The 72,089-nt window shown below is 39.3% G+C and overlaps 2 protein-coding genes and 1 non-coding gene across 3 annotated transcripts; 1 reads left to right on the top strand and 2 right to left on the bottom strand.

The window, feature by feature from the left end:
- Positions 1–6,054: 6,054 nt before the first annotated feature.
- On the bottom strand, positions 6,055–26,800 carry IFNGR1 (interferon gamma receptor 1). The gene is made up of 7 exons (XM_059083986.2): positions 26,506–26,800; positions 16,675–16,789; positions 15,813–15,976; positions 14,450–14,622; positions 12,098–12,287; positions 9,476–9,603; positions 6,055–7,177 (listed from the first exon to the last, which is right to left on the bottom strand). The coding sequence occupies exons 1-7, from the start codon at positions 26,588–26,590 to the stop codon at positions 6,626–6,628; spliced, it is 1,407 nt and encodes a 468-aa protein (XP_058939969.1). The 5' UTR covers positions 26,591–26,800; the 3' UTR covers positions 6,055–6,625.
- Positions 26,801–53,667: 26,867 nt separating this feature from the next.
- On the top strand, positions 53,668–53,740 carry TRNAA-UGC (transfer RNA alanine (anticodon UGC)). Its single transcript has one exon. It is a non-coding gene; the product is annotated as a tRNA-Ala (tRNA).
- Positions 53,741–60,416: 6,676 nt separating this feature from the next.
- LOC131767688 (eukaryotic translation initiation factor 3 subunit J-like) lies at positions 60,417–62,093 on the bottom strand. The gene has a single exon (XM_059083006.2). The coding sequence runs from the start codon at positions 62,007–62,009 to the stop codon at positions 61,251–61,253; it is 759 nt and encodes a 252-aa protein (XP_058938989.1). The 5' UTR covers positions 62,010–62,093; the 3' UTR covers positions 60,417–61,250.
- Between the last annotated feature and the right edge of the window lie 9,996 nt (positions 62,094–72,089).

Below are 72,089 nucleotides of genomic sequence, written 5' to 3' on the forward strand. Positions count from 1 at the left end.
CTGGAAATGATGGAAAAGAACAGTTCTATAGATGGCATAACACAGGTGGAATTGTTGAGGTAAAATCAGTTCACTGAGTTTGGCACCCTGTTATGGAACGTGAAGATTGGTACTCTTAAAAAACCGAAGAGCTGATTTTGGACTTCCCTGATGGTGCAGTGGTTAAGAATCCTCCTGCCATTGCAGGGGACACGGGTTCAATCCCTGGTCGAGCAGCCAAACTTGTGGGCCACAACTACTGAGGCTGTGCTCTAGAGCCCGTGAGCCACAACTACTGAGCCTGTGTGCCACAACTACTGAAGCCCGCATGCCTAGAGCCATTGCTCAGCAACAAGAGAAGCCACCGCAATGAGAAGCCCGTGCGCGGCAACAAAGAGTGGCCCCCGCTTGCCACAACTAGAGAAAGCCTGCGCACAGCAAACAAAGACCCAATGCAACCAAAAATTAAATAAATAAATCAATTAATTAATTAAAAAAAAGATTTATGCCCATCTGCATAAGGATGGTATCTAAACAGAAAAATAATAGCAGATACAAATCCATTTTTTAAAAAAGAGCTGTTTTTTTGTTCGTTAGTTTTGCAAATTGTCTAGCTTTTCTTAGCATCTGACTATAATTCCACACATTTATGCCATATTTTATTGACTCAGTTCTGGCTTGCAAGAACTTCCGTGATTCTGCGGAAGTTCTCAAATTTTCTGGAATCACAGAAACAGACTTCTCTCTCTCTTTCGCTCTACACACACACACACACACACACACACACACACACACACACACACACACACACACACACTTTTAACTGCTGCAAGAGGAGTAAAACCGACATGGACATAATGATAAGCCAAATAGAAGTGATTGTGTAGACAATTCACTTAGTCAACAAATGTTTTTTGAGCACTTGCTGTGTGATAGGCGCTGTCCTAAATTCTGGAAATATTACAGTGGATCAGACAAGTTCTTCCTGTCGTGGAGCTGACTTCCTAGCATCTGCGTGTACGAGGCAGACAAGGAACAGACACATGACTACTTAGGCCGCGGCCAGTGCTATGGAGACAAAGCAGGGTGTAGGGGAGCGCACGCCAGGAAGATGCTGCTGCAGATGGGGGGAGGGGAGGCCTCCCTGAGCAGGTGACACGTGAGCAGAGGCCTGAGTTGGGTGAGGCAGGGAGCCCAGCATAACCTAAGAGAGAAAAGAACAAAGCTCAGACGAAAGAGCAGGAGGTCCTGTGGCTGGTCGGGGAGGGCACTGGCCGTGAGTCCAGGAGCACACAGGGGCCTGAGCCAAAGGCCCTGGACGCCACGGCAAGGTCTTTGGATGCATTCTGAGGGAAGGGGAAGCCACTGGAAGGTTTTGAGCAGAGAACATCTGTAATAATAAAATGTCGATATGAAGGCGGTTGTGATGGGGACATTTCAGTTGTTCCTCATCCGAATCAGTGCCCAACAGAAGCCATTTATCTTTTGCCTGTAAGTGGCCACACTTGACTCTGCCTGACAGCACTGCTGAACTGTAAGAACAAAAGGACAGTTTGAAATGGGAGAGAAAGGAACTGAATTAAGAATAACATGTACATTTAAAGAGGAAAAAAATAATGTTTGCAGCTCAGGATCCCACACTTGTCGTCCCTTAGTTTGGGAAGTTTCTTCTCAAGTCACTCTACCTGCACCCACCACTCTTTTGAGGCTTCAATGCCACCTTCTTAAGGGGCTGACCTGATCCACAATCTCAAAACTTGGTCGCCTTGTTTTGCTCCGGCTGCACCCTGTGCTTACTCTTCATTACATGTGTCTGTTTGTTTCTATCTAAGAATTTGATGATTTAATGGGTGATTCCCTCCCACCCCTAGGGTAGCTCATTTTTATGAAGTGTTTGCCATGGGCCAAGTTCTGCACTAAAGGCTCTATGAGATGATCTCCTAACCATACTTACTATGTGCTAAGTACTGTTTTTACCCCTGCTTCATAGTAAACTGACAAAGGGAAGGAATCACTTGATGAGGAGCAACGTTGGGGTTCTAACTCAAGTGCTCTGACTTTGGAGCCCCTGCCCTTAATGAACCACTACCCTGCACATATTTGGGACTAGGGAGCACTGTGTGTGCTTGGCTGTTGGTAGGTGCAGAATCAATGTCGGCTGAAAGAAGAGATTTCTTAGACCACATCATCATCTGACATTGACCCATCACTGAGAGTTTATATTTAGTATGCCCCTTCTCCAGCCATAATCTCTAACCTAGGGTGGGTTAGAATCAGTGTTGCTCAGGCCCACAGGCTTTGCCCTACCTATTGTGTGCGACATGCTGTTCTTGAGCCCCAACCAGCAGGAGAGAAGGGCCAAGTCCATCCTCCACTCAGTGGTGCTCTAGATTCCCTGTCCTTCCTGGAGCAGCTAGTCTGGCAATTCCCTCATCACTCTCCTCATTTTGAAGAAATGCTTTGCACTATGTGGCAGATGGAAGTTACTCTTCCTCTCCAAGGCTTAGTTTCATTGATCAAATATAGGTACTCTGGAATTTTAGCAACGAGGTAGCACGAGTGAAGCTCTTGGCGTAGGGCCTGGCACATAGTCAGGACTCAATAAATGTCAATTGTTTATTCCTCAGCTCCCAGGCTACAGAATTTTCTAGAGAATCTCGAAGTATCCCCTCACACCTAAACATTAATCTTTAATGGGTATCTCAGTGCAAGCCAGCAAGACTTTTTTCCATCTCCCGTTGGCATAGATAACTCATAAATTTATCATAGATAATTTACCTTCCTCTATCTGCTTAATTCCTCCCCTTTAGTTTTTAACTATTTCTAAAATATTTCTACTGTTAGAGTGTCTGAACACAGGTTAAACATCCCACGTAACATCTCTACTCTAGGATCTCTCTACCACTAAACATGTGAATAACCACCAGCCAGCAGCTGAGATTTACTGGAAGCAGAATCCCCATTCCACCACTTACTGGGTAAGTCTCTTAATCTGATGGATTCCTCACCTTAAATGCAGACAGCAATTCCTCCTCATGGGGTGTTGTAAAGATGAGAGGAGGTGGGTATTTTTGAAAACAGTTCAATAATATACATCTGTTTTTGTTTGTTCATTCATTCCCAGCTGGTAGCTCTAGTGACCAAAAGAGAACAAGTTCCATAATGTAGAGGCATAGAAGGGGAGAATGTAGAAGCATAGAAGGGGAAAATGTAGAGTAAGTCCTGCACCTCATAAATGAAGCTAACTAGTCACCGAACAAACGAAGCTGGGATTTATGATCTAAGTCATCCATTTACTCTTCTTAGGCATAAAATCCAGTATCCTAAAGGTGACACAGGCAGTAATCTTAGACAATTTAAGTTGGCATGAAATGATGATGCAATGGCACAAGTTTTTGGAAAGCAGTAATAATTTAGGGGAAAAATTAGTTTAAGAATCAGAACTGTGTCAGAAAGAGGATCCCCTTATTAGTTAATGTAAATGGAAACACTGATTCTTAGAGCCAAAGGTAGAGAGAATTTAATCCAACTCCCATGAGGCTAAGTGATTTACCCACAGTCACCAGCTTTTGACCGATTTAGTAGGTATGTTGCTCTAGAGAAACAGACTATTCCAATTTATCAAAGTTTGAAGACAAGGGAATAAAATACAAGGTACATTATTGGCAACAAGAAGGCAAGATGATTCTTATTTATAGACGACACAGTTGTATACTGGGAAAACCAGACAATCAACTGAAACTTCATTTAAAAAACAGTTTAGATGTTGGCTGGATTAAAAACAATCTGTAACAATAGTTTTCTTACATACAGTCATTTAGAAGGCATAATGTAAGATTATATTGCCATCAGCTACACAAAATATCAAGGACTAAATGTAAGAAATGCCATACACCTGTAGGAAGCATAAAACTCTAATGAGGGATATAAGACTTGAATAGAGAAATGCTATATTCAATAATCCATTCTTGTAGAACATCGAATTTGGAAAGTGCTAGTTATTCCTAAACATTGTACAAAGTCAATGCAGGTTAATAAAAATCCCAAAAGGACCTCCAAATTTTGGGGAAAACTTGGGAAAAATTTCTACCACTCACCTGAAAGAACAATCATTTGTGGGAAACATGAGCAGTGAACACTGACCGAAAGTATTAAGGAGGGGCTCACAAGGTAAAACAACCCCAGTAGAAAGCTGTAAGAATTAAAACAGTGTGGTATGGATACAAGACAAAACAATGAACAGTCCCAGGAATCAGCATATGACAAATCTGACATTTGAAATCAGCACAGAAAAGCTGGATGTTTTAATAAGTAGTGTTGGGACAACTGAGTAATTTATAAGGGGAAAATAGATGATGAGTTGAACTGTGTGTCCTAAAAAGATATGTTGTCATAACCCTTCGTAATTATGATTGTGATCTTATGTGGAAATAACCTATTTGCAGATCTAATCAAATTAAAATGAGGTTTTACTGGGTTAGAGTGGGCCATAATCCAATGGCTAGTGTTTTTATAAAGAGACACTTGGACACAGAGACACCTAGGGAAGAATGTGACAAGAGAGGCAGAGGTTAGAACAATGCATCTACAAGTCAAGGAACGCCAAGTGTTGCCAGCAACCCCCAGAAGCTGGTAAGAGGCAAGAAAGGACCTTTCCAGGGAGCTGTCAGACAGAACCTAGCCCGGTCTCCGAAACGTGAGGGAATAAACTTCTGTTGTTTTAAGCCACCCAAGTTTGTGGCAATTATTATGGCAGCCCTAGAAACCAAGATAATAAAGCTGAATCCCTATCTCATGCCTTAAATGAAAAAAAAAAGAAACTAGACAGATAAAAGACTTAAAAGTAGAAATGAAACAATGACTCCCAAATAGTAGAAGAAAACATGGGTGAAAATTTTTATCTTCTTGGAAAAGGGAGTTTTCTTAAGAATGAAAGGAAAACTGAATTTGACTTTATAAACGTTTTAAACATCTATGTAGTAAGACTTGGGTGAAAGGCAAGAAATTATAAAATAAATGTGTAACTCATGGCAGACAAAGGATACTGTCAATAAAAAAGATGTACACAGCCCAGAAAGAAATGGACAAGGACAACTTTAGTCGTCACAGAAGTATAAACACCTAATATACAAAATATGCCCAACTTTACTAATTATGAAAGAAATGCAAATGAAGGCATTAAAGTATTTTTTCTATAAAGACCGGGAGCAATGAAAAAGATTGTTATCAGAATTAGCTAGGGTAAAAAGAACAGGTACTCTGTTTACATTTGGTGGTAATACCTATTACCTTCCTTATTAAGAGTGGTACCTATCACCTTATCCTTGGCTATATCCATTATTTTCATATTTTTGCTTTTTCCCATTGTAATGTCTACATTTTTCATTTGCCTTACAAATTTACTTTTTATAATCTTCCTACAATAGAGATTAGATTCTGTAAAGGATATGGATTTTTATGGGATGTTATGTGTACTCCTGTATCAGTTTCAAAAGCAATTCATAAGACATTGTCCCCCAAATGAGTATACTAGTACCTTTTTCCCACTAATAAACCAGCAACACGTTTTAATTTGCACTTTTAAATGAGGAGAAATATTTTTTCCATGGCTTAATTTACTCACGTAATTTGTATTTAACATTTTTTTTTAGTCAGTTAATTCACTTGAGTCTTAAAATTCCTATCGTCTTAGTAATTCCCAAGAACTTTTATGTGGTATATAAACTCTTGCTTTGCCTCTTGTTGGGGATTCTCTCTTCACGCCACATGCTACTTAGCTCTTCCTCACCCACCCCTGTGGTTCTGACCACCATCTTTATGCTAGAGACTCCTCCCTCTACACCTTCTACAGCTAAATCTCTGCTTTTCCCCCCAAACAGCTTGGGACACACAGCTTGTGTGTTCTGCACACTGATTGCTAAATATTAAGATACAGATATAAAAGGACCATTTTTAAAGACTAGGCTATTTTTAGGACTGTTTTAAAAATCAGAGATGAATAATTAGAAAATGATTCTATAACATTAATGGATGGAAACAAGCAAATGAATAAAAAATATTCTAGTTAACTCTGAATGAATACAAAAATGAACTTTGAAGTTACTTTATTATAAAAATCCTTAAATGCAATGTTCCATAAAAAATATATACATGTTTTTATTTACACTCTGTTAACACTATTGATTTCAATTCAATTGAGTACAATTTTGAAAAGCATTCATGTTTTTTCTGAAAGTATTAGCAAAGACTATATACGTAGACTTCCAAAAACAAATACCATGCTGAGGCACAGAAAGGAAAAAATCCACTTTATCTCTTGAAGTGGTTACAAAGGACCCTGGCTGGGGGTAACACCCAACATTATAGGAGGCAGGGTTATTAGAGACCGTTCAGTGTTACTGTTCACAAATCTAGATGGAAAAGTTCACATGTGACAGTGGTTTTTGGTTTTTTTTAAAGACTCTGCAGTTTTCCGACCAGAAGTGACAGTGTCAAACAGGGTCTTTACACTTTTATCTAAACCATGACATTCCATTTGATTACTATCAAGAAGACAATTTCTGAAATCATGACCTTTTCATGAAATCAAAGCAGAAAAACTGTTCAGGAAAAGTAGATCCTTCCAAGTTGGTGACCTTGGTTGATCTTATGAAAACTCTTTGGAATCTGCTGTAGGTCTATAACCAATCAAGGACTCTTGACCACCTTCATCTACAAGAAGATCCACTAACACATGGGGTTTGTCATAACCAAAGGAGGTGGTAGTATTTCTCAGCGTTATGGACTCCTGTCCTTCTGTCTTTATTTCAGTTTTATTACTTGGGGGAAATTCTGAGTTAGAGCAGTTGTCCGATACCACAAGGCCACCATCAGAACCACTTCTGGAGTGATACGCATTTAAAGTGATGCTGCACATTTCAGACTGGTTACTGCTTGCATGGACAGAATTTTCTCCCTTTACTGGGGTCAGAGAGCTACCAGGGGCCAAGTCAGAAATATTTTCTTCAGTGATCCCCACTTCTGTTTCACTAGAAAGATCTCCATGTTCTGCTTTTCCTGGATTGTCCTCAGTATGCACGCTTGAAATTGTCCCTGGAGAGAGCTGCTCATTTTCCATGGCAATTGGTTGGTAGGTGATGGGTGATATACATTTTGATTCAGATTTTGTCTCTGAAGAGGCACTTTTTACCACAGACAGCTAGGGGAGGAGAAATCAGTGATTAAAAATAATCAATTATTAAACTTAAGTGCTCATCCTCAAAAGAAAAATGGTCTAATGGTAATGGTTAACTAAATATACAACTGAATGGCACATTTAGGATAACAGTAGAATCTGATAGTTGCCTTTTCTTTCTTTTTACTGGAAATATATTAATATTAAAAACAATATTTTAGGGCTTCCCTGGTGGCGCAGTGGTTGAGGGTCCACCTGCCGATGCAGGGGACGCGGGTTCGTGCCCCGGTCCGGGAGGATCCCGCGTGCCGCTGAGCGACTGGGCCCGTGAGCCGTGGCCGCTGGGCCTGGGCGTCTGGAGCCTGTGCTCCGCAATGGGAGAGGCCACAACAGTGAGAGGCCCGCAAAAAACAAACAAACAAAAAAAACAAAAAAACAATATTTTAGAATTTTTAGAAAGTCACTATCTCACCAACGTATGTTGCTTTTTGTGTACTACCTTCGACACGTATGCATGTTACATTTGTAATGGGAGTACAGCTACTTATTTTACGTAGTATTTTACCATTTGTCTTCATAATCCTAATCTTCAAGGGCTCAGTAATTTTACACTGATGGTTAAATAATTTCTCTAATACTAAGTATTAAGGTGTTCCAGTTTTCACCATTTATAAAACATGCTGAAGTGAATATTTCTAGACATCTTTTTACTTATGAATTATCTTAAGAATTAATTCTTAAGAGAGGAATTACTAAATCTAAGAGTGTGGCATGTTTAGCATGCTACAACTCTGTATACCCACTGTATGCTTACCTTTGCTCAGGGCTACAATTACTTTTTGCCAGCATATACCCGTTTTATTACAAGGTACTAATGGATATTCAGGTTTATTTTTCCTTCTCTAGTGGGTGTAAAATAGCACACTGAAAGGTTGGCTTGTGTTTAACTACTAGTAGTAAGAATATTATAATTCATAGGTGAATTGTCTACTAACTGTTGATAGTTCTTAACCCCTCTACTGAAAGATAATGTTTCCATAACAAAGTTAAATATGCCCTTCGCATATCACAGATATTTCGCCTGTCATATTTGATTTAAATAGTTACCATTCTGATACTTTTAAATGTTCTTTTCATCAGACAAAGACTTTTAAATGTTAGGCATTAAAGTGTCACACTTCTCGTTTAGACTCACTGTTGGGTCATCTTTCCTTCTACCCTCTAACCACCATGAAGAGTTTCTGCATTTGCAGATTTTCAAAAGCCATGCTTTCCTGACACTGGGCCTTAGCACACACTGTCCCTTAGTACCTGGCTAAACTCCTATCTGTCCCTCAAGACTGTTCAGGCATCACTGCCTCTGGAAAAGCCATGACTAACCCTACCCTGCAAAGGTAGAAGAAAAGAAGTCCTCGCTGGCATGTACATAAACGTCTACCTTTGAACCTATCACACTGCACAACCACTGAATACTTATCCTTTTTCCCACTAGACTTTAAGCTCCTTAGCACTGTCTCACTAGGCCTTTGCCCCATGCATAAAAAACCATAGCGCATAGTAAAAAATATGTGGTTTTGGATGTGTGGAAGATTGAGTTATTTATGATAGGTGACATGCTGCTGAACATCATTCTACTTTAAAAAACAAATTTTAAGAATTACTGAAAATTTCAAATTAACATTTTAGTGTACGTTTGACCCTTGAGCAATACAAGGGTTAAGGGCACTGAGCGCCTCTGGAGTCAAAAAATCCACAGATGGGGGCTTCCCTGGTGGCGCAGTGGTTGAGAATCTTCCTGCCAATGCAGGGGATACAGGTTCAAGCCCTGATCTGGGAAGATCCCACATGCCGCGGAGCAACTGGGCCCGTGAGCCACAACTACTGAGCCTGCGCATCTGGAGCCTGCGCTCCGCAACAAGAGAGGCCGCGACAGTGAGAGGCCCAACGCAGCCAAAAAAAAAAAAAAAAAAAAATTCACATATGACTTTTGACTCTCCAAAAACTTAACTACTAATAGCCTGCTGTTGGCCAGAAGCCTTACCAATAACATAAATGGTCAATTCACACATATTCTGCATATTATATTTATATCTATGTCTATTTTATACATTCATAACATACCTAACTTTTTCTTAATTTTTTCAGTATTTCTCGACTATGTGGTTTGTCTGAGAGTTTTTTCAAATTCTCACAAATCTCAAAAAAAATTTCCAGCATATTCATTGAAAAAAATCCAAGTATAAGTGGACCCACACAGTTCAAATCTGTGTTGTTCAAGGGCCAACTGTATATAATTAAAGAAAAAATATTTAAATATATTACCAAGGATTTGGGTAACATGATGTTTTCTCTCTTAAATGGATTCATCTTCTTAACGAGACAACATACAACTACCAGGGCAAGTACTAGAAAGAGTAGTAAAGCAGCAACAATTGGAATCCAAACAGGATCTAAGAAAAGGGAAAAATCACAAATTAGAATTACAGTGGAACACTGCTATACCCATCAAATAGTTATAAAGTCTTAGTGTTATTCTTTAACAGATTTACATATCAGGTAATTAATATGGTCAGAGTTTTAAAGAACACTGACACAGAAGTCAGGAGAGATGAGTAAAAAATTACATACCTGTCCTAGATATCAACATGATTCTTCCCAGCTTTGAGATTCTAAACTTTCTGTGACTACACTGTCACGATATGATGTGGCTAAAATAACTTTTTCATACAATTTCCTTACAGCCCCCAATACAGAGTGTTTCTAGAGTTACGCTTTTCTCTCAGTTGAAGAGGCAAAAGAAAAAAATTTTAAATATATTCTTTAGACATAAATTCTGGCAATGTCTCTAACTCTTAAAATAATTCAGTCCCACCCTTCTGAATTCTTAAATTGTTATTTATTTAAAGATTACAAAAACCTATAAAAATACAGATGTGTACACACACACACACACACACACACACACACACACAGGAAAGTTGAACAGGAATAAAGTCCCCCTGAATGAAAACCAGATACAACGAATAATATAAAATTGGGAAGATCCGTTTCAGAGCACGAACATCGATAATCACGGTTGTATATTTTTCTCTAATGCTGCTTTTTATTTTCAAAGCACAATCTTCAATATTTATTTTTCCATAGTCCTCTCTTCCAAATTACAGTACTTGGGACTTCCCTGGCGGTCCAGTGGTTAAGACTCCACGCTTCCACTGCAGAGGGGTGAGGTGTGGGTTCGATCTACTAAGATCCCATATGCCGTGTGGTACGGCCAAAACAAACAAACAAACAAACAAAAAAACCAAACAAATCCAAAAACAAACAAACAAACAAAACAAACAAATTAACAGTACTCTACATACAGTGGTGGTGTTTGCCCTCCTTCATAGCATTTTATTACCTTTAATTTCTATTCTAATAACGACTCTGGAAGTTACTCAAATAAATGCCTCTATCACACCTGTTACAGGAGGTGAAATAATTATTACAATAGGAAAAGATAAAATAACCCCATAAGCAACACTGGCACGTTGCTTAGAAGCACTGAGCAGGCAGGTAGGGAATGCTGCTTATGAGCCACGATGGTGCCATCATGTGGACACAATATCAGCCCAGTTTGTAACTCAGGATTTTTTTTTTTTAATAAATCTAGGGCATTTGCATTATTTCAAATTTTATGCATTAATTAGGATTTTCTTACTCCAAACAGTAAGACACAAACTGGTATTAAATGCACTGCATTATTTTAAGTCACCTATTTGAAACCCTCATATAATGGCCTAAAAGTTTTTAGTATTAATTTTAGGTGTTTGGTCTGATTCTTCAGCCTAGATTTCCATTCTTCAAAAAGAAATTTGTACTGTGTTATTTTTTGTACACTTTTTTAACCTAGAAAATATGTTCTAAAAACATTTTGAACAATCAAAAAAATTATATATACACCCAAAGACAATCACCAAAGCATGATTTATCATAGAGAAAAATCTACAAGTAATCAAAAGTCCAAAAACTGAGGAACATTAAATAAATATGATCTTCATAATAAAATGTTCTAGAGATATTAAAAATAATATTAATAAAGTATGTAAAATAACATGGAAAAATATTTATAGCATATGCTTAGAGCAGTATACAAAGTTACATATACTACATAATATGATCAAGACTATACAGCAAAAGAAAAAACAGGATGGAAAAAGACCACCAAACTGTGAGTAACTGAGTGTCTGTAATTTAGAACTATTTAGATAATTTTGTTTCCTTCTGGCTTTTTATATTTTATAAATTATCTATAATGAACATTTAAATTTCATACCATGAAAAAAGAGTCAAAATTTTTGTTAAGGTACCTGCCAAATGAGAAGGCCAGTTCTGAAGTTCTATCATATGTATCCCCCTCACACACACAAGAAATAATAAAATAAAAATAATGATTTTAAAATGTGTTATAAAATTGACCTACAATCCATCATTTAAACCAATCTATATTTATTTTTGGATGCTAATTTCCAGTGCTTGTCCAGTTCACATATCACACAATTTTAGCCAATGAACATTGCTGCTTTTACTTTTTAAACTTACTGTCCCCATAAAGAACATTTTAATGGATATATTACATCTTGTTATACTGGAGTAATAAACTAACTTATATCATCATGCATGATCCTGAAATGCAGACATTTATGCACATGGTTTTATGTTTTTGTTATATTTTTTCTTTCCTGGGTCAAAAGGTCATCACATGGCTTTCTAAATGGGTTGCTTTGTATCTCTTAATGCCTGAAAAATGGCCTTATTTTTAATTTTGAACTTCTCTGAAGAATGGAACTACTGAGTATTTTTTAAAAGAGCAGAGATTTATTGAAATCACCAATTGCCTCTTTTTACATTACCCTATTTTAGTGATCACTCCCTACATTTAGGAAAAAAATGGCAAGAACCTACCGTCTGCGCTGTTATTGTCAGAAACGGTAATACAAAGTTCTTCCGACTTCTCAGTTGTAACAGCCCACGTTTCTGAGACTCCTTCTGCTGAAACGCAGTACTCAGAATTCAGTGAGGACACAGGAATACTTAAGAAGCACTGAGTCTCATTACAATCATCTTCTTTCTTTATGTACATTTTATTTGTGGTCTGGAAAGAGGAAAGAAAACAATGAAAATGCATGACTCCTTTTAATTTGGAAAGAAAAAATCAATCATTCAATATGATGAATGTTGGGAACATGTCTGAAAATAGTGTTGATATCAAACAATAAGTCAATCTGTTACTTCAACATGGCATGGTGCAATATATCCATTAAAATGTTCTTTATAGAGATAATGAATTTAAAAGTTAAAATAGAGATTATGAATTTAAACTCAAATAGCAGTAATGTTCACTCTTAGTTGTCAAACCAACCAATGTTCATTAGTCCTATTCCTCTAGTGCTAGAAACTTAGCTGGTGAGAGAGAAAAGCATCTCATGGTTAAGAATAACACAGGTAGGGCTTCCCTGGTGGCGCAGTGGTTGAGAATCCGCCTGCCGATGCAGGGGACACGGGTTCGTGCCCCGGTCCGGGAGGATCCCACATGCTGCAGAGCGGCTGGGCCCGTGATCCATGGCCACTGAGCCTGTGCGTCCGGAGCCTGCGCTCCGCAATGGGAGAGGCCACAACAGTGAGAGGCCCGCGTACCACAAAAAAAAAAAAAAAAAAAAAAGAATAACACAGGTATTATGCAAAGGCTGTAGGATCTCTTGGCAGTGATACACAGAAGGGATTGAAGCAATCTCTGGGAGTTGATCATTCATTCAACCAGCCACAGTGCATGGATCACTGTGCTAGGGCCTGAGAACACAAAGGTAGGGCAGTGGTGCCTGACCTCAAATAACTTATGATAGAGAGTGGAAGAGAGATAAGAAAGAAATGTAAGAGAGTAACAAGTACTCCAAGAGGACCACTCTATGGAACAAGGAATAACCAGGCCATAGAAGAGGAAACAGTCCACCTTGTCAGAAAAGATTTCGAAGGAGAGATGATATGCCAGCTGAATACTGAAGAATGAGTAGAAATTTTCCAAAGTAGAAAAGGTGGAGAAGGGCATTCTGTGAAAGAGCAGTGTACCTGCAGGCAACTAAGAACAGTAAGCAGTTCACCGAGTCACAAATGAAAATGAAGTTGGAAGGAATGGGGAGACAAGGTAGCTGGAAATGATGCAAGAGGCCAAATCATGAAGGCCTTGCAAGTCATGCCATGGAAGAGGATTTAGATATTATTTTGTAGCTGATGGGGATTTGTTAAAGAGTTTTAAGCAGTGGAGTAATATGGTCAGATCTGCACTTTAGAAAGACAACTCAGCTAGCAACCCGTGATGTTTTAAAACCTAAATCAGATGTCATTTTTCTGCTCAAATCTTTCCAGAGGCACAATGTCGCACTGAGAATAAGAGTCCAATCCCTCCAAAGCCCTTAGAGAAGTGGCCCCCAGTGAACTCTCTGACCTCATCTGCCCCCGCACTCTAGCCAGCCTTGCTGCTCCCTTCACATGCCTGGGTGCTACTGCCAGGCTCGGCCTGATACACTCTTCCCACATACATCCACAGAGTTCACCTCCTAACCTCCTCCAGCCCTGGCTCCAGTTAACACTGCCCAGTGAGGCCTGGCCACCCTGCTGAAAATCACTCCTGCCCAGCCCTCTTCTCTGCTTTGTTGTTCTCCACAGTACTTATCACTGGAGTTTTTTTGTCCGTACTGTTCACTGCTATCTCCTGGTGCCTAGAAGGCACCGGGCATGTGCTTAACAAATATTGTTAAATAAAGGAATGGCAGTGCTGTGGAGAATGGATGGCACAGAAAAAGTCTAGTCAAAGTGTGGTCTGCACACCAGTGCTAGAATGTAATCATACCACACGGTAGTACTGTTAGTGTTTTCTTTCAAAGACAAAGATTCCAATTAGAGCTTCATATTATTTCACGTCACTACGTAACTACCAATGAGGAAGAAAAGATTAAAATTATCCTCATCGTACCAGTGGAGAAATGGAAAAACACAGGTTAATATCCTAGATTAGGACCATGCTGTTAAAAGAGGCAAAGAAAAACTTAAAACGTTTTCACATGGCCAGTGTTAAAGATTAACGCCAGTACTGACTCCCTTCAGCAGCATTCATATATTTTTTGTCTTAGTAAAACTTATGAACCACGAGTCTTGCCTGAATATTCATGAACACTCCACTCTCATTACACCACATATAGAAACAACTTATGCTAGCAACAGAAACATTTCCATTTTGAAAGAGATGAAATAGAAACATACCTCACTTCCATTTATTCTCACAAACACATTGTACGTGAAGGTATAACAAGTATTTTCATCATCATATATGGCTTCTGGTTCGTTTTCATTTACAGTAATTAAAGGGTGAAATATATCAACAATGATTTGGTCTTCCTTCTTTCTGATACCCAGTTTAGGTGGTCCAATTTTCCCTGAGGGGACAAAAAAGAAGTAGAATTTGTACCAGCCTTGGAACTTCACAGTGTATTACATATCACTACCAAAACTCAATCAACCTACTCTTTGTGTTCTTGTTCTAAAGCAGGACCACATGTAAATCACTCCACAGATATCTAGAAGATATTTTAACTGTCCTTAGTGAATATTGGTAAAAAGCCTTGACATAATAGAAGCTCTATGAAGTTATTTTTCCTTTATCTTTGCTTCTGTAGATTAAAAAACATTAAACAGAAAACAGAAAATGTTCTCTAAAAAACGTTTCAGAAAAGGCATTTTAGTTATCTTTGAATCCTCACTGAAACTCTTTGTATTTCCAACGCCTATGGATATGTGGAATGAAGGCTCTATGAAAGTTTGCTAAATACATTCAATTTTTATTATGAAAATCAGAACTAGATATTCACTGATTCCACAAATATTTACTATATGTCTTTGATGTCTGGAAACTTGTAGGTGAACCATTTATCTATTCTTCACGTATTTACTGCACACCTACTGTGTGCCAGGCAGGTCTGTTTTTACTCATCAATGTATCCTCAGGAACTAGCATACTTTCTGGCATATAGTATGCCCTTGATAATATCTGTGTGGGAAAAATCTGACATATAGATGGTATAATTATCAGGTGACAAAAGCATGGACTCTGGGGAATAAAACTACTTCAAGGGCAAGTAGAGGAGGGGCCTGTAGAAGAGAAAAAGTAGGCATGATCCAAAAAGAAGGAGCAGAACCAAGGTGGGGGCTGAAGCTGAAGTAGGATGAAGGCGATTATGGAACTCTAAAACGTTTAATGTATTAAATTGGTATTAAAATTCCCACAGGCCTTGAGGAGTTAAGGCAGAGGGGAAGACGGAGAGCAGCTCTCACAGTCCTTAGTGAACGCGACTGAGGGAGGAGTGACAGAGGACAGAGAGAGGAAGGGGTGCACAGTCCAGACCCACACTTGCATGGGGTGGAAGTGTCACAGCGTAGAAGGGGCAAAGTGAGGGGAGCCTCTTAGCCCTATTTTGTGGGGCTTGGGAGAAGAGAAGACAGGAACTCCCTAAATTCCTCCAAATGTTTCTGAGGCATTCTGATAATTTTTAGCAACTGCTTATAGAAGCAAATATATTCAGAAGACATGCGTAAGATTAAAATTTAGACATGTATACATTCCACTCACCTTCTTTGCATAAAATAAATTCTCTTGACTGTGCATAGACTGATTCCTCTTGTCCAAGCCTAGCTTTAACTCTAGCCCAGAGAGGACTTGATGGATCATCAATTATGGAAAAGATATTACAAGAATGATGGGAGGTATTACAGGCATCAATCCATTGCCCATCCCTAAAATGAAGACGAACAAAGAACCACAAAGGTAACTTTTATTGTTAATACCTAAACTTGAACCATCTCTGTCTGTGCTCTGCTTTTCATTCATAGCATGGAGCTGGTAGAAAGAGCTGAATAAGAATAGGACGGAGAAGCTAGACAAAGTAGGAAACCTTTACTCTTTGGTTAGAAGGTCTATAGTAAATTCATTTACAATAAAGAGGCTCGATTCAAAATAAGACCTGTACAAACCACATTCCACATGTAATTTTAAAAAATCTGTTCTTTAAACAAACCGATTTCATTGAGTCATTACTTAATTACAGAATCCAACATATTACAATGACTCCTAACACTTGTCAAAAAATTTTTTGACATTTTTCTTTCTATTCAACAGTACATACACCATAGGAAGTAAGAGGACTTCACTGTTCTTAAGACAGAACTGTAACCTTTATTTGTCATGCCTTAAAATGTCAGAAGTTAGTGATACTCCTCTACTTCAATTCTGACAGGAAGAAGAATTAAATGGCAGGAAGTATTCTGAAAAAAGAACTAATTTGCATCCTTATTACTTCTGGAAGTCTATAAGTCTATAAGCAGTTCAGGAAGTTTTGCCACATGGGAAGGAACGAGGACGGAAGGAAACAGTCATGAAACGTGCAAGGACCTAGGCAAAAACAGAACGAAAAAGATAAAAGAGTGACACTCACCTATAGGTCATCACCTGTACCGTAAACACAGGGCTCCGTGGCATAACTGGGTAATCCCAAAATAGAACAGTATTCAAGTTATAGGCCTCAATTGTAAGATTGGTTGGTGTCGGCACTGTAAGTTGGATGGATGTAAGAAACTAACATTAATATTAGAAAACCTCAATATAAGAAGCCAGATTAGCCAAATATGTACTTGAAGAAAAGAATTCACCAGAATAGAAAATAAATTTATTTAAATTAAAGTATTTCTAAAAATTAATTTTATTTAAAAATGTATAGAAGTGTTTGAATTTATTTAAAATTACTGGAACAACACTGTAATGCAAGGGGAACACAAATATAGTATGAGCAATAAATTCCTAGAATGTTTGAGGAGTTTTTATAAATAACTGCACTGCCTGTTGCAATAATAATCCTCAATTCATTTAATCACACAGACTGTATTCAATGTCTAGAGAAGAACTGGCTACAAAAGGGATGGTCAATTTCACTCTAAACTACTACCTGGGCTCTCAACCCTCCACCCAGTACTATTACACACTTTTACTATCTTTTCTCTAGCACAGGAGTAGATGCCTAACAATTGCCTGACGGAGCCATCAAGCATTCCAGTTTCATCAACATTTTGCTCTCTGAGGTGTGCAGGGCTTTTTTCAAAACATACCCTATATTTCTTCCTGCTTTTGCTCTTTTAAACCAATTTAGAAAATGTTTGTTGATAAGACATGAAAGTGTCACACAAGAGAATAGGCAGGCGTCATTTTAACATCTTATCATGAAACACTCCCATGACCATAATCTAGTTCCTAAAAGCAGCTATTTTTGTCCCCTGCTCAGTGTAAAAGGTTATTGTCCACCACCCCTTAAAAAATTGAATACACACACATCTCCTCCCTTCCTCTCTCTCTCCCTTTCTTTCCCTCCTCCTTTCCTTCCCTTCTTCATGAATGAATATGAAGGTATATAGACAGAGTTAGCAATATGACCCCAAATTTAAGCTTATTCAATCCTATCTATCTGGAAAACTCCACTAAACATGATGTGCTTATACAACTAAAATAAATAAATGAATAGCAATGTGGTCAGGTGCAGTGGCTTCCAAACATAAATTATCATCCTAAAAAATTCAAAGAGAGCCAAAAGTTTATACTTTTTGAAAGTATCCCAGATGATAATGATGATCACTTATGTTTACACCTAGTAGACTGCTCTAATAAGAAAAATATTCCCTGGGTTGACTATTAAGAAATCTGGGTTCTTTCCTTGCTATACTACTAAAGAGTTACTTCAGAATTCCTCACCTGTCAAGTAAGGTGTTAATTTCACACACATAGGATGTTTGCTTTCTATTGAAGAAAACACCTACTATATTTTTTCCCAAAATAAAAATTCCAATATTTGAACCCGAACTGGTACACTGTCTCAACTTACAACTATTTAGCACCTGTATTAACGTTTCAAAGCAAAACATAGATGAAGAGTTATACGGACTAAAGGACAATTAGATTCTACTGTCATTTTTTCCCTTTTTTCTGATTATTTTTTCCTTTATATCAGTGGTTTTCCACAAGGGGTGATTTTGTCCCCCATGGATATCTGGCACTGTTGGAGACATTTTTGGTTCTCCTAACTGGGTGTTAGTGGTGCAGTGCTACTGGCATCTAAAGGATAGAGACTAGGGATGCTGCTGATATCCGATAATGCACAGGATAGCTTTTCACATTTTGGCAGTCCAAAATGCCATCAGTGCCGAACACTGAGAAACCTTGCTTTATTATTATAATTTTAGGAATCTTTTTTATTTAGGAGGAAAAACTAATTTAAAAACAGAATGCAATAAGAAATCATCTCACACCAGTCAGAATGGCCATCATCAAAAAAATCTACAAACAATAAATGCTGGAGAGGGTGTGGAGAAAAGGGGAGCCTCTTGCACTGTTGGTGGGAATGTAAATGGGTGCAGCCACTGTGGATAACAGTAAAAAGATTCCTCAAAAAACTAAAAATAGAGCTACCATATGACCCAACAATTCCACTCCTCGGTATATATCTGAAGAAAACGAAAACACTAACTTGAAAAGATACATGCACCCCAATGTTCACAGCATCATTATTTACAATAGCCAAGATATGGAAGTAACTCATGTGCCCATCAATGAATAAATGGATAAAGAAGATATGGTGTATATATACACAATGGAATACTACTCAGTCATAAAAAGAACGAATGAAATTTTGCCATTTGCAACAGCATGGATGGACCTAGATGGTATTATACTTAGTGAAATGAGTCCGAGAAAGACAAATACTGTATGTTATCACTTATATGTGCAATCTAAAAACAAATGGCAGACTATAACAAAACAGACACAGGCTCACAGATATAGAGAACAAACCAGTGATTACCAGTGGTGGGGGAGGGGCAAGATAGGAGTAGGGGATTAAGAGGCATAAACTATGTCTAAAATAAGTAAGCTACAAGAATATACTGTACAACACAAGGAATATAGCCAATATTCTATAATAACTTTAAATGGAGTATAATCTATAAAAATACTGAATCACTATGTTATACACTTGAAGCTAATATAATATTGTAAATTATACAATTAAAAAAATAGATAAACTAAATAAAACAGAATTTTTTTGATAAACCAGTACATTTTATGTTTCTCGCTCAGCGAATAGCTTTGCTTACTGTTGAAATGTCTAACTTCTATATGACTCACCAAAGCAGCAAAACAATTTGTGCCTAAAGGCTGAGATTATGAAGTTGGAAGGATGTCTCAGATTCAAGTATTCAGTAAGTACAACATGCCTTTTGATCTGCAGCCAGGGATCAGACATCTACCATTTTTCTACTTAGTCTTTCTTTCTGGAATACTGTTGGTGGCTGCTGGTACCTACCATCTTTGGTTCTCTAAGCAATTTCCTTGCAGGTGAGTCAGGAAACAGTGGTCTTGCCAGATTTAGCCCTGGTTTTGGTGGAGTTCCCATGGCCATACACAGCAGCATAGACGAAGGCCTCCTTAAGAGGGTTCCTTTTTCTATGGTGCGTTCACACCTCAACTACAGAAACAACCATCTCAAACAGCTCACATTCTGCGGTTGAGGAGGAAATTAAGGTACCCCCCTCCAGATTCAATTCAACATTGATATCAAATAATAATCACACATACAAATATAATTTTGCAACTAGATAAGAAGAGAGGTACCTGATGTTAAGCAAACTCATAATGAATCAGAACTTCCCTCAGAAGCCATTTCTTAATTTTAGCATCTTTTGCTTCTCTCATGGCTGAGAATTTACAAACCATCAGGTCCTGGTTTCTTTTTGTTTAACAGTCCTTCCCTTGATTACTGTCTGTAATCTTACATTTTACAAGAAACAAGAAGAAACCACATGGCACCTTCAGTCTGCTTGGAAACCTCCTTCACTAGGCCACTGGGCTCACCAGGCACATTTCCTACTTTCCCTGCTACTGAAGGTGATGGTGTTGCTAAGCTTCCTGACACTGTGTAACAAGGATTCTCTTTCTCATTTCCAGTGAAGTTCTTCACTTCCTTTTTTTTTTTTTTTTTTTTTTTTTTTGGTACGCGGGCCTCTCACTGTTGTGGCCTCTCCCGTTGCGGAGCACAGGCTCCGGATGCACAGGCTCAGCGGCCATGGCTCACGGGCCCAGCCGCTCTGTGGCATGTGGGATCCTCGCGGACCGGGGCACGAACCCGTGTCCCCTGCATCGGCAGGCGGACTCTCAACCACTGCGCCACCAGGGAAGCCCTCTTCACTTCCTTTTAAGCCCCCTAAATTATTCCCAACAGGAATGACATTTTAACTGTATGTACTCAATCTGAGGTTAATTTCTGCGTTTGAGGAAAAGGCATATAGAAATCAATCTGTATTCTAGAATATCAAATAAAGTGCATTTAAATTTAAGAGGTTACTGAATCATACATTATAAAATACAAACAGCAATAGACTTGTGCTACGTTAGATTAGTTTTTCATGTGAGTCAGGTGATATTTCCCATAATTTAAAAGCTTGACATGGTTAGACTAGGATAAGGACTAGGACTAGGATAAACCATAGCTTCCAGAGCAATCAAGACAGGTGGTAGGAGAAGAGGTTGCAATGGAACCAGCAAACAGAAATTACTACTAGATTAAAGGAGAAACTTTTGAATATTGACACCAAAGGATGTAACCTGTGGTTTTAACGCTACCAGAAGAGAAACCATGCGGTTATTAGACATCTGCCTTTGTCATCTTTGCTAAAATCTCATGATAAATTGACATGAGTAACTTGTTTTCTTAAGTTTCAGAATTTATAACCTAAAGTTTACATGGCTACATATTCAGATAAATAATTGAGGCTTATAGCAAACTTCTGTTCATCAAAACTTTACCTTATGTCAATAAAAATATATGTAGAAGTAGCAAGAGAGTGTGGAGTTAAAGGAAAGATCCTACTAGAGTATTTCATGAAGTAGAATAATCTTGCAGATTTCCCTATCTCTTAAAAGTGCCGACAGTTTTCTATAACACATGTTGTTTTTGGAAATGGGTTCAGAGTTATTTGGAGCATTATATCTGCATCCTACCCAGAGTAAACTTTAGCTCTTTTTAGATCTGCTTCCCAGAACTCCTCTAGGAACTAGCAGCTGAGGATTAAACAAAACCAAACAAAGGAGAGAAGAATCACTTTTCATAACATTCTAAGTACAGCAGACAAAAAGAAGAGTTCTGGTTACAACTAACTGTTTCCTGGTGATAAATATGAAAAAAGACCAAGGTAGAGAACAGAAAAGACATATGAAGATCAGCAAGTGGTGAAGCAGTGGAGATGTCACGGAAGCCCCCAAACCAGCAGCCAGAACAGCTCTGTAATAATTACTGGAGAAGGCAGCAGAAAGGGAAGCAAACAGCTACAGATATCTCCAGGTTTCCTCTGCATGGACGGTGACAGAAGCATAGGCTGCCTCCTGTGCACCATCCCATAACCACCAAAAGCACCTGTGCCTCTATTGGAAGAGGCACAGCCTCAGTAGTTCACCGATTTTTACACAATAGCATTCGAAGACTAAATAAAAGATGCGTACATCTAAGGCCAAACAGAGCTCTGTACTCTGTAGACACCGTGTGACTATCTGCTCACCAACCTCTCTATGGGAAGGACAAACTGAGAAGCATAAAGAAGTAAGGATACACAGGCCAGTAATTAAATCGTTTTGGAGGATTCTAGGTCATCTGACACTACAACTCAAAAACAAACACTCTACATTAAAGCATCCAGACCCTTTACTGAATGAGCAACTCTCAGAGAAAAGAGCTAACAACTTCCTCGTGTTAAAGATGAGGGGCCATGGACGTTTTCACAGAGGTCTCTTTTTACACTGCAAAATGAGAAGTCCGGGCAGAAAAAGTAAAAACATCAAATCCAGACTTTGGCATCTTTTTCAGATATATTTATGATTATGATCTATCTACTGAATGGTTTTATAGTGCTGATAAAATAACTTTTTCTTAATGCTTTCCAACTTTTTCTCTTAGCAAGTAGCAGCGTCTGCTAGATTTAAGATGAATAAAGACATTTAAGAATTCTTGCACTTGGTGTTTCAAGCACTCATAAAAGTTTTAAAACAGAAACATATCAATATTTGGGGGCTTTGAAATGAATCATATCCATCACTTTGTGAAACTAATGGAAAAACGGTCCTTTTGCTACTTCCTTCTGTTATTTCCTTGTACCTTCCAGAAAAAGAGTACCAGAACTAAGGGTTCAAGTGAGGACATCTAAAATATTTCAGGACTATTTCACCTTCCATATGATAGCTCCTTAGCCGGGTCAAGACCCCCAGTATCCCTGCAGTCTTCTCTTCCTCCTGTCTTCACGTTTTACCACTCACTCTCTCTTTCTTAAAACGTGGGCCCAGAAGTAATAATGCACCTGATGTGAATGACATACTTTTCCTCCTTTGCTTTTTTTTTAAAGAGATGGGCATATCAAAGAGTGGCTTACACCGAACACGTAATTAACTAAAACCCCCCCAGATCTTTCACTCAAATCACCAAGTTAGAGCTAATCCAAAAAACTTCTCCCCAGCCACTTTTCTGGTCTGAAATGCAGGTTCTATTATTGTTCCTGTTTATTCATCTAGTTGGGTTGCATGGCATGCCAATAAATTCTAAGTGAACCAGATCCACCTAGTCCCTGAGAGAAGTCATTTCTCAAGACTAATTCCCTTTTGGACTAATTCATTCTAAGTTGAGAAATAGTTTAGGAACTGAAAAAACTAAAGAGGCCTTTTCAGTCTATGAAGAACAGGAAATAGGTGGAAGAAGTCAGCCACTGAGCTTACTTTAAATTTCTCACATTGATCTGGATGAGTTTGTGTTTTTTAAAGCTGACACAATTTCTCATTCATAACTAAAACAATATTTTAAAATATATTTGTGAAAATAATGATGCACATAATTGAATGATAGTCACCTACATATACTAAACATTTACTACACGACAAGCTACGAGCTCAACTTTGTTACGCATTATCTCAGTTAAGCACCAAAACCATTCTAGGAGGGAGGTAATATTTACCAAAAAGAGAAAAAAGGCTAAGAGAAGCTATTTAAAGACTTGACAATGTGTAAAGTTTTGTTGGTTTTAATTAACAAAAGCTGCTTAAGCATCATTTCTATGCTACTTTAATAAAAGATGGGGAAAATAAGCTCCATATGTAAAAAGGAACTGGAGATAATTGTTTTCTGATGACATCACAAGCATTTGCTTCAAGTAATTTTGTCTGATTTATGATACCATCACAATCACGATGGCACTGAAAAATCTGAACAATGTATTAAATTAAATTATTTATTTAGAATGGACATGATTGAAATGGATATCTATTGAATAGTATTGGGATAATCTAAAATATACTCCCTTAATAAGAAAATTACAAGTAAACTCATTCCTTCTTGTCAGGAACTCATTTAATTCTGGTTCATCTTTCATTCTGATTCTTTGTCCAATTATAATGGAACCATAAATTATCCATTTAGCTTATACAACAATGGCACTATTGCTGCCAAACTGTATAAGACAGCTCTTTAAAGGGGTTATTTTTCTCTTCAATTCTTTAGGGTTTCTTTTATATAGAAGCAAAAGGTGGATCTTTCAAAACTCCATACAAATCATGAATCAGAATAAAATGAAAAAAGTATTATTAATACCCTCTTCAATAAATATAATTGAAATGCACTGATTTAAGTATTTTGAACCTCTGAAAAACATACAGATTCCAAAGAAAATAATGAAAAATTTCAACACACCCAGAGCATTACCTAAAGTTAGAGAATGAAGAGTTGATAACCAAGTGGAGAAGGTGAGTTAAGAGCCCCACCCCTGTGCTAAAGCAGTATGCTCTTCAGATAATACCCAGAGTGGAAGAACAAACTGGAAGAAGGTAGCTGACACCTGTGTTTATAAAATGCTGGAGTATAGAAGCCACAGATCTTCCTGTGGGGGGAAGGCAGGCAATCCTACTCCGGGGGCCGGCTTCAAGGACATACGAATTGTGTAGTCACGAGCGGCCCCATGCTCAGGAGGGCTCTGTACTCAGAAGGAAGGGCCGTGCACTTGGTTTAATGCTCTGCCCCAGCCCGGAACTTCAGTCACCCTCTTCCTCTCTTCCCACATCCAGTGAATCACCAAGTTATGCTGACTCTGTCTTCTAAATTCTTCTTCTCCATTTAAACTGCCTCTTCCCATGGTCTCCTCCCAGACTTAAGCAGCAGTCTCCTATGTGACCTCCCTGCTTTGGGTCTACCACCAAACTATTTTGTAAGATGAATGGGCTTTCTAAATGGCCTATCTGATCCTGCATGAAATCATTTATCTCCTTAAAATAACCCCATGGCTGGCTGCCCACTGACTTGAGCAAGGGAGAGTGAGCCTATTATTTTGCTGGCTCAGCACCTGTACTTCTTTCAGGAACATTATTGCTCTTCTTCTGGGAAGTCTTCTACTGCCACTACCTGTAACAATATCCTTTCCATGCAAGCTGGCGTCTGACCCAAGCTAGGCAAATCAGAGCCTTCTTCCAGGATCTGGTTATGCTGGAGGAAGCTGCAAGATGTCAAAACCCCAAAGCTGGCAACATCCATGATTCCTGCCAAGTCGAAAAGACTGCCAACACTGAGTCAGCAGTAAGAAATGGAGGGTCTGGGCACTTTTGAGTTCCAGGTTCATCTTCCTGAGGCCCAGCTGGCATCTGTACCTTTGTGTTTAACTCTCACTTGGATTCTCTGAGCCAAAAAATTCCTCTTTTTGTCTATGTGAGCCAAAGCTGTGTTTCTGCCCTTTGCTGTTATACATGACAAGGCACTTCATTAACTGGTTCCTACCTCTCCACATATCCTTTCTCCCCTTATATGCTCACACACGTACTGTACAATAAAATGCTTAAATTATTCCACTAGTTCAACCTGCTGTTTCACAGCCCTTCCTCTGCACACACAAGTCTCTCTGCACCTCCAGTTCCAACTCTGGGGTCATGTTCTTTGTAAAATCTTTCCTGATTCCCCTGCTCAGAGGCACACGCCCATATCTTGCGTTCCAGTAACCTATGTGTAAGTTCAAGCTCTTATCACAAACGACTGCAACTGCCCTTGTGGATGACTAACGCTCTAGGTAACCGCAGAATGCAGAGATAAGAACCTGGACTCTGGAGCCCAACTGCTAAGCTGCCCAGTGAATAGCAGCAACTTGGTTAGACCTCTCTGTGCCTCAGTTTCTCATCCGTATTTGGAGATACAACAGCACCTACTTTATAGGACTTCTGGGAAATGGTGTGATAAGAACTTAAAACAGTGCCTGATAACTGTTAGCTATAAAATCACGATCCTTGAAGGCAGAAACTAAATAACTCCCATTTTTGTATTCCCAACACCTGGCACAATTTCTTTTTCAAGGAATGACTTATTTGTTTGCTTGAGTTCTAAACGGCAAGCCAAAGGAGAGCTGGATATGAATGGAGCACATCTAACAAGTGTCACTGAGGAAGTCATAACACAGAGGTGCAGACCCAGAGTTTGCCAAGGGTAAAGGAAGCTGGGTCTCCCTGACCCCTTCCAGGCAGCTAACTGCCTGCACAGAGAAGACACTCAAGACTGTCCAGTTGTCTGAAAATCTAGGTTTATCCCTTTTGCAGAAAAACTACTGATTTCACTGGAGCTCTTAATTATCATTATACCTAGCTTTAGAAAAAACATGTTCTCATGTTTCCTGGGAAACATCAAAAAGCAGGCGGAGATAAACGAGGAACTAAGCTATGCGAAGAGACCTACCGTCTGACAAATGGGCTCGTGAGTGCACCCACTGGACCACTTCCAGACTTACACGTAAGAGGCAGTTACTGCCTTTTCATAATTCTCAGCTGGCTAAAGAACTTCTAAGGATTCGGGGCCTACCTTACGAATATTTAAGTCATGAGCTGTGGCCACAGTGTACAGCTGCTGACCAGGGAACTCACTTATTTAAAAATTAATTAAGAGAACGTGTTTTGTTGTTTTGGTAACCACGGAAGGGGCCAAAGTAAGGGAAGTGAAGGCTGCAAACCGCGGAAACCCTGCGTCGCCTTCCCGGCGGCCGCCCCCTTAGGACCCGAAGCCACCGGGCGTCAAGGACAAATGCGGGCGTCTAGGACAAATGCGGGCGTCTAGGACAAACGCGGACGCGGCTCCTCAGCGGGGGAGATGGGTTCCTGGCCGGTGGGGTTCCCTCCCTCCCCTCCCGTCCCCACCCGGTCGCGGCGCTGCCGCGAGCGACAATACCCGAGGACAGCTTCTGATCCGTGGCGCCCATCTCAGCCCAGCTTCCGGCCTGCACGATAAGGACGAGGAAAAGGAAGAGAGCCATGCTGCTCCGGACCGATTAGGGTGATGCCCAGAACTGCGGGCAGCCCCCAGCGCGGCCCTCGGGCCTATGCCTGGCGTCATTTCCTCCACCGCAGACCGTCCCGCCAGCGAGAGGCGGAGCGTGGACAGGAAAGTAGGGCGCGGACGGCGAAGCCGCGACCAGGACTGGGACGCCAGCCTGGACGGGAGGCGGGGCCGGGGCTGGAGAGGCGGGGCTGGAGAGGCGGGGCTGGAGAGGCGGGGCTGGAGAGGCGGGGCTGGAGAGGCGGGGCTGGAGAGGCGGGGCGCGGAGGCGGGGCGCGGAGGCCGCATGTTTGGGAAGCTCGGCGTTAGGGGCACGACAGTCTGTGGTCGCGACCTTGGCTTGCAGGTTTGTGAGTAACTTGGGTCCAAAGGTCATGTTCTTTCAGCTTTACACGACCTTCCGTGATGCATCTTTCTCTTTTTGCAGTGTTCTGGATTTGCAGAACTTTGCCCTAGGCCACAACCCAGCCACAATGCTTACTTTATCTTATATAAGACTTAGGCATCAATGCGTCTGGGAACTTAGATTTTAGGGCAGAAAGAGCCCTTACATGCCTTCTCTGAACCCTGCATTTGTAGCTGAGGAACCCGAAGCTTCGCGGGTGAAATGGTTTGTGCCAACTTGCACAGCCCAAATAGAATTGGCTCGGCCAAGACCTACTTTATTCTTGGAGGAAAAATAACTTGCATTACCTTTTCAGCGATTTATTAAGCAGCCTCTCATCATGAGATCTTTCCTCTCTGACCACATCTCCTATTATTCTGCATCATCTCACATATTCTATTCGAGGTTCATTGGCCTCTGTCCTTACTAGAACACTCCAGGCTTGTGCTCAGGTGTGCACATGGCTGACTACCGCACCTGCTTCAAGTCTCTGCTTATCATGACCTTCTGCAAAAACTTGAAATTGCAACCCATCCTCCCGTCCTCTTTACACTGCCCTACTGTTTATTTTGTGGCACTTACCTTCCCTCACACTCTATGATATGCATGTTGATTTTATTTTTCTCCCCCTTCTAGAATGTAAGCTTTGTAGGGCTGAAATCTTTGGCACTCATTTAGTATTTGTTGGATGAAAGAATACATGATTACACTAGCATTAAGTAAAAATTTTAGGGCTTCCCTGGTGGCGCAGTGGTTGAGAATCCGCCTGCCGATGCAGGAGACACGGGTTCGTGCCCTGGTCCGGGAAGATCCCACATGCCGCGGAGCAACTAAGCCCGTGAGCCATGGCCGCTGAGCCTGTGCGTCCGGAGCCTGTGCTCCGCAACGGGAGAGGCCACAACAGTGAGAGGTCCGCATACCGCAAAAAAAAAAAAAAAAAAAAAAAAAAAAAAAAAAAAAAAAATTTAGAGAAAAACCTTATGAAGATGCTGTACAAACTAGAGGATTTATTTACATTAATTTATTTATATGAATAAATATTCATTTATTTATATGAATAAATATTCATTTTACTTATATGAATAAATTCCTTAGCTTAGTATTTCTGAAAATCAATGTGAACCACCTGGGTTCTTGTTAAAATGCAGTTTGGATTTAGTTGTTCTGATTCAGGTTGGGCCTTGAGAGTGCATTTGTAACAAAATACACAAAGAGTGCTAATGCCACTGGCTCTAAGGCCACATAAGGCCACACTTTGCGTAGTAAGGCTTTAACTCAACTAGACTAAGTTTTGGGAAATATTTTGTTTCATGTATTTGTGATGTCCACTGTCTTAGTCTGTTTGGGTTGCTATAATAAAATACCACAAACTCAGTAGCTTATAGACAACGGAATTGTGTTTCTCACAGTCTGGAAACTAGAAGTCCGAGATCAGAGTGCCAGCATGGTCGGGTGAGGGCTACTCTTCTGTCTAGCAAGCTTCTAGTTTCCTGGCATGACAGAAGAAGGAAGGATCTCTCTTTTATAAAGCACTAATCCCATTCATGAGGGTTCCACCCTCATGATTCAAGCACCTCCCAAAGGCCACACCACCTAATATCATCACCTTTGGGAGTTAGAATTTCAACGTATGAATTTTGGAGGCACACAAACATTGAGATCATAGCACTCACTATATAAAATTCTAATTGAATTAGAATTTAATCATTGCAAGGATACAAGGATAAGTAAGAAATGATCGTTGCTGTTTAGGAGTTTATGGAGCATAACATTCAAATCAATTGAACCTAATATTCAGTTTAGTTCAGTAAATATCTTTGTAGCAGACATCACAGGTTGGGTTACCCACGAAGTAGACTCTTGGGGGAGATTGATGTGCGAGACATGCTCTTGTATGCTCTTGGGATCGATTCCTGTGAGAGGGAGGTGGAGGGAACAGGAATGAGAAGGGGAAGATGATCTACAATGCCATCCTAACAAAGGCTTCAGCTGACCCCTTGGAGCCAGGATGGCCTTCTAGAGGTATCTTTGAATTGGCACGAGTGGCTTTACCTTCAACTCCCAGCATTGATTAGTCATTGGATACAAACCACCCAGAGAGGGGACATGATTTGGGGTTGCCTTTTTCTTTAAGTAAGGCATTCTTCAACGAGTACTGGCAGCCTAGGGTGTCTGCCAGTAGCACTCCCAGCAGCAGGGCGAGGATGGAGCTAAATCTCCTAGTCCTGGACAGAGCTTCACAATCAGCATCCATCGGTGGCACTGTGCTAGTCACTTGGAGACTAACGATATTTATTAATTCACTAAATATTATTGAGTACCACTGTGTGTATCCAACACTGCTACACACTGAGGTGTAGACCTGAGCAAGACAGACATGGCCCCTGCCCTAATAGAGCTTACAGTCTACTGAGGGATTAAGCAGGTGTTAATCAAACTATTATAAGTACTGAACTTATAACTATTATCAAGGAGAGTCATGGATTTACATGACATAAACAGGAACTTAGTCTAAGTTTTAAGGCAATTCTTTCTTTAGGAGGTTACAATTATATTAGGACCTGAAGGATAAAAGAAGATTAGCCTGAATAAAGCTGGGGGAAGGGAGAATCACAGAGAGGTAAGAGGAAGATCAGTAAAATAATTTAAAAATCCAATAAATAAATCTTATATAGTCACACAGAAGGTGAATGAACAGTGCCAGTTCCCTTGGTAAACATCTAATGCCTAATGGCCAGAGAATATCCAAGTATACGTTGGTCCCCACTATATCCTCTGGTGAGTTTTTAAAACAAAAAAAACCAGTGTGGGCTATGGGGTGGGTAAATCCAGGGCCAAGTGTAAAGAGAAGTGCTGCTCAGGAACAAAGCTGCATTTTGTAGGCCACGTTCAACATGGCCTAGAGGAAGTTAAATAGAGGCCAAATAAAATAATTTAAGAAATTAAAACTATGTTGTAATAAGAACAGAGACTGGGTGTACAGCACAAACTACACTTTTGGCTGCTGGCGCGGTGCATTTCCTTCCCTTTTTCTCTAGAGCAGAAATGTCTGCTGCTTTCCCTGTAAAGGAAACAGATTGAAAAGTTTGTGGCTAAAGCATTTATTTTTTCTTTTTTAAATAAATTTATTTATTTTTTATTTTTGGCTGTTTTGGGTCTGTTGCTGCGCGCGGGCTTTCTCTAGTTGCGGCAAGCGGGGCTACTCTTCGTCACGGTGCGCGGGCTTCACCTTGCGGTGGCTTCTCTTGTTGTGGAGCACAGGCTCTAGGCACGTGGGCTTCCGTAGTTGTGGCACGCGAGCTCAGTAGTTGTTGCACGCAGGCTCTAGAGTGCAGGCTCAGTTGTTGTGGCGCACGGGCTTAGTTGCTCCGCGGCATGTGGGATCTTCCCGGACCAGGGCTCGAACCTGTGTCCCCTGCGTTGGCAGGCAGATTCTTAACCACTGCTCCACCAGGGAAGCCCCTGTGGCTAAAGCATTTAGTTCTGAATTCTGATTGTTCTATAAATTAAAGCCGATACTCCCCTACCTTCTCACACTCTACCCTTGCCTCCACACTGCCCCTTACTTAACTATGTTTTAGCCATTATGTATCCACAAACACATAAGCACTGAAATTGTGGTGGTTATTACAAAGAGAAGAACAGGATTATTGGAGCATACATTCTCTCTCTCTTCCACTAGAAAGTAAGCTTCTTATTTTCTTCGCTGCCATATCCCCTGCATCAGGGTAAGTGCCTGTAATTCCATTAATATTTATTGAATAAATGTATGAATGGACAAAGCAAGCTTGTGGACAAAGCAAGCTTGTGGGAATGTAGCAGGTATAGTTAAACTTATGGTCAATCAAGCTATAATTGAATCACTGATGAGAATTTAGCCATGTTTGGATATCATACTGGTACCAAACCAAGTACTATCTATTCTTGCCCTGCACACAGCCCCCTTTTGAGGAGACCTCTCATGCTGACGTCTGATCATATCAGATCAAACCCCTGACTCAAAGGCAGTTATCCATAGACTGCAGAGTCTTCTAGTAGATGGCTTGTTTTGGAGCACTGCCGAAGATCAATGCCACGTGCTAGATTATGACTGTGGCAGGCACTGTTCATTGACTGACTGCTAATAACCTTTCTCCTTGCTTCCTTCCCATAGAGTCTATAAAAGCTAAATAGTCACTTTCCCAACCTTCATGGCAGCTGCATAGTCATATGACATAGTTCTGGTCAACAAGACATAAGCAGAAGTCTGTGAGCACGTGTGTGTGTGTGTGTGTGTGAGAGAGAGAGAGATAGATAGAGAGAGAGAGAGACATACAACAAGAGAGCTTGCTGGCTTTGACCCTTCTCTAATCTTCCTGCCTTAAATGTAGGCACATGATGCCTGGATCTGCAGCTGCTATCTTGCAACCATGAGGAAACACGATTAAGGATGAAAAACCAACAGCTAAAAATGGAAGAATAGAAAAATAGAGAACCTGAGATACTGATGTTAGCATTGAGCAGCTAAACCAATATCTGTAATCACCTACCTCTGGGCTCTTGTCATAGGAGGAAAAATAAAGCCCTATTGATTCAAGCCATTGCCAGTTTGGTTTTCTGTTAATTAAGTAGACATTTTTTCTCACTCAATGTCAGACCAACCTAAACAAATTCTCTTTCAGAGAGCTGGGATGTAAACCTCAATGGAAGGCAGGTTGGCTGAGGAGGGCAGGGAAGGAGAGGGAAGAAAGAAAAAAGAAGAAACAAGAAACTCGGGGACAGAAAGTAGAACACTAGAATAGTAGGCAGAGAAGATCCCTTGTTGAGGGGAGAACAAGAGGCCCAAGTCTTGGAGCTGCAGCAGCAGCCAGAGGCTTCATAGCACTGCTGTGTACCCTGAAGAGAGCTCCCCCAGTGTGGTCTCTAAGGACCAGCTTCAATGGTGATTGTTTCCTCTTTTGACTTTCCCGTACATTTGCACCAAAATTCCTTGTCACTAAAGGTCATCAGAGTGTCTGTGTCCCTTGCAACTAAAAGAACCCACCTAACATAATTTCCAGCCATGTGTGGTCAGTTCCATAAAGGACAGCTATCGTGTTCTTTTAGAAAACATTTCTCAATATCACACAAAACACTGGGCTGGATAAACTGTTGCTGAGCAAGAACGAAGCAATATAAAGAAGCATGCAATTTGTCTTCAGTGCTTCGCACTTCCTCTTTCAGAGTTTCTTCCTCTCAGAGTGCTTTCCCACATCACACCAATGACCTCTTGCTGCTTTTCAGCTACCCAGAGCCCTCCTTTGAGAATACCTAGAACTGCCCTGGGTCACAAGGCTTCAGCTTAAGGTTTCTCTCCACCTTAATCTTTGATCAACATTTAGATAAATGGTTCTGTAATCTGCAGGCAGATGCTTTTAGCTGGCTCTGAGTAAAGATGAATAAACAGATTAATTTATAGATATCAGCATTTTGAAAGCCATTTTGGGGTTAACACTCCTATATATTTTAGCATTATAACTTTCTAACTAACATAACAATGAATTTACAACCGTGACATTGGAGGTCTTAACAAAAACTGAGAGAGTAACGTATTTTGCTCTGAAAGAGGGGACTTTTAGGTACCTTTAAAATTGTATGACAACCCACTTTCTAAAAGACAGGGCACCTCTAATACTAATTACTGCAAACTAGCAGCTCGTGGACTAAAGTCAGCCTGTAGACATGTTTTGTTTGGTCAGCAGAGGTAATTTTATTTTCATTGGTTCTAGGTAGAGTGTAGATTCCTTTTAAGTTTTTGATATTTATATTTATTAATATTATCCTGTACACCAGTACTGGGTTTCTAGAGCAGAGCAGATTATTATTTACTTACAGCAAATAATCATCCCATCTCCCCTTTGTCTCAGTTCTTATCCCTGGGCCATATGATGTCATGTTACTTGTAACAGTGTCTACTGTAGGTGAGCAAATCACTCTCCCCCAAATCAACCTACACATTTATATATCTCTCCCTTTCTGAGAGAAAAAGTGAAATCTTTTGCTCCCTCTTGTGAACAAATTCTCCTTGAGGACACAAAGGAGACGGATTCTGGGTTCTTACCCTTTGGGATGTGAATAAATTTATCCACATACAAGATAAGACTAGAGTCTCTAGCTTTACATCACAGAAGATATCTGCATGGTCCTGTGGGGGTGGGGATGAGGTGGGGTGGGTATGTGAGGGGCTTTCATTGCTCTTTGACTCTAAAGAAAACAAAAAGCTCTAGGTAAATCTCTCTGGAATTCTCATTAGGTAATCACTCATAAATTCACATCCAGTCTTGTTCTTTTAGCTCAGATCCCAAATGTCAGTAAAATTTGCTCAGAAAATCATAACATGAAACATAAAAACATAAAAATTTTCTCTACAGCCTACCATTCCCCAGTTGAACCACAGACCCACTGTCTCATTCACTTCACACATTGCTTGATTTATGCTACCTTCTGGGTTCTTGTAGGCATTTGAGTTTGGGACGTCTACTTCATATCATTCTTTAATTTAAATTAACCTTTAATGAAAGCTTTCCACGAAGCTACCACAATCATTACTTTGATCAAAGAATGTATATGTCCTACCATCCAGACCTCTAAGAAGAGAATTGAAATACATTAAGTTTGTGTGAAAGAAGAATTCATAATATGATATTTTGGACTAGAAATCAAACCAAAATAAGAAGATAATTTCTTACTACTTGCTATAGACTGAATGTCTGTGTCCCCCCTCACCCCAACAATTCATATGTTAAATCCTAACTCCTAATGTGATGGTATTAGGAGGTGGGCCCTTTGGGGGGTGATTAGGTTATGTGGTGGAGCCCTCATGAATGGCATTAGTGCCCTTATAAGAGAAACCCTGGAGAACACACTTGTCCCAGAAGATGACAGTCTATGAGCCAGGAAGAGGACCCATACCAATTCTGCTGACACTTTGGTCTTAGACTTCCCAGCCTCCAAAACTGTGAGAAATAAATTTCTGTTGTTTATAAGCCACCCAGTCTATGGTATTCTGTTACAGCAGCCTGAACAGACTAAGATATTATTCCAAAGTATGTAGAGAACAATTTTATCTACATGGAAATTTATCATGTGGAAGTGTATTAATCTTGTTACAGAATCCAGGCTGCTGGTTAGGAGTGAGCAAGACAGTCTTTTCTTCAGTCAGTTCATCATCAGACATTTTATGAGAGAGACAGTACAGTGCAATGGTGAAGCATGAAGACTCTGAAGCTGGTCTGCCCGGGTTCATCACCATTGAATAACCCATGTGGTCTTGACTTAGCTTCTCTGTGTCTCAAGTTTCATTACCTGTAAAGTGGAGATAGAGTAATGTATACCACATAGGATCATTGTGAATGTTAAATGAGATAGTTTTGAACATTGCTTAGCCCCAGGCCTGACAGGAAAGTAGATAAATGTTAGCTGTATTATTATTTGCTCAATATCCCCCAACACAGTGATATAGATAAGAATAAGCTATCATTCCTTTTCTGAAGGAACTTATTTTATAAGAGAGAAGGGGGGAGTTGTAAACTAAAAATGGTATCACAGCTTTATTTGTCTTGTAATAGAAGTCTGTGCCAGCTCTAGGGAGAACACAGCAGGGAGTGGTCATTTCAACTCAAAGTGGTGGAGAATAATCAGGAAATTCTTTACAAGAGGCAGGGATCTTTGAACTAAATCTTGAAACCAGTTTTTACTCTTACCTTGGTCTCCCAGCAACCACCAAATAGTGGCAGACAAAATAAAATAGAAAATTTCAACAGTACGTTTCTTCCTATTGACTACTAAGAAATGACTATCTTTGACCAAAAAAATGCTCACTGCCGTAAATTTCAATGATACAAGTACCAAATCTGCTTGCATTTCCCCTGTTTTTGCCTTTTATAGCTCCTGAACTACCGACCCACAAACTCTGCACCACTACCACTCTCCATTCCTTAGTCATTCGTGTCAGATTTAAGAACATTGGCAGTCAGGTAGAAGACCATAAGAACTTGTTTGGTTTTTTTGTTGTTGAGGTATAATTGACGTATAAAATTTTATTAGTTTCAGTTGTACAACGTGATTCAACATTTGTATACATTGTGAAATGATCGCCACAAGGTCTAGTTAACATCTAACATCAAACATAATTACAACATTTTTTTCTTGTGATAAGAACTTTTAAGAGCTACTCTCTTAGCACCTTGCAAATATACAATACAGTATTATTTACATTTTTTTTTTTTTTTTTTTGGCTGTAGTGCGATGCGGAATCTTAGTTCCCCCACCTGGGATCAAACCTGCGCCCCATGCGTTGGGAGCGCGGAGTCTTTACCAGTGGACTACAGGGAAGTGCCTCTGTAACTTTTTTTTTTTTACAATACAGTACTATTGACTAGAGTCACCATGCTGTACATTACATCTTCATGACTTACTTATTTTATAACTGGAAGTTTGAAGTTTGTACTTTTTGACACCCTTCACCCATTTCACCCACCTCCACCTCCCACCTCTGGCAACCCTTCAGTTTGTTCTCTATCTATGCAGGAGATTGCTTATTAAAATCAAGATGTAATGAAGTTAACACTTATCTCTTAGGCCAAAAGAGGGAGGAACAATTTAATTGTGACCTAAGTGAAGAAATTAGCATAATTTTTTTAAAAACTGCATCAGAAGAAGAGGAATGGTTATGATGGAAACACAGGAAAAAACGTGGCGTTCAGGAAGGTAAAACTGTTTGGTGTGCCCCCAGCAGAGTCCCAGAGAGAGATGTCATTTCCTGATTGTGCACGTATGTAGTCCCTTTGTCAGAGAATACTGCAGTTAATTAAGAGTGTGGTAAACCAGACTGCCTGGACTCAGATCCCAGCCCCATTATTTAATAACTTTGTACATTTGAGTAAGTTATTATACCTCTGTGTGCCTCAATTTTCTTGTCTGTGAGATGTGGATACTCACCTCAGTAGGGCAGATGTGAGGATTCAGTGCATGGGGGTAAGAGTATTAGTGCAATACCTGGCGGACAGAAAGTGCTTGAGAAATCATAGCTAGTACTTCTCTTTTCTTAGCATCATCTGGTCACAGTTTCATCACCTTTCCCCTGTCCCCAAATCCCAGCACACTCTATACACAAGCCCATTCCATTTTGACATTTGTGACATTAACTTTGGTTCTTTAGTGGGGCTGAAGCTGAGACTTTGGCTAGTGGTGTTAAGTGTGATGGAAGAAATTTTCACATACTAGTGTATGTGGAAGTCATTCTGGCTTATACATGATTTGGCTTGAATTTTATGCTAACTAGAACAGCCTGTCTTATGGCCTGTCGAGCATGCATTATACATCTGCATTAACCATTAAAGATAAGAATGTATTTAAAAATCAAAAATGGAGTAAGTGTGGTCCAGGCATCCAAAATAGAGCAAGGTGGCCATTGTGAATATAGTTTCAGGCATGTTCCTGCATTACTGAGAACCTGAATTTTCTGAACTGTATCAGACTCAAGGACAACATCAGCCGTTCTCAAAACAATATCCGCTAGCAGCTTCCAGCTGCAACCTTATGGTCTCAAGGTAACTATGCAACCAGTTCAGATCCCAACCAATCCTTGCATAACAATCACCCTTATTTCTTGCCAGCTCCAGTGATAATTCTTGACAAACGACTTATGTAATTTTGCAGGTTTTGCCTTTATAAGACTCCCCCATTTTGTGGTCCAGCAGAACACAATTCAAGTGCTTCTTGAATCTGTGTCTCCCAGGCTATATAGTTCTCAGTTTGGCTCAAATAAAACTCTTTTCTATTCCTGTTATAGATTGTTTATTATTTCTGTCAACACTTGAAAGCCTGCTAAAACTCCTCAGAGCACAGGCAACAAACAAACCGAGGATGGTCTTGGAATATTGGGCATTTGCTGACTGTCATGAAATGTTCAGGAGCCTTAAACAGGTGCTAGGCCATATGCTCTGATTTTTTTGAATTAATTAATTTATTTTTGGCCGCCTTGGGTCTTCATTGCTGCGTGTAGGCTTGCCCTAGTTGTGGCGAGTGGGGACTACTCGTTGCAGTGCATGGGCTTCTCATTGCGGTGGCTTCTCTTGTTGCAGAGCATGGGCCCTAGGCTCAGCAGCTGTGGCACGCGGGCGGGCTCAGTAGTTGCAACTCACGGGCTCTAGAGCGCAGGCTCAGTAGTTGTGGCACACCGGCTTAGTTGCTCTGCGGCATGTGGGATCTTCCTGGACCAGGGCTCGAACCCGTGTCCCCTGCATTGGCAGGCGGATTCTTACCACTGCGCCACCATGGAAGCCCTGATTTTTTTTTTAATATGTATGTTTTACTAAATCACTTTGCTATACACCTGAAACGAACACAATATTATATTCATTCATTTATTTATTTTTTGGCTGCGTCAGGTCTTAGCTGCGGCACGCGGGTTCTTTCATTGTTATTGTCGGGCTTCTCTCTAGTTGTGGCGTGTGGGCTCCAGAGCGTGCAGGCTCTGTAGTTGTGGCGCATGGGCATAGTTGCCCTGCGGCATGTGGGATCTTAGTTCCCCGACCAGGGATCGAACTGGCGTCCCCTGCATTGCAAGACGGATTCTTAACCACTGGACCACCAGGGAAGTCCCTGTATCCTCTGATTTAAATGGGACTGGGGACCTCTTGAGATGACCTTGAACCCTACCTGCAACTGGGACTCAGGAACATAGACCCTGATATGAAGGACCGAAGGGTGAGAAGCAGGCCTCTGAGAGAAAATCACCATGAGAGAGAAGGCTGGTAGGGGGACCCATGACAGGCCACAGGGCCAATTAGTGCGATGAACGGCTTAATAGAATCGTGACTGACCTCCCACTACAAGAAGGAATTCTGCCAGCAACAGCCTTCAGACTTGAACTGCAACATCGGCTCCTGGGTCTCCAGCCTGCCAGCCCACCCTGCAGATTTTAGATTTGCCAGCCTCCATAATAATATGAGCTAATTCCTTAAAATACACCTGACTTGGCTTATGCAATCATGCTTAGTGTTTCACACGTTTAGTTGGTTACTTATAGACTATGCTGATAGCCTTTCTGACCAAGTCAGGGAGAGCGTGGGGATGTGCTCTGAACGCTGTGGTTGTCCTTGCAGCACCTCTCCCAGCCCTCCCCTGCTACGTAGCAGTCATGGGTTTTGGGTTGAGTTGCCCCAGCCCTACATTCTAGGCCCTCCTCAATTATGCAGGGCAATTTGCCTTCTCAAGGTCCATCAACTTAAATGTAGGTCTCATCCAAAAACCCTCTCTCAGAAACATCCAGAATAATGTGTGACCAACTATCTCAGCACTGTGACCCAACCAAGCTGACACATAAAATTAACCATAGATACTAAATGTAAAGTTAGACGCTGGGCACCTTCTCAGGATAATACAATTCACTGGCTCATAGGTTTTTCCTACTCACGCACGTATTGGTTTGTGATATGGACACAACTGGGCCTTGCTATTGCAGTTGGGGGAGTCTTTGTCTCCAAGCCGGCTAAGGAAGAGGGTAGGGGCTGGCATAAAACCAAATTCCCAGAAGCAGGCCTGGGAGAGTCAGAAAAGGCCTAACTTCCTAGCTACACAGTTGAACTTGGACCTGACTACCTTTGAGAAACAAAACATCAAGAAAAAGGCAAATTAGTAGAATCTGCTTCAGGAAGAAGACAATTGGTATCCACTACAGTTTTCACATACATGCTGGGCATGCTACCTCCTGAGACGGAGGCAAAATTAAGGAGGTGAATAGTATCCTGATCTTGACTTGCAGGACCTGGGCTGAATTTCTGACTGGGTGAGGATGCAGGTAAAACCCCCAATCCTTAAAATTTTCAGCAATGTAGTAGTTTCATTATAAAATGATTATTGTAATGATGACTGTATTACATTTATTTTTTGTTTTTTTAAGTAAAAAAATGAAAATAGAGAAATAACCATTTTTGATGGTAAAAATTGTTGTCATTTTTTCTGTCAAAAAAAATGAGAGCCTAGAAGTTTATATAGCTATAGCGAGGTGTTTCCTTTTTCGAAGGTGTTAAATTCTAATCATTACTCCATCATCACTTCAAAAGATTTGTTTTTTTCAACTCTGTGGTTGAAAATGCGTGTGTTAATGCGTCAGCAGTGAAGAGGAGCTGGGGACTTGGTTGAGCCCCACAACTGTAGTTTTTAACTAGATCACTCATTGTACACATTGCTTTAGTCCAGATTTACCTGAATGAACACTTCTAGTTTACATGGAAGATTCTGGAACAACAACAACAAAAATGGACCATGCATACAATGTATTTTTATTTTTTTGTTTTGTTTTGCGGTACGCGGGCCTCTCACTGCTGTGGCCTCTCCCGTTGCGGAGCACAGGCTCCGGACACGCAGGCTCAGCGGCCATGGCTCACGGGCCCAGCCGCTCCGTGGCATGTGGGACCGGGGCATGAACCCGTGTCCCCTGCATCGGCAGGCGGACTCTCAACCACTGCGCCACCAGGGAAGCCCACAATGTATTTTTAAAAGGTGAAGATTTGGATTTAAAAATCTGTAAACCCAGTGTGGTTTGGAGGTTAGGAAATGAGAAAGAGTAAAACATCTAAAGCTGTTTGCAGAGCCTAGACTTGCCACTAGCTACTGTGGCCGCTGAGCACTTTTAAGTGGCTTGTCCAAATAGAGATGTACAAAATGCTTACCGGATCTGGGAGACAGTACAAAAAAAAAAAAAAAAAGTAAGACATATTAATATTCATTTAATTTTGATGATATGTTGAGCAATCATAAATTTTGAATATATTGGGTTAAAGAAAATATATTATCAAAACTAATTTCATCTGTCTCTTTATACTTTTTTATGCTTATTTAATGTATCTATTAGAGAATTTCAAATCACATAGGTGGCTCACGTGAACATCTCCCAAGCTAGAAAATGATGTCCTTCATTTCTGCCATTTTCTTTACATACCTGTGGTCACCATGTTGGTCTCAGGCTCTTTTGCTTGGTTACTGTTGAGGTTTAAAAACAAGTAAGCAGGGCTTCCCTGGTGGCGCAGTGGTTGAGAGCCCGCCTGCGGATGCAGGAGACACGGGTTCGTGCCCCGGTCCGGGAAGATCCCACATGCCGCGGAGCGGCTGGGCCCGTGAGCCATGGCCGCTGGGCCTGCGCGTCCGGAGCCTGTACCCCGCAATGGGAAAGGCCACAACAGTGAGAGGCCCGCTTACCGCAAAAGGAAAAAAAAAAAACACCAAGTTTTTCTTTTCCCTTCCCTCTTTTCATGAATAGTCTTACTATTACATTTCTTACCTGCCACAGACGTAACTAATTCTAATAACTTTTTGTTAAAAATTAATTTTATTTCCCAACATTGTAGTTTGCTTTCCCTACCGTGTTCTTAACTGACTCCCTCTGTATAGGTGCTGATACATGTACTTCACAAGGTAGTTCTTCAAAAATCCTTTCCTGTTAGTGTTCGGGTGTGGCCTTAATTAGACAAACCTAACGTTCATCACTCTTTTCTTCCATTTTTGCTGGGCTGTTCTGATCCTCCTCCAGCATTTTACCCATTTGCAAGAAAGTGTTATGAAAGGTGAACTTACTCCTTGCCAGGAAGGGAGAACTGCATTTCCTGGCCAGTAGAAACACATAGATGAGTCATGTTCACAGAGTAATTCTTTCCTGCATATGTATGTTACTTAAACATTTTCTTGCCAGCCTTTAAGTGCTTTTTTGTGTATTTAATAGTATCTGTGAGAATCTGGACGACTAGTTAGCATTAAGGTCTGAGCTGTTATTTTTCTTACTTTTCTTGCTGTAGTGGGATGAATGAAGTCTCTACTGAGAAAATAGATGAATTGGACAACGTTATGTTTGGGCATAGTTTTATGAAGACTCGGCTACTGTTACTCTTTAAGATTGTTACTAATTGAAGCATCCTCCATACACTATACCTTGGGACTACACAGACTCTCACACTTGAACTTAATATAGTAGAAGTTTGACATAAATCACACTGATTAATTAAAGGCAGTTCTCTTTAAGATTTTATTCCTGGCTGCTGGAACTCACTAATGTTTACTTTGATGATTCTGTGTAGAGGAATCTAACTTTGACTGACTGATTTTGACTCCTAGCTTAGGCAATTTGAATAGAAAATTCTACAGTTCTATGCAAAGGTAAATTTGTTCTATGTTCTTTTAGACTCCCAAGCAATTTAAAAACGTACTATATTGTGAGTTTTCTTTTTTGGTTTTCTATGTGTATTATCTCAACCAGAAATGTATATAGTTTCTTAATCCTTATATTGACCTTTACTCTCTGCTCTAGACTATAAATTTGAAATCAAATGTTTAATAAATTAAGGCTCTAGAATGGGCTACTTACTGTTTCCAGGATTTTTGTATTAGAAAATGTAAAGAATGTTCAGCCTAAAATCTAGAATTAGATCTTCCTTTCCCCCCTTATCTCTTCCTGTCCTTTCTTTCTCTTTTCTTTCTTTCCTTCCTTCCTTCCTTCCTTTCTCCTCTCATTCCTATATTCTTTCCTTTCTATAAATTCTAACTATGTGCTAGTCACTGTTCTAGGTGCTAGGGATAAAGCAGTGAATATAACAAAGTACTTGCCCTTATGGAACTTCCTTTCAAAAATTAGGTTTTTGGAGGTATTATTTACATGCAGTAAAATTCTCCACTTTTAGGTGTACGCTTCTATGATTTTTGATAAACCTCTACACTCATGTAACTAGCAATCAAGTTACAGTAATTTTTCCATCACCGAAAAAGTCTCCTCAGGCTCCTTTGTAGTCAGACCCTCCAACCACCACCAGTCCCTGGTAAACAGGAAAATGTTTTCTCTCTCTTTAGTTTAACATTTTCCTGAATGTCATATGAATGGAATCATTTGGTATGTAGCCTTGTGTGTCTGGCGTTTTCTACTTAGCATATAATGCCTTTGAGATTCATCCATGTTGCTTCAGGCATCAGGAGTTTGTTCTTTTTATTCCAGAGTTGAATTCCATTTTATGGATGTGCAACAATTTGTTCATCTGTTCACCATTTGATGGTCATTTGGGTTGTTTCCAGTTTGGGGTGATTATGAATAAAACTGCTGTAAATATTCACTTATGGGTTTGTTTTTTTTTTACCTACTTTATGGGTGTATGTGAATATATGTTTTAGTTTCTTTTGGGTAAATACCTAGGAGTGGGACTGGTGGATCCTATTTTAAGTATTTAACTTTATAAGAAACTGCCAGGGCTTTCCTGGTGGTGCAGTGGTTGAGAGCCCGCCTGCCGATGCAGGGGACACGGGTTCATGCCCCGGTCCGGGAAGATCCCACATGCCGTGGAGCGGTCGGGCCCGTGAGCCATGGCCTCTGGGCCTGTGCGTCTGGAGCCTCTGCTCCGGAAAGGGAGAGGCCACAGCAGTGAGAGGCCCGCATACCACAAAAGAAAAACAAAACAAAACTGCCAAACTGTTTTCCAAAGTGGCCAAATGGTTTTGCATTCCCACAGGAAGTGAATGAGAGTCTCAGCTGCTTCTTGTCTCTGCCAACATTTGGCGCTGTAAGGTTGGCTTTGTTTTTGTTTTAATTTTATTTGAATCATTCTACTAGGTGTGTGAGCTTATTTTTTTTATTGGAAAGCATCAGTCCTTTGCCCAGTTTAATCAGCCTTGGAATCAGCATTCAATCTCCCACATTTCCTGGTAGATTTAAGAGAGTCCATCAAATTGTGGCAAAGAGAGGGGCCCAACCATTCTACTGGTGGTTCAAACTGTGGCTTCTTTTCTGTGGGGTCCAGGCAGACCTTTGCCATTCACAGGTTCATTGGGCCCTGGTGGGTATCTGGAAGGCATGTTCGTGCATTGGAGTGGGGAAGTGGGTGAGAAAAACCTCTTATTAGTATGTTTCTGATGACAGCCAAGGAGCTTGGGGAATCCCTGAGAAGAGCTTTGTTCCAGTATGACTGATCAGGATGGCCTGCTGGTGTGGAGACTGGAAATCAGGAGGTAGTGTAGGAGGGGACTCAGGAACCCAGTCCTGAGGTCACAGGGACCTGAATTAGGTTGTGGCATTAGTAAAGGCTGGATAGAATTTTTTTTTTTTAAAAAAAAGGATGGATAGGATAAAAGTATAATCGAAATTAGAAGCTGAATATTGGGGTGAGGATAATAAGGTGTTGATATGCTTGATGTTTCACATTTAAAGAATAAGAAAAAGGATTCCAATATTAAAGAGAAACAGCATTCTACAGAGTCTTCAACTTACTAAATCCAGTGGTCAGGAAATCCTCCAGTTGCGTTTTACTTAACTTATCACCAGCATTGATGTAGGCCAATTGACGCACCAGATACCCCTTTCTTCTCTTAACCTTAAGATACTACTCCCTCTTGAATCCCCTTATGCAACACTGCCTGCTCTTTTTCATTCTCCTTTGTTGATTCCTCCTTATCTCCTCCACCTCTGAATATTTATATCTCTCGCCTGAACCTTTTTCTTGAACCCAACTTGCATATCTAACTACCTACCTAACACTGCTGTCCTGGTGTCTAATAGGCATCTCAAATGTAACATCTCCACAGCCAAACTCCTGGCCTCCATAATCCCAAACCTGTGGCCCCCTGCAGGCTTCCTCTTTCCTTCTAAACGCTCAGGCTCCAAACCTAGAGATCAGCCTTGACTTCTCTTTCTCTCACACGTCCATCACCTCCACCAGCATTTGCTTTTGGCTCTACTTTCAAAACATGCCCAGCATCTGACCATTTCTCTCTGCCTCTGCTTACTACTACCCTAGGCCAAGTGGCCTACTCGTTAAGCCTATTTTCCTCCCCTGTAAAACGGAGATAATAACAATAACAACAGCAACAACAATGTCTTTTTCATAGAATTCCCCAAAGAATAAATCAGTACAGTATCTTGCACACAGTAAGCACTAAATAACTGTTGTTTATTATTTCTGTAACTTACAGAAAGAGGTATTCCCCATCAGAAAGCACATAAAGGTACATTTCAAAAAAATTGTCCCTTTTCCCCGGTCCCTACTTTGGATCTACAATTTTCAGTTGCTCTTTGGATCTACAATCTTCCGTTGCTCTCTGACTGTTTACACTGTGACAGTTTGTGGTTTGGTTGAGGGAAGTTGCACAATGTACTCTATTTATGCTGACCATTTAAAAAGTTTCTCTGTTGTTACAGGGAATTGAATAGTTCTGAATAACCTAAAACATGGCTTAAAACTGGGAATTTTAGGGTTCCTGAGAAGAGCTCTAATCTTTCTAAATTGTTGTTCAGCTGTTCTTTCTGCTTAGAGAATGGGAAACGCTTTCAGTGGGCAGCCCATTCTTCTGATTGTAGAGAAGAGAACATGTGATATTTCTTGTCTCCTTTATTTTGCCTCGAAAGTGAGGCTTCTAATCCTTACACTGGATGCTCCTTTATTAAAAACTGGAAGATGGTTTTATTATCTATTATTTGATATAGAAACTTATTTAGGGAGAACTTTTTTTTTTTGGTAATTAACCATAGTTATCGAGAAAGAGAAGCTATACATGCTCTTATTCAAACTCCCTTAAACTTTTCATCCCGAAGATATGAGGTTTAGATTTTGTAAAGATGCCCCACATAAATATTCTGTTGGCCACTAAAAAAGTCTGTATTATTGACTCATTTCACCTAGGACATAGGTTGTTTTTCTGGTCATGATTTGAAAACATGCAAAAAAGAATGTTCACACAAACTTTCTCTCAGTTCCTCATGTGAAAACTGACTGCCTATTAGAAGAGGCTGACCAGGATGTGAGACACAAACTCTAGCCACTGAAAGGGAAGCGAACCGGCGATGAAAGCAGTCTGTATCTAGCAGGAGACAGCAACGTAGGGCTGTGTTCACTCTAACAACATCTAATGTGTGGTAGTCAAATATTTGAGGGGACAAACCATAGAACTATGTTGGCTTCTCGGAAATTCTTTTTGCTTGTGGATTGTCTTGACTGGCTGTGACAACTGCTGTCACCGTGTATTTGCTAGAATTGCACCAGCTCAGTGCTGGGAATAGGCACATGTTAAAACGAGGGTATGCTAGAATCAGCTGAGCCTCGGTTCATGGTCCAAATGAGGAGTCATCATATTAGAGCTAAGATTCAGATATGAACTTTACGTTTTTCCTATTAGGAATTTCTAAGGAAATCATAAAGCTTTAAGCCTGAACATGATTATTTTTCTTTCTTTCTTTTTATTTTTTTATTTTTAGGGATTGAACCTGGGCCCTCGGCAGTGAGGGTGCAGAGTCCTAACCACTGGACTGCCAGGGAATTCCAGCATGATTATTTTTCTGATTGAAAAATATAATTAGAACAAGAATCAAAGAAATATAGATGCTTAAATATAATGAACATTCTTTTCTCTGTTTCATAAACACTGGTTTTTCATTCATTCTTCACTGAAAAAAAAAAATTCTTTCGTTTCTCTCCAGACCTCAGTGCTTCATACCACAAACTCTCTCATGTTATGCAAGTTTCAGAGCTTTGAGAGTTTGACTCAATTTGTGAGTCAGAATACCTAACATTCTTCTTGCAACTTTCTGACTGAGTATTAAAATTCTTGCCAGTTTTTCCAGCCTTTGCTCAAGGTAATTCTCAGAGGTTCTCATTCCCTTTCATTGAGATTTCCTTTTTCTTTCCTTCCATAGAGATTGCATCTTCCTATGAAGGGCTTTACTGTTGCCTGGATGAGCCCTATAGATATTGTTTAACTAATCAGGAAATATTTTCTATCTTCTCTCAACCTCAGCTCCAGGTTTATTGTTTTTCTAGTGTATAGTCAACAGTCTCTTCACAGCCACCCTTCTCAGAGGTTGGAGCTACAAAAAACACAGTTATAACAAGTCCTAACTTTAAAAAGTATATTTAAACACTTCTTTTTAAACAGCAAGATTTGAAAACATATGTAAGTCATATCCCCATGCAGGCTTCCTTTACCATAAGTCCCATAAAGGCAGATACTGTGCTATATATTTTACTTATGTATTTATAATCCCCCCCCAGTTTTGTCTGTTTTGACTCTCTCTGAGTCCACCTAATTAAATCATACAAAAAAGTGCAATTGAGGTAACATATTTGACAACAGTTTGAGTAAAACGTTAATATTCATCCTTTGTAAGATTTAACTTCTAGCCTTTTATCAAATTAGATCACCAGAAATTAAACTATCTGGTCTGAATTAGTGTAGCTTCTTGTTAAATTGTCTTTAGCAATGTAACTTAATATTGTTGTCTTTGGCATTCTTGCTAATTGATGTAAGAAATGTTGCTTACCATTCTTACCTTAGAATTAAGGATTCCGCACTTTTTTAGAAGTCTCTGTTGCAAAGATTAATAATCTAGCAAGAGCTGCCATTCAGAAAATACACTGTATGTTCCAGGCACGTGCTTTACTGAATATCATTCTCACTATAATCTTGCTAAGTGGATATTATAATCCTCCCTTTAAAGATGAGGGAACCGAGGTCAATTTAAACAACTTGTCCACAGCTAAAAAGTGCTTGACACAGGATTTAAACCCAGGTCTGTTTGATCTCAAACTCTGTGCATTTTTACCGTACTACTCAGTTTCTCTAAGATAAGGATTTTAGTAATCAATTATTTGTAAAACAGCAAGAGGTATCTGCAGAAAGGAGACTATGGACACTATAGAGACAGAGGTCTGGTTGGGCAAGCCACAACCAGGATGATGTGTGGTGTTGGAAAGAAAGAATTTTCGTCTACTTTTCAAAGGTTCTTTCACCTGGCTTAGTCATCAAATCAACATGAGACAGATTAACAGGAGAAAAACAAATTTAACTTTATACTTACAGGAACCCCACGCACATGAGCCTTTCCAAGACAGAAGGATAAAATGAAGTATATATGTCCTCCTAAACCAAGGAATGGGAACCCGGGGCTTCAAAGAAGGGGAGGTAATTCCTAAGACAATACAAAGAGCAGATGTTTAGTAATTAGATATTTGCCTTGCCATGTAGGTGGGTCACTCAGATAAAATTTATCTCTGGTAATAATTCTCATTCTGGGAAAGACCCCCGATTTAAATTCTTCTAGGTATTTAAGGGACGAGCAGAGTTTCTCTTGCGCCCTCAGAGTTCCCATTGCTTTTAGTTCAAAATAATCCATATGACAAAGCACATTTTGAGGAGGCTGGTTCTGATCCCTTTCAGTGGACCATGTAAGTTTCCCTGGAAATGGCAAGGTTTCCTTTGCCAGGCAGCTAGAAAAAGAACTGGACTTTGGTCACTCAGGCATGCTGGGGACTCAGACTATTTATGACTTGGACATCAAACAGAAACTTGACTTCACAGGCAAGGATATCTGGGACATTCAGGTGACATACACACAAGAGTTTATCTATGATTTCAGAGCCTTTAATGAACCACAGGTTAAAAACTCACAATCTAAGCTTCCCTCAGTTGGAGCATCTCCAGGACACAGGAGAACATGAGCTCAACCCCACCGTCTAGTGATTTGATTTTTTTACATCTCAGAGTCCTCATCTGTAAAAAAAAAAAGTACTAATAATCCTACCTTGTAGGTTTTCAGTAATGATTAAATGACCTAATACAGGTATGACACTTAGAACACTGCCTGAAAAAGAATAAGCACTTTGTAATTGTTGGTTATTACTATTGCTTAATTATGCTTTTGTATATAATTTCATTATAATTGGGAGTGCTGAAACTAAAAAAAAAAAAAAAAGAAAGAAAAATGACTTTATGACCACTGAATTTTGTATTTTAACAGTCTCCTATTTAAATTTTATTTACTTATGTTACATCATCTTCACAGCAAATGTGATCTAATTTATTCCCAGTCTACCCCTTTTGCGCCAGCAAACTGCTTTCCCTGAAAGGAAAAACAATGCCTGTTACTAGTCATTTAATGTTTCTTACTTTCCTTGCTCTTCGTTTCTGCTTTTGAAATATCATTATAGTAATAGTTCAATGAGGAAAAAAAAACCCTATTTTTGTTGCATTTTTCTCCCATTTTTGAGCTGTAAAATATATCATGTACATAAACTGGTATAAAAAAAATACATTTACTGACTTCAAGGGAGAATGGAATGAGCCCATTGTGTAGATACCTTCAGTTTGCCCATCACCCTGATGCCCTTGCTCCGCTCTTCTCCACGTGCTCTGTGCTCTGGGGAGCTGACCCTGACCCCTGCGGTCTCCATCTACAGCCTCCTTTGCCTTCTGACTTCCAGTTGGCATAGGGCAATGCAATAGGGCAATGCATTAACTTATTTTCTACACACTGCCCCTACCTTTGTAAGTAATCCCTTTAGTAACTTCCTCTCGAATCCATTTGAGTGTATCCTCTGTTTCTTTTAAGAGTGCAACCAGCTCCTCAGGCAGGGATGGCCTATGGAGGCACGTACCAGTCTAAACTCTGCGTTAATCATTCCCTTGCTTTTTTAAAAATGTAATTACACCATATATGTATTTGAAAGCATATATTACTTAGTTCTGCAGTTTTTGACTTCTGTAAATGCACTGATTTAAGGCACCCCCCTGCCATGTTCCATTTTTTTGCTCTGCTAATTTGGAAATAATACATTCTATTTGTATATATTTAGTAGTGATTCTAGAAATTTTAATATTCACATTTAACTTAAGTCTCAACTTAATCAAACATTTACCTTCATTTTAAACACTAGCATTTTTGGAATGCTTTGCCCCTGATTACCCCTTTCCTAACTTCAATGCTATTTTTATCAAGGATTTTGATTCTGCCTTATCTTTTCTTTTTTCATAAATGTATTTATTTATTTATTTTTGGCTGCGTTGGGTCTTCATTGATGCGCACGGGCTTTCTCTAGTTGCGGTGAGCCGGGGCTACTCTTCATTGTGGTGCGCAGGTTTCTTACTGCAGAGCACGGGCTCTAGGCATGTGGGCCGAAGTAGTTGTGGCTCTCTGGCTCTATCATACAGGCTCGGTATTTGTGGCGCACGGGCTTAGTTGCTCCGCGGCATGTGGGATCTTTCCGGACCAGGGCTCGAACCTGTGTCCCCTGCATTGGCAGGAGGATTCTTAACCACTGCGCCACCAGGGAAGCCCTGCCTTATCTTTATACTTGCAAAAAGTAGTCATTTTTGGCATTATTATTCTATGTAATCAGTGAGTCTCCAGATTTAGTCATGTGTTTATTATTTTCTTCATTCACTGTTCCATCTTGCATCTGAGACCTTCCTTCTGGGATCATTTTCCTTCTTCCAGAAAAACATACAGTCATCCTTCAATATCCGTAGGAGATTGGACCAAGACCTCCATGGACACAAAAATCCCTGGATGCTCAAGCCCCTTATGTAAAACCGTGTAGTATTTGCATGTAACCTACACACATCCTCCTGTATAATTAAAGTCATCTCTAGATTACTTATAATACCTATACAATATAAATGCCACATAAATTGTTGTAAATACAATGTAAGTGCTATGTAAGTAGTTCATGGCTAATTCAAGTTTTGCTTTTTGAAGCTTTCTGGAATATTATTTTTCTGAATATTTTTGATCTGCAGTTAGTTGAATCCACAGATGCAAAATCTGTGGATACAGAGTGCTGGTTGTACTTCAGAAGTCTTTAGTGAGTTTCTGTTGCTTGTAACCTTTGTCTTTGTCTGCAAATGTCTTCATTTTACCCTTGTTCTTGAAAGACAGTTTCACTGAATATAAAAATCTCTTAGCACTTTGAAGATGGAAGTAAATACCTGTTCTTTTTTGGCAACTTTGGGATCTTTTGGGTGTTCTTTTGTTTCAGTACATTTTCAATAGGTATAGATTTCTTTTTGTTTATCTTGCTTGAGGTTCCTTGGATTCACTGAATCTGAAAATTGTTATTCTCTATAAATTCCAAAAGTTTCTTCACCAATATGTCTTCAAACTTTTTTCTCTCATTCTACTGGCTCATTCTGGAAAACTGATTAGCTATACTTCACATTTCCTCATTCTATGACCCGAAACTTTCAACCTCTTTCGTAATTTCCATCTCATCATTTTCTGACTGTGTTTTGGTAATCTTTTCTTCAGTTGTGTCTAATCTGCTGTGCAACTGTCAATTAAAAGGAAAATGCACGATGTGAGAGTTGTGAGTTTCAGTCTTATTCAGGGGCTGTATTGAGGACTATAGCTCTGGAAACAGCCTCTCAGTAGCTCTGAAGGAACTGCTCTACAAAGGTAGGGGAGAAGTCAGTATATATATGATTTTTGGTTAGGGAATCTGTGTAGTCAAACACACATCTCTGCTAAAGTTTACTGCTAGTCACAAGGAAATGATATCTCAGTTAATGATTTTAGTGCTTTTCCGTGTATGGGAAGATGCAAGAGTCTTCTTGAGACACACAACTAACTATCTAAGAGGTCTGTTTTTCCAAAGCACAGAGTGCCCCATCCTGCTTCTCATCCTACATTCTTCTCAGGGTGCAGGTCGGTTAGCGTCTGCAGTGGCTAACGACTCAGTCTTTGTAGAACTGGTGGACGCGCAACAGTTTTCTACATCCATTGTGTTTCTAATTTCAAATATTACTTTTTCATTTTACATCTTCTATTTGGCCATTTTCAATTCTGACTGGTCATTTTTGATAACCCCTTACTCCTTCATCTTATCTTCAGTTCCTTCTATTCTTTCTTTAAAGCACAGTAAACGTATTTATTTGATAACCTGTATCTGATAACTCCATATTAGCAGACATTGTGTGTCTCGGTCTGCGGTTTGTTATTCCTGATGACTCTTGCTGATGATGGCTTGACTTCTTGATGGCTTGAGGTCATGACTGTCAAATCATGCTCCTTGGAGAAGTTTTTTTTTTTAATGGGAATTCCTTGATGTCTGGATTTAAAATGCATTCTCCTAGAGCATATTTACACTTAGTTCTGCTAAGCACCTTAGTATACTACCAACCTAGAGATTTTAAACTAAATTTTTAGCTTGGGTTACTGGGAACACAGATTAACTGAATTTTAATTCTACTCATGTAAGTATCAGTTTAGGATAGAAATTCTCTGAAAAGACCCTTTACTCTTCCCCTTCATCTCTCTCCCTTCATTTCTTCTCTTTCTCTCCCTACATTCTCTTTTTCCCTATATCTTTAAACTCTCTCTCTCTTTTCCTTCCTTCTTTCTTCCCTTCCTTCTTCCTTCCCTCCCTCCCTCCCTCCCTCCCTCTCTTTCTGCCTTCCTTCCTTCCTTCCTTCTCTCCTCTCTCCCTCCTCCCCTCCCTTCCTTCCTTATTTTTTCTTCCTGCTACATGGCTATGATTGGCAACTAGCCCCAGCCTCTACCTCTGCAGAAAGCGTTTTTATTTCTCAAGTTAGTCTCCCTTTATGTTTTATGCAGGGAGCTTCCATCTGACTGGTTTGAACCCCAGACTACGTGCCCTCGGCCACCAGAATTAGGAATATACTCTCAGCATAAACATCACTTTAACCCTGTTGTATGGGGCCTCCAAGAACTGCCTTACTGTCTCAGAAGGTCAATCATGCATTTCAAAATATTTTTAATGCAATTTTAATATAAGTGTTTTGTTCTGGGAGGATTTCTCAATACAGTGAAGGGGAGCAGAGTACGCCACTCCAAAATATGCCTCTTTGGCATAAAGATTATCTTGAGCTGGTTGTCTTCAAGAAACAGACACAGGAGAAGCTCTGAAAACCAAAGTTACCCTTTTGTAAGAGAAATTTACATTTGTAAGGGAAACCTCCATTTGTCATCATGTTTTCATCTCTGTACCAAGAAGAGGAAGATGTCTAAAATTCTGGAAACGCATATCAGTGGAGAGGGACAGGACTTAAATCTGCAGAACCTTGCCCCTGTTTACTGTGCTTTTCCTGGCAACCCCCCGTAACTGGCTCTCCCCACCCTCACCCCTGACACCTTTTATGTTTAGCGGGAGATGGTATTTAAGGTGGTGGCTTGGGTCATTTGGGGGAGTTAGTTTTCTTGGGTATCTCCCATGGATACAAGAGATATACATGTTATTAAACTTCTGTTTGTTTTTTTCCTGTTAATCTCTCTTTTATTATGGGAGGGGGTGGTGGTTTCAGCCAAGAAGATGGAGGAGTAGAGGAAAAATCATTTTTCCTCTCCTTCAGTAAACAATATTCCATCTGATGAAAATGGAAGTGGAATAAATAATATGATATTTCTAAAACTTTAGTAAAAGCGATGATGTAAAAGAAATGAAAATTTTTGGTTTAAATATTTTGATTTAAACTTTTGAAATAATTGTAACCATTTTTCTGTGGTGGAATGAAGAATGTGTCTTCAAAAATCTAATTTCACCTGTCACAGTTAGAAGCACATAGCGCTGTTCATGTCAGTTATTCAGAGAAGAGAGAGGATTTATGCTTGCTGGGATTTCAGGTCCAGGGCCTATGTGGGTAAGACATCAGGGAAAATTATTTCTCATATGATTTTCCTAAAACTGCACTGAATTAACAGCACGATTCTCTGAGGTGAGTATTCTCATAGCCTGTCATATTGATGGGTTCACTTCCCACATTTTGTTCCCTAAATACTAATAACAATGCCTCTTAGAATGAAAGCTGAAACCAACAAAAATTGTTAGATTGTAGATGCAAATTCCCTATTGATAGTAATTCTCTTCTCTTCTTACTTGATGAGAAAAAGGCCTTTCACGTTCTCAAATTCAATGGTCTTTTCAGCAAAAGGGCAAATGCTTAGTAAATATAATTTTCTACTTATCAGGGTGTGTCTAAGTTAGTGACGATAGCGAATAATAACACCCTGCATCTATCGAGGAAAAATGACTGCTCTCTTTGGAAAACTCTGAAAAATATTCACTTTTCTTAAAACTACGGTGTAGTGTTTTACAATTTCCTTTAAAAAGGAGGTCATAGAATCCTTCAGAGTACTAAAATAGTGTATTTCAGTTGTAATAACTTCTGTGAGTCAACTACTTTATATATTTTTTTTCTTATAACTCTGCAAGGTGGACATTATTATAGTCAGAAACTGTGGATCAGAAAGGTTAAGTCATTTGCCTAAGATAACACAGCTACAGAGTAACAGATCAGAGATGAGAACCATGTCATACTTTGCTTTATTTATTTTTTTATTATACCAAGCCAATGCCTCTTCAAGCCTTAAATACCTAAATCCACATAAATGTAGAAGACTTAGAGCAGGGAGGAACTTCTACAGTAGTCTATGGTCTACCCTCCTGATTTTACAAATCAAGAAATCAAGGGAGGACTTCCCTGGTGGTGCAGTGGTTAAGAATCCGCCTGCCAGTGCAGGGGACACAGGTTCGAGCCCTGGTCTGGGAAGATCCCACATGCTGTGGAGCAACTAAGCCCTTGTGCCACAACTACTGAGCCTGCGTGCTACAACTACTGAAGCCCACGTGCCTAGAGCCCATGCTCCACAACAAGAGAAGCCACCGCAATGAAGAGTAGCCCCCACTCACTTCAACTAGAGAAAGCCCGCATGCAACAATGAAGACCCAACACAGCCAAAAAAAACAAAAAAAGAAAGAAATCAAGACCCAGAGAAGTTAAGCGAATAACCAACATTATACAGTAATTAGAACCTAGATTCTTTTGATTCTTGTGCCACTGACTGTTTCTCCATACAAATCTGCAATTTAAAATTCATGAACTGTGTTGGGACTTCCCTGGTGGTCCAGTGGTTAAGACTCTGAGCTTGCAATACAGGGGGCCCAGGTTCGATCCCTGGTCAGGGAACTAGATCCTGCATGCCTCAACTAAAGATCCTGCGTGCCACAACTAAGAACCTGTGCAGCCAAATAAATAAATATTAAAAATAAAATAAAATAAAATTCATGAACTGTGAATGAAAAACGTGCAAGGCCTTGACCTTCTTCCCTGGCGGCCGACCTGCTCTAGGAGAGGATGTCAGTCCATTCCTTCTTTCCTTTTCCAGCTTGGCTCAGGGACTTTGCATGTGCTGTTCCTTCTACCCTGTATACTTCCCCAAACCCTTACTTGGTTAACCCCCATTCTTCCTTCAGAACTCGGCTCAAAGCATCAGTTCCTCAGAGATATCTCCCTGGACCTCCCTGGTTTGGAAATGCCTTTACTAGGCAATCACAACACCACATCTTGCCTTTGGATTGCAAATCACAACTGAAATCATACTTGCATCTGTGAGGTTTTGATTAATGTCTGTGTGGCCAGTAACCTGGGAGTTCCATGAAGCAGGATTTGTGCATAATGGGCCTCCTGTTGTATCCTCACTGTCTCACACAGTGCCCTGCATAGACGGGCAATTTAACATCTATTTATTGATGAAAGGAATAAAGGAACTCAACAAATATTCATTGAGCATTTTTAAATAGATCTTTATTGGAGTAAAATTGCTTCACAATACTGTGTTAGTTTTTGTTTTACACCAAAGTGAATCAGTCATATGCATACATATGTCCCCATATCTCCTCCCTCTTGCATCTCCCTCCCACCTTCCCTATCCCACCCCTCTAGGTGGTTGCAAAGCACCAAGCTGATCTCCCCGTGCTATGCTGCTGCTTCCCACTAGCTTACTATTTTACATTCAGTAATGTATGTATGTCGATGCTACTCTCACTTCTCCCCAGCTTCCCCCTCACACCCTGTGTCCTCAAGTCCATTCTCTATGTCTACGTCTTTATTCCTGCCCTGCAACTAGGTTCATCAGTACCATTTCTTTTTTTTAGATTCCATATATGCGCGTTAGCATACGGTATTCGTTTTTCTCTTTCTGACTTACTTCACTCTGTATGACAGACTCTAGGTCCATCCACCTCACTACAAATAACTCAATTTCATTTCTTTTTATGGCTGAATAATATTCCATTGTATATATGTGCCACATCTTCTTTATCCATTCATCTGTTGATGGACATTTAGGTTGGTTCCATGTCTTGGTTATTGTAAATAGTGCTGCAGTGAACATTGAGCATTTACTAGATGCTTTGTGATAGACACTATAGTAAGCTACAAGGACCTATGAAAAAGACCCTTTGCTTAAGTAGATAACTGTACAGTGAGGGGAAAAAAGAAACACAAGGCACAGCTGGAAGTTACACATACAGTTTTTTTTTTTTTTTTTTTGGTGGTACGCGGGCCTCTCACTGTTGTGGCCTCTCCCATTGCGGAGCACAGGCTCCGGACGCGCAGGCTCAGCGGCCATGGCTCACGGGCCCAGCCGCTCCGCGGCACGTGGGATCTTCCCGGACCCAGGCACGAACCCGTGTTCCCTGCATCGGCAGGCAGATTCTCAACCACTGCGCCACCAGGGAAGCCCCACACATACAGTTTTGAGGAGTTCAGAAATTGCCTAGGAGAGAACCAGCTTTTAGATGGTGGGATTAGAGAAAATTTATAAATTTTTGAACTGGGTGTGGTGGATGCATTTCAAAATCTGCCTTTGAAAATTCTGTCAATTACCTAAGATGGCATTTACATTAGGTGCAAGATCAGTTTTTAAAAATTGAGATATAGGGGCTTCCCTGGTGGCGCAGTGGTTGAGAGTCCTCCTGCCGATGCAGGGGACACAGGTTCGTGCCCCGGTCCGGGATGATCCCACATGCCGCGGAGTCGCTGGGCCCGTGAGCCATGGCCGCTGAGCCTGTGCGTCCGGAGCCTGTGCTCCGCAACGGGAGAGGCCACAACAGTGAGAGGCCCACGTACCACAGGAAAAAAAAAAAAAAAAAATTGAGATATAATTGACATATAACCTTAATTTCAGGTGTACTACACAATAATTCAATATTTGTATCTACAAGTTTCCCCACCATCTGAAAGTAGAGCCTTCCTATGACAGCTTTAGTAAGCTGGAAAGGCCTAAAGCGAAGAAGCAATTACCTTAGGACACATCTTGCTGATGGATGCACAAAATAATCTGAGATAAAGCACGGATGCTCACAGACATAGTTCACAGCTATGGCAGCCTGATGCTTAGATGCTGAGGGTCGGGCCCAGGGAAGGTCATATGGTCATTTTCTGTGTTCTCAAAGAGGATAAAATCTAGACTAGGTGTTAGCACTGTTGAGCCTTTCAAGAGAAACCCTCTTCCTGCCTGTACTAAAATTCCCAGCTCCAGGGCTTCCCTGGTGGCACAGTGGTTGAGAATCCGCCTGCCGATGCAGGGGACATGGGTTCGTGCTCCGGTCCGGGAAGATCCCACATGCCGCGGAGCGGCTGGGCCCGTGAGCCATGGCCGCTGAGCCTGTGCGTCCGGAGCCTGTGTTCCGGAACGGGAGAGCCCACAGCAGTGAGAGACCTGCATACGACAAAAAAAAAAAAAAAAAAAAATTCCCAGCTCCAGGGTCTGGTGAAACCCTCTCACACCTGACTGTGATTCTCAGACTAAAGTCAGAACCCAGGACACATCCTCTTGGGGTCAGTGATGATGTCCTCACTCTACAGCAGTGGGGCTTTCTCCCCGCATTGGACTCCAGGACCCTAGGGCTGAGAAGTCCCCCAGTTAAGTATAGTTTCTTTCTGTACCAACACCCTTTCCTTCCTAATTCCACTGTATTCATTTCCTTCTGTTGTTCTAACAAGTTATTACAAATACAACAGCTTAAAATAGCACAAATGTGTTTTCTTCCAGTTCTGGAGGTCAGAAGTAGGAAATGGATCTCAATGGATTAAAAGCAAGGGGTAGGCAGGCTATGTTCCTTTCTGGAGGCTCTAGGGGATCATCTGTTTTCCTGACTTTCCAGCTTCTGGAGGCCACACACATTCCTCGGCTCCTGGCCTTCTTCCTTCTCGCCAAAGCCAGCAACTGCTGAATGAATCCTTCTCACATTGCGTTACTCTGATCTTCTCTTCTGCCTCCTTCCACTTTTAAGGATTCCATTGTGATTAACTTGGCCCACCTGAATAATGCCTAATAATCTCCCTGTCTCAAACAATTTAACTCTATCAACATCTGCAAAGTCCTTTTTGCCACGTCAGGTGACATGTTCACAGGTTCTGAGCAACAGGACGTGGACATCTTTGGAGGCGGGGTCATTCTGCCGCCTACCACATCCACCATTTCCATGATGATTATCATGTTCACCCAAACGTATTTAGCAATCTGATTTTTCTCCATCCTTTACCGATTAATTTATTAATTTAATAGATATTTATTGATTGCTTTGATTACAAAGATGAGTTAAAATATCTCTGCTCCCAGTCTAATATGCAATATACACAGCCAAGCAAATAAAAACCAGGTGAGAAGTGCTGTACCTCCCCACCTTTCCTACCAGCCTTGGCAGGAGCTTAGAAGGATTTCAGAGTACAAAGGGTTCAGGGAGGAAACAGTGCTCAAGTCGTCCCTGAAAGAGACAGGAGATTGGAAAGTAGGGGAAGGCTCCTCAGGGCAGTTGTCTCCAGACAGACTCTTGGAGAATGTGTGGAGTTTACCAAATAGACAACAGAGAGGAAAAGATGTTAGACAGAGAGGACAGCATGTGTGAAGGCTCTAGACTGTGAGAAAGTGGGCGGGGTTTGCAGAACTGCAGTTAGTTTCGCATCGCTAGAGCAGTGCAGTCCAATAGAACTTTCTGCAAAGGCGGAAATACTTTGTATCTGTGATGGCCATCATGGCTGCCACCAGCCACAGGTGGCTCTTGGTCACTTGAGATGTGGCTAGTTGACAGCGGTACCAGATTTTTAATTTAATTTAATTTGAATTCATTTAAATTTAAAGAGTTGCATGTGACTAGTGACTGCCATATTGTCAGCACAGCTACAGAGCACAGGGTATCTCTAGGGAATGATGGGAGGGGATGAAGCTGGAGAGTTGAGTGGGGCTTAGATTACAGGAGGCTTTTTTTTTGCTTTATAGGGAATTATGAATTTATCTTTTAGAGACGTGCTTTTCAAATGGCATTTCATGGACACCACTGGTTTTGTGGAGGTGGTTACTCAGAGCTGCTGCCAGGGCTGGCGGGAAAGGTGGGGGAGGTCCAGGAAGGCTGAGTGGGTGCGTGGAGGTCTATTCTTCCTCCTCCCATCAACCCATTTCAGGAGTCTCCTTTGGCTGGGCAGCTCGTTTTATCAGTTTAATGTATTGGGGTTTTTGTGTACAATATTATGGGGGGAAATGACTGATTTGGGACGGGATGACGGATTTTCCTTTCTGAGAAATCGTTCTGGCTAGAGGTTAGATTTCGACGATAAGGAAGAGATTGGATGCAGAAAGAAGAATTGGGAGTTGGTCTTAATAGTCTGGATGAGAGATGGTAATGCCTAAACTCAGTGGCTGCGGCCCAGTGGAGAGTAGGGGCAGATTTAAAGGGGGCTAGGAGGAAGATTAGACAGGGCTTGGTGAGTGATTGTATACTGGGAATAAGAAAGAGGAAAGAATCTATGATCACTGCTAGGTGGCAGCTACGGGGAAATGAGTGAATAGATGTGCCCAGGGAACACAGGAAGATATAAAAGTTAGGAGAAAACAATGATGATAATCCAGGATCCTGTCCATTTAGACTACTCTGTAGACTACTCTCTACCAAGGACATTTTTATCATGGCTAATCACCTGAGAGCTAAAGCCAGGTGAGCTCCTGATTACATACTGGCCCCTCCCAGGCTGAGCTGGATTGTGGATGCCACCCCAGACACGTGTTTTCCAGGTGGCCCGTGGAACTTTGACACCAGAAATTCAGTTTAGAGACCTGCGTGGAGCTCAGGAGTCTGCATTTTCAACAACTCACTAGGTGAGCCTCATGCACCCTGGGGTTGGAAACCCACATCTTTAGAGATGGTTTGCATAGACTTCCTGCCCTGAGAAAAACCAGACAGAAGCTCAGGTTAGGGGAGAGACGGGTAGAGATTTTGAGAATTAAGTACCAAGGTCATTTCAGGTATCTGGTCCAACGAGGTGGGCAATCCTGTATTCCAAGGAACAGGACAACAGATTGCGGCTCCCAGTGTCCTGTGGAGGAGGGACAGTGCCCTTGATGGTATGAGTGGAACTAATTTGCTTGCAAGTAAGTACTTGTGAGGCACACCTGGAGGCACACTGGGGAAGTGAACTTACGGAACCAGAAATCCTGCCTGAGCTGGAGGGGACGATTGTCAAGGAAGTATGAGTCATTATGGTTAATGTGACCTCATCTTCATGTCCTGCTGGTGAGGCCAGGATGAAATCAGATTACAGTATAGATGAGGGAGCTGAAGTTCACAGATTTTATGTCTGTTTGTTTGTTTCTGGTTTTGTTTTGGTTGTCTTTTGTTTTTTTTCATTGTCTAAGATAACACAACTGCTTAATGAAATTCTAACCCAGGTCTGCCTAACTTCAAAGCTCAAGGTTATTCTACTATGCTTCCACGTGATGAAGGGGTCCAAAGCTCTCCTGATGATTTTGAAAATAATGGGAGAGTAGGACTGTCGCCAAGTTTGAACTCATTGTTCTGTTTGTTCTTAGAAAAGCTTCCTCTGACGTAACTCAGGGACTTTCTACAGCTGAGTTCAACGTAATGTTTTCCAATGGGGTGAGCAAGAAGCTTATTCATTATTGATATAGAATTGAGTACCAATACACCGTGCTTAAATTACCTTCACTGATTTTTCTCACGGTACTCTTGGAAATCATTTTTTTTCCAGTTTCAAAGGAATTTCATATTATTTACACAGTTAAGGAACAGATGATACATTTCCATTGATTAGAAACTGATCTCTATAATAAAATAGATTTTAAATTCAGTGTATGTCATTATTACTGCTAAGGAAATCTTAGCCCTTGTCTGCCTTAAACCAGTCTTTATTGGCTGTAATTATTGCTGTGTAGTCACTGCTTTCTGTTAATTCCTCAAATCGTTTAGGTGGTCCTGCCTTGCACTTAGTGGTCTACAGAGCTTGGATTGAGGATCCTACTTCCTTCGTAAGAGAAATTTAAAATATTTTTTGCTCTGTCCCTACTTTTGATTCTGTGGCAGTTTCAAAAAAAGACTCCAACCACAGATTTGGTTAAATTGCTTAAAAGAAAACATATAATAGAGAAGATCACCCTATCTCTGCTTACAGCCACAACCTGAGTTATAAGTTCAATTACTGCAAATAAATAGTTCTTCTAGGTACTTAATTAAGCCTTAGTATCTAAACAACCAAACAATTTCCCCAAATAAATAAGAGGAAGGCAGCTCTATGCCTTTGTTGCTCTAGGGTGATACTATTAAGGACCTCACAAATCATTTTTGCTTTAAAACTACATCTACTCATCAAGCACTTATGAAGCTGAAGTATACAGAGAACTCTAGTCCCAAGATCTTTGTTCTTTACTCTCCAAAAATATCTCTTGGGAGGTAACACAAAATTTAAGTCCTCACAATAGTGACTTTATTAAATTAGTTGCTTTATAAAACATTGCAGATGTCATAATTGCTAACATAACAATTTGCCAAACTGTAGTTAAGTGGCACAGTTTGCTGAACACGTTTTAAAAGGAAAGGAAATGCCAAAACCCTGTTAAAGTTGACCCACTGCAGCCTCAGAGAACAAAGGAGGTTTGTTTCTCAGACACTTAAATCAGAAAAATAAAATAGGTAAGGAGTTTCCCTCCCCCATCTGAAGCACTCTATCAGTAGAATAGTCTGATAAATAGAAACTAGACAGTCTATGCATTCCAGAGATTCCACAACTTGGTAATGCAATAATGGAGAGGTTTACCTTCTTCAGCTTCAAAGTTGGAGGGTTTTGGTCATTTAATTTTTAAGTATCAAACTAGTGCTTTTCAGCGGACGTATCTTCACTCTGAGATAAGCAGTCTTCTTCACAATGTATTTTTAATATCCTCACGCTCAATTTTAAGACAAAGCAACTTTAATACTAGGTGCACACCACACGCCCTTGCAGCAGACTGCTTTTCTTGACAAGTTATGAAGTAGTTCAAGGAGGTATGGTTAAGGCTGTATTACTGAATGGCGCTGGTAAATACTACACAATTTTTTGTCATGTTGCAACCTTTGTTTCCAATTTAGTGACTGCTGCTATGGAATCAGATAGCAACAACAACAACAACATTATTAGGTCTGTTTTTTTAAACTATGATTTAGTAGCAATGGAGATTCCCAATTTTAACCCCTTGGCAGCAAGATCCAAGTTCCCTCATTTGCACATTAGCACCTAAGTGTGAAGGGGTTAATATCCAGCACAAAAGATACTGCACTTCTGATTGTAGCATTTGGCAGAACTGAAAGGAAAGGAAGTTGTGCTACATGTTGAAGGGATTGTGGGCAACAACAGAAAGAAGACACCATCACATGAAGTCTTCATAATCTTGTACATAATCTTGTACATATCCTCCATCATTACCACCATAATCTGCCAGATCATCTTTCATGGTAGCCTTTAATCCCCCTCCGGGAACCACACCTTTCTTCTTTTTGCCTTTGCTTTGCTTTTCTTGATTCTGTTTTTCACTGCTAAGTGCAGTCAATGAATTGGTAATCTTTTTCAAGTCATCAATTTCCAATGAAATACACACATCTCGAACTAAGGCTTCCAAAAAACTGGCATAATATAGCGATTTTTCATATTGTGTAATTTTATCTTTTAGTAACTTTCCAAACTCTGTGAAGTCATCCCTTGAAGATGGGTTCATAGCATCTATTCCATAAACTGTATTATCAACACCAAAAGTATCTTTCGCCAATTCGAGCTCTGACTCTTCCTGTAATTTCTTTAGCCGCAGTTTATCTGCTAATTGTTCGTCTGGTGTTAGCACTTTAGGTTCTTCTAACCTCTTTTTAATTTCTTTTTGCCTTTTCTTCTGCTGCCGTTCTTTCCCTTTTACCTTTTCTGCTGTTTTTTTCTTTTCTGAAATTTTTACTACTGGTTTTACTTCTGCTTCTTTTTTTTCATCATCATCATCCCAGTTATCCTTGACGTCCTCGTCCTCGCCTTCCCAGCGGTCCCCGCCAGCGGTGCCGCCGCCCCCCACCTTCCGCACCGGGTCTGCCACGTAGAACGTGTCCGCGTCCCAGGAGTCGCAGTGCCCCGCCGCTGCCGCCGCCATCTCGAGCCGGGTGTAAGCGTGTGCGAGTAGAGAGCGAGCAGAGTTAGCTCGGCGGAGGTGAGTCACTGGATCTGCTCTCGTTGGCCGGCGCCGGAAATCATTTATTAATGCAATTGTTATGCAAAAGGAAGAGACAGGCAAAAAGGATATAGCCAGGAAGTCATGTATTGTTTTTCCTCGACACTTCAGAAAATTTAAATGCTCAAATATACAGCTACAGTATGGGTTCGAAATGCAGCCTGAATAATCTTAAAAGAAAGGAAAGCCTTGTGCTTTAAGTGATGAGAAGCAAAATCTTTTCAATTCTATGTCAATAATTGATCACTTCCCCGAAAAAGTTTTAAGATTTCTCTAGAGAAAGGTGAATCGTAACAAGTACCCTGAGTATACCTTAGTTTTGAATAAGTGACTAGCTCAAGGCAAAGTGGTAGTTTTATTAAAGTAAAAAAGAATAAGTTGTCAAGCAAGAGGCTTGTCAAGAATTTGCCGAGAACTAATGGGTACAGACTTTCTTTTGGTGGTTACAAAAATGTTCTCAAATTAGACGGACGTTATGGAATTAGGTGAACTGTGAATATACTAAAAACGACTGAGTTTTACGTTTTACCAGGATGAATTTATGTTATGTGAATTATATCTCAGTAAAGATTTTATTAAATAAAATGGTTATAAGAGGACATAAGATTTAGTCATAATACACACACACCCCACCCTAAAATTTCTGGAACTAAGATGTTTGCAATTAAAAATTAAAAGATAAGGTGATCACTGTTGAAACCCAAATTAGTTGCCTGGGAGAGTTTTTTTAAATCTTAAAAGAGACAGAGTAAATATAAGAAGAATAATAAATCATGACAGAAAGAAATTAAAAGCTTAGATTAGAAGACATAACTAAAAATAACATATAAATAACAAATTTCTAGAAGAACAAAATGTATGGGTTTTAAAATTCATAGAGAGATGCAAGGGACGCAGAATAGCCAAAGCAATCTTGAAAAAGGAGAACAAAGTTGGAAAACTCACACTTACTTAAAACCTAACTAAAAAGCTACAGTAATCAAGACAATGTTGTACTGGTCTAAGGAAAGACATATAGAAAAATGCATTACAATTGAGAAAATAGTTTGATGGTTCCTCATAAAGTTAAACATAGAGTTACCCAAGTTATCCAGAAATTCCACTCTTACCTATATATATCTAAGAGGCATGGAAACACATGTCCACACAAAAATTTGTATATCCATGTTCACAGCAGCATTATTTATAATAGCCAAAAATTGGAAACCACTATGGTATAGCTATACAATGGAATAAATAGTATTTGACAATAAAAGGAATTAAGTACTGATACACAGTAAAATGTGGATTAGCCTTGAAAACACTGCTGAAAGAAAAACTCCAATCACAGAAGACCATCTACAGCATGATTTCATTTATGTGAATGTCCAGAATAGGCAAATCTATAGAGACAGAAAACAGATGAGTGTGTACCTAGGGCCAAGGTCAGGGAGTATAGACAGTGGTGGCTAATGAGTATAGGTTTTTGTGGGGGGAGGATGAGGCAAATGTTCTAAAATTAGATTGTAAAGAAGATTGAGAAAATCTGTGAATATATTAAAAAATATTAAATCATAAACTTCATGTAATTATAAATTGAAAAATACTTCTGAATTTTATGGTATGTGATATCTCTCAGTGAAGATATTTTTTAAAAGTCAAGAAAACTGACAATAATATAAATTATGCTGTTATTTCACTTTCCAGAATCCCATTAATTAAAACTCGTATGTCTTGGGACTTCCCTGGCAGTCCAGTGGTTAAGACTCCGCTAGGGGAAGGAAGATCCCACATGCCGCAGCGTGGCCAAAAGAAAAAAGAAAAAAAATCCTCCTGTGTCTTGCTAATTCTCTAGATTTCTAGGCCAGATGATAATAAACTGGTGCTTAAGTAGGAATTTCTTGGACACACTCCAGATGAGCACTCCTTAGCTGGGTGGGGAGCCTTAGAAATTCTGACAGGCAAGTGCTGTTTTTTGATCAACAAAGTTGGTTAAGGGAATTATTACTTCAGAAATACTGGTTTTCTGCTAGATGGACTCTTTCAAAACAATATTAGTAGGGGGAGTTAATAACAGGGATTTTTGGTGGTGGGAGCAATGTAAAACTTAGCAAGGCCTGCAGGAAATAGTACCATAGCACACATGATTTGGCAGGTACTTACTGAGCACCTACTATTTACCAGAAGTTGTTAGGCACTGGAAAGAAAGACCTACAGGCTGGGTCCCTACCCTACAGAAGCTTACAGTCTAGGAAGAGAAACAAACACATATAAGATTATATGTCCGGTGCTGTAGGGAGAGTATGCAAGGAAACTACCAACGGAGAGAGCCAGGAAGGCTCTTCAGAGTTGTTTCTAGGAAGGACTCTGGGTTGGGGTGAGAGTGGGCTTCGAGGCACAGACATCCACCATGTGTATCCAGGAAGAAGAAAGGCACGTGGACAGGGAGAGCCAATGTCTGAAAAGCCACACAGAAGATTGTTCTCTCTTGTGATACTGTGTTTAAGGTTCTTTGAGGAAGGATTTTAAGAGGCAAAGTATTTGAGCTTGAGAAGGAAATGCCCTGACTCATTATTTCCTGCTTAAGAAGTATCACCTCAGAGGACGGCTGAAATGCATAGCGAGCAGAAGCTATGTTAGTCCTCATTCGCTCTTCTTGTCTCACCTCTTTGCACACTTGGATAAATTCAAAAGCCAAAGTTCTTGATCATAGTAGCAGAAATACATAGATATATTTTACTTCACAAAAAATTTTACAGTTTTACCATTTTCTTTGAAAATCTCTTTATTTCAAACATATGCAGAGAGAGCAGTATCTACAGAAACCCCATCTTCTTGCCAAAAAGGGGAAAATACTTTATATATACTTTATAACTATATATATATTCTATGTCAGTATTTGTCTTCTACTTCATAAATTGAATTTCTATTTACCATGGCCAATTCTATATTTATTTCATGTATTTTCAACGTTCTTGAAATATTTCTGACAAATTTACTTGCTCTTTGCCTCAGTTTCATAACTGAAAAATTACTGGATTAGGCTAGAGATGATCTTTACATGTCTTTCTGCTGTAACGTCGTTAAATTCAGAGCTATTGCCAACCCTGTAATAACTGCTTGAATCCACCAGATGTCAATGCAACATAGCAACCTATTCTTTTTGTCATGTAAGCCTCTTGGATCCTTAGACCTAAAATCAGAAGAATAAGAGCAATAGTAATTTTCATTTGTGTTATTCATTTTTGTTAAAAGTTAAATGTAAAATAATCTTGTTTAAAAAAGACCATAAATAAACCTTCAAAGGCTATAAGCTTAACTCTACTAGAGGAATATTTTTTCAGAGATTTCCTCTTCTCGTTTAAGTTTAAACATTCAGTTCCTCTTCTACAAATCAACACTGGCAGGCTATTTTCTATCAGATAAGCAAGTGGCATAAACATCTGAAAATCAATTATTCGTTAGCTAAATAACGGTTTAACATTTGGTCTGTTTGGGAGAAATCTTGTTTGATATAATCAGAGTTAATGGTCTTGCCAACAAAGTATAATGTTTAGAGTTAAATTATATAAAGGTGAAATTATTTATTAAATTATTAATTTAGTAATTGGCTCCATGACAGATTTTAATTCCCTTATGATAAATTGATACTTATTCTGCAGATAAAAATAAACATAGTATTATTTCCCTCCGCTTGAAAAAAAAGGATGATAATAAAAATAATTTTAAATATAGGAGGTTGGAAATAGTGGTTAATATTTTTCATTAAAACTTCAAGTGTAGTAGTGTGAGACAATTATTGATGTTAGAATTTAGTTTTTAAAAATTCTACCTTTTGCTTGTGTACCATTACAGATAATATACTCCTATGTTTGAACATCAAGCAAACACACGCGCGCACACACACGCGCGTGCACACACACACACACACACACTCAAGGCATGTCGTTTTTCCTAACCAGGAACTGTGCAAACTAGTAAAAGCACAACACTAGAAAGAATAATAATTATTTCTCAATTCCCTAAACCAGCGATGATCAGGGTTGCAACAGAAGACGAGGCTAATAACTTGAGGTAACTATTGATAATTCAAATAAAAGATTCACTTTGCATTAATTACCTGAATTATTTAAGTTTATGTTGTAATCTCAATTGTAAACTGCTGATAAGAAAATCTTCAATTTAGAATTACGGATTTCCAGTTAAGGTCAGAATAGTAATGTATACTCACTGAGATAACTTTCTATCTGCTTCAACAAATCTAAATCTCTATTTTACATTCTTTTCTTGATGAATTCATTACTAAAATAGTCACCAATTTAACAAAATGACTTTCTATTTATAATTACATTGTTGCTTGAACTTTAATACAGAGACTCCATTTTTACCCAGAAACTATGCTGTGGAAAGCTTCATTCTTCCTGATAAAGGACATAATGCATAACACTCCTGGAATTTTGCATCATTTCATTGCACTTATGTGGGATTTCTAGGAAGTCACTGATAGATTCAGAAGTCTAGGTTTTCCTTAAAAACTATATATAGTTCTATTTCATATTTTATTTATTTATACGTTTATTTATTTATTTTTGGCTGTGTTGGGTCTTCATTGCTGTGCGTGGGCTTTCTTTAGTTGCGGCGAGTGGGGGCTGCTCTTCATCGTGGGGCGTGGGCTTCTCATTGTGGTGGCTTCTCTTGTTGCGGAGCACGGGCTCTAGGCACGTGGGCTCAGTAGTTGTGGCTCACGAGCTTAGTTGCTCCGCGGCATGTGGGATCTTCCCGGACCCGGGCTCAAACCCGTGTCCCCTACATTAGCAGGTGGATTCTTAACCACCGCGCCACCAGGGAAATCCCTCATATTTATTTTAGATACACTTGTCACAGTGAAAATGTGATATTGACACTCTCCAACCCTAATGCAAGAAGGAAAGATACATATGCTTTAGTGATTTCCTTCTGCGGGGAATTCCTCCTGCGGGGAATTCCTCCTGCCGGAAATGGTTTGCAAAGGCTTTTTTTGTGGTTGTGAACATTTACATTTTGGGAATAAACAACTGGAGAGGCAGGCCTGGAGAGTTGCAGTCTCGGGCAGAATCGAATTCCAGGTCCAGACACTGGCATCTCCATGCAGAAGCCACTCCTGAGGGCCAAACAGCTGCCTAATGAAAGTGTAAAATAAAAATTACAGGGAAGCCCAGGCAATAGTATCAGGTCTATGTGAAAATGACAGTCGTATTTGTATTTATTTATATCTTACTTGTTTGAAAAGAATTTGAGTTATCAGAAAAATGAAGAAAAAGAAACAGAATAGAATAGTGGTTACCAGGGGCTACAGGGTGAGGGAATTGAGGAGATGTTGGTCAAAGGGTCTAAACACGCAGTTAGAAGAAAAGTTCTGGAGATCTAATGCACAGCATTGGGATTATAGTCAACAATACTGTACCATATGCCTCAAAGTTGCTAAGAGTTTCACCCCCAAAAGTAAATGATAATTATGTGACATGATAGAGGTGATAGCTAATGCTAGTGCAATAATCATATTGCAATATATAAAGGTATCAAATCAACATATTGTACTCCTTAAACTTACACAATATTATGTCAAGTAAACCTTAATTTTAAAAAATGAAGACAAAAAGGAAAAGTAGGGAGGAAGTCAGTAGAGAACTAAACTAGTTTTAAGCTTTATAAAACTTACGTAATACAAAGGGGAAAAGCAAAGGCCATCCTCTGCTAGTAAATTACCTTGTGACAGAAAATTAATGTAAACACATGAGTGAATGCAATTTAAACCTGATTTAATGTAACTGTTTATTATGATATTGTGATATATATGTATATACATATATAGTAGCAGCACATTTATATCTATTTCTATATCTGTTTATACTCTATCTCACCTTAATTGTTATCCAGTAATTTCAATTTATGAAGTTATGTCTTTAAAACAATTTAAAGGAATTTTATAATTATAAAAGGAAAATATTTCACTATAAGACATTTGGAAAGTATAAAGAAGAAAATAAAAATTATACTTAAACTTACCAATATTTTGTTTTATGTTTATTTTTAAATGATGGTTTATTTTAATAGTTATAAAAATATAAGTTTGAGTCTTGAATTTTCATGAAAATTATCATGAAAGTTTTCCAGGTCTTATGCTTTGGAAGCATCATTATAATGGCTGAATAATATTCTACCAAATTCCTGAATTATAAGTCATAGTTTACTTTTCTTAAATTATTTAAAATATATATATACACTTATTTAGGCTGCACCGGGTCTTAGTTGCAGCACATGGGATCTTCGTTGCTGCGTGGAGGATCTTTAGATGCGGCATGTGATCATCTCTTAGCTGTGGCATGAAAACCTCAATTGCAGCATGCGTATGGGATCTAGTTCCCCGACCAGGGATTGAACCTGGGCCGCCTGCATTGGGAACATGGAACCACCAGGGGAGTCCTCAGGTCATAGTTTATTTTGCTATTTACCTACTGTTGGACATTTTGATTATTGCTAATGTTTCTGTACTATAAATAACACTGCAATGAACATCTTTGCATATATATCTGTGAACCTATCTATGATTATTTCTTTAGAAGTAGAATTACTGTTTTAAGCACTATGAATATATGATAATTGTATGACAATTTTCAGATAATTGTCAGTTTGTTTTCTTAAAATTAATAATCAATTTACATTCTTACAAATACTGTATGAGTTACTTAAATTAACATTTAAAGAATATTTTGTCGATTGTACAGATTATAAATAATATATTATTGTGGCTTAATTGCATGTTTCTCTAGTAATGAGTATGGTAATTTTTGATATATTTGTTGTAATTAATGTGTTTCCAATCAAGAATTATCTGTACACGTTCTTCCTTATTAGAGTATTAGTGATTTTTAGAGCCTTTTATTATGTGCTGAGGATAGCCACCTCTTGTCAAAATTATTTCTACTCAATTAGATGTTTACTTTTATATTTTGTTTATGTTTTTGTGCTTTTTTTTAAAGTACAGAAGTCTTATTAATTTTATTACATCGTTTTTCCTTTATCTCTTTCATTGCCTTTATTTTAGAAAATTCTTTTGTATCTTCATACCAGTTTAAAAAATCTGTTTTTACCTAGTATTTTATAGTTTCATTGTTCACACTAAAATCTGTAATAGAACCATTAGTATGACATAAGTTAAGTACTTATCTTAATTATTCTTCAAATAGATAACTTTGCAAGTCTTTGCTGAATAAATATTCCATCTCTTTTGCATTTGTTTATGATGCTTTTTTATAATACACCTATTTCTTATGTATTAGGATTTTTGAACTGCTTTGCTCTATTAATCTGTCTTAATGCTTTTATCAATACCATTCCATATCACTTACATTGAAATCTTACAATACTTATAAACATAACACTCCTGTTTTGGTTAAAATATTCCTGGGCTATTCTTTCTTGTTAATTTTTCCCTAATCATTTTGGAAAGTGTCTCCCATCTCAGATAAAACCTCATTTCCACGTTATTTTTATTTGGTTTTCACTAACATATAAAATTAATTTAGGAGGAATTACATTTATGCATTGTGCTATCCATAAATATGAAGTGTTTCTAATATTTTCAGCTTACCTTTTACTATTCCTCCATGAAAGTTTACAGTTTTCTGTAAATAGGTCCTGCTCATATCTTGTAGGGTTATTTCTAGGCATTGTATGTCATACTATGGCTATTGATTTTTGTATGCACTCACTTCACTGAACTCTATGGGTTGCTATTTGATTTTTTTTTTTTTTGGATGATCCAGGTATATAATCATATCATAGGCAAAGAATGAGAAGTGCCTATATAGATTATTAAAGCCTGTTAAGGTAGACTTTGATAATATAATCAAAACATGATATAAATTTCTTTATTAAGAAAGTAATTCTCGGGCTTCCCTGGTGGCGCAGTGGTTGAGAGTCCGCCTGCCGATGCAGGGGACACGGGTTCGTGCCCCGGTCCAGGAAGATCCCACATGCCTTGGAGCGGCTAGGCCCGTGAGCCTTGGCTGCTGAGCCTGCGCGTCCGGAGCCTGTGCTCCGCAACGGGAGAGGCCACAACAGTGAGAGGCCCGCGTACCGCAAAAAAAAAAAAAAAAAAAAAAAAAAAAAAAAAAAAAAAGAAAGTAATTCTCACTAGGTTTTCATTTTACATTTTAGAGTCAAATCTAAGAGTTAAAATAATTTTATTCTTATATAGTACTTTTTCCTTGAATATCATTAAAGTAGAATAAGAATCTGAAATTTTTTAAAAGTAAAATGTAGCTACATTGGTTTTTTTGATGTCTTAGTACCCAAAGCACTAGAAATGTTATTTTAAACATTATATTTAACGCAATAAAATAAATTTACAAATAAAATAAATTGTGAGTGTATTTAGCATTATCATGGTCTTCTATAAACAAAATATAAATCAATTCTGCATCTAGTTAAGAATATCTTTGTTAACTAGCTAATTTTTTAAGATAAGAAACATTTTCTTCATATAAATCTTGGGTGACATAGTCCATGCATCCTACTTGGGCAGAAAGTGTCTTAAGAGTGAAAACATAAACTTAATCCTGCCCACAATGTAGACATTACTAATGCATTTTGAGCTAAAATGATCTAAGAAAAAAACACAATATGAAATAAAACAAACCACCTCTGTTTTATATAGCATAGTTATGTTTATTGTAGAAGTAGGTTGGAAAAATCTATGCTAATAAATTTATAAATAAAACAAACTTCAAGGTGACTTTTGCAATAATTTTGCTTTTTAAAAAATAGTAGTTTGATATATTTAATCATAGACCTTTTACTAGGTCCATTTCAACTTTTCTTTTTCATACTTGAAAAAGAATGAAAATAATTTGTATTGTTGTGCAAAACTGATTTTTTCTGCCAAAAATGATGTAATACTAAGGGCTACATTTAATTACTATTATCCTAAGGGCAGATTATTGGAATTTATTGACTGAGAATAAACTTGTAAGCACTTAAAGAAAACTCTGAATGAACAATATTCAGTGAAATTCTTAAGTAAATCTCTGCCAAAGGATGTATATTAGTAAATCATTTTGTATTATTTCTTGATGAATTATGTAAGGAAGACATCTCTAATAAAATAGTAAAATAAAAATAATTCTAAAGGCACTTATACAAAAATACATATGAATTGATTCATGAATGTAATGTCAGGTTAAGATTTCTGCATACTTCAACATATAAAAATGATAGCATCCTTATTCTTCCGATTGCTTAATCATCAAACTTTTTTTAGCAAAAATGTTTCATGTACCTTATCATAATTTTTGTCTGATACCTTGTGTCAGTAAAAGGTATTGTTGTTTACTTAAAATATGTAAACATTTCTATATTGGTGTATTCTTTGGAGTAAAATATATTCTTTACATTTCTGATAATGTATTGAAGGGATTTCCAGTCTTTTTGTCATTGGGGGTTTTAGACATTGAGATCATTATAATTTACTAGGGCTAAAAATAAAATTTAAAAAAAACCCAAAAGCTGCATTTGTCATCCTTTCGATAAAACAGTTATGTGTTTATTTGCACAAAGACACAGAGTCAATTAATTTGAGTTCAGTTTGAGACAGTTCACAAACTGTAAATTCTCTTAGAGAAAACCATAATGGTGCTACATTTCACACAAAATAGTTTTAGCAATTATTATCAGCACGTAATAGGTAATTTTAAGTGATTTTCATTTTGGATAGTGTCTGTATGTTAATATATATTTTATTTATAACATGTTACATATAATAATAGTAAAGATTATTGAGATACAGTGAGATAAAATTTATCTTAAAATATGAATAATAGAGCAAACACTTACTCCAATTAGGTGAACAGCCAAAGTTCTTATTTTAATTAAAATACGTTCAATGAGTGAGACCAAACATCAGATTCCTTCCATTTCACTTAAATACATACCATGCATTTTAAAATCATACCATGGAACTTAAATTCACACCCATGGATTTAA

The sequence above is a fragment of the Kogia breviceps genome, chromosome 13, assembly GCF_026419965.1.
Source record: "Kogia breviceps isolate mKogBre1 chromosome 13, mKogBre1 haplotype 1, whole genome shotgun sequence".
Classification (NCBI taxonomy): Eukaryota; Metazoa; Chordata; class Mammalia; order Artiodactyla; family Physeteridae; genus Kogia; species Kogia breviceps.

Bases quoted from the DNA above. Each gene is read 5' to 3' on its own strand.
- IFNGR1 (XM_059083986.2), bottom strand. From the start codon at position 26,590: ATGGCTCTCTTCCTTTTCCTCGTCCTTATCGTGCAGGCCGGAAGCTGG. The intron at 15,977-16,674 runs GTGAGTGTCACT...TCTTCATTTTAG, and splicing joins GTACAGGTGATGACCTATAG to GGATGGGCAATGGATTGATG. The intron at 12,288-14,449 runs GTATGTTTCTAT...TCCTCTTTCCAG, and splicing joins TGAGAATAAATGGAAGTGAG to ACCACAAATAAAATGTACAT.
- LOC131767688 (XM_059083006.2), bottom strand. From the start codon at position 62,009: ATGGCGGCGGCAGCGGCGGGGCACTGCGACTCCTGGGACGCGGACACG.